Below are 72,089 nucleotides of genomic sequence, written 5' to 3'. Positions count from 1 at the left end.
CCGAGGAGATCTGAGAACAAACTCAGGTGTTTTCTCCTGTGGGGGAATCTAGAACCAGTGGTCACTTCTTGAAAATTAGAGGTCACCCATTTAAGACAAAGGTGAAGTGAATTTGTTTCTCTTCAAGGATTATGAGCCTTTGGAACTGTCTTCCTCAAAGGGCGCTAGAAGGAAAGTCTTTGAATATTTTTAAGTCAGAGGTAGATTGATTCTTGATAAATCGGGGGTGAAATGTCACTGGGGGTAGATGGGAAAGTAGCAACAAGGTTATAGTTGGATCAGCAGTGATCTTACTAAATGGGGTAGCAGACTCGAGGGACCGAGTGTCCTCCTGGTCATAAATGTTGACTGAAACCTGTGGATTCCTGAAATGCCAGAATTCTTATCCAGGGACTTGAGTGATGGGGATCATCCCTAGACTGAGCTGTAAGGACTTGTTGGACAGCTAAGTGTCAGTTCACCCTGGTTACCAGGGGCAGCAGGGAGTGGGAACGGGAGCCAGCCTCTGGGATGGCAGCATCATCCCAGGGTATTCCCTGGAATGGGAAGTAGAGAGCACGAGCCCACTGTGTGTGATGCTCTGACCACAAGGCCACCTCATGCCAGAAGAAGAATGGAAAATGCAGCCTCTCTCTGCGATTCCAACCTCCATATCCCCATATCTCCGACCCACCACCCCTCAATCCCCAGAGTAACCCCACCCACTCCCCTCATTCCCCACAGTAATCCAGCAACCCCCTCAATCCCCACAGAACCCCAGCCACCCCCTCTCAATCCCCACAGTAACCCCACCGACCCCCACACAATCCCCAAACACAGTAACCCCACCACACCCTCTCAATCCCCACAGTAACCCCAGCCACCCCAATCCCCAAACACAGTAACCCCAGCCACCCCCTCTCAATCCCCACAGTAACCCCAGCCACCCCAATCCCCAAACACAGTAACCCCAGCCACCCCCTCTCAATCCCCACAGTAACCCCAGCCACCCCAATCCCCAAACACAGTAACCCCACCACCCCCTCTCAATCCCCACAGTAACCCCAGCCACCCCAATCCCCAAACACAGTAACCCCTGCCACCCCCTCTCAATCCCCACAGTAACCCCAGCCACCCCAATCCCCAAACACAGTAACCCCACCACCCCCTCTCAATCCCCACAGTAACCCCAGCCACCCCAATCCCCAAACACAGTAACCCCACCACCCCCTCTCAATCCCCACAGTAACCCCAGCCACCCCAATCCCCAAACACAGTAACCCCACCACCCCCTCTCAATCCCCACAGTAACCCCAGCCACCCCAATCCTCAAACACCGTAACCCCAGCCACCCCCTCTCAATCCCCACAGTAACCCCAGCCACCCCAATCCCCAAACACAGTAACCCCACTACCCCCTCTCAATCCCCACAGTAACCCCAGCCACCCCAATCCCCAAACACAGTAACCCCAGCCACCCCCTCTCAATCCCCACAATAACCCGAGATTGTGTGTGTTGCATAAGATCATGGTCGATCCAATCTTGACCTCGGCACCACGTTCCTGCTCTTCCCCATACCCCTTGACTCCCTTTAGTTTAACTCTCTGTCAAGCTCCTCCTTGTATATATCCAATGACTCCCCCCTTCACCCAGCTCTGGGGCAGAATCCAGGGAATTTTGACAGATTACAACCAGTGCCACCTCTTATCCTCCCCCCGAGCCACAGACAACACAAACCAAAGCATTTGTTGAACTTTAGCCTCTTTCCCCATTGATAAAATATTTTTAATTTCCTCCCTCCCTATTTTCATTGGGATGTTTGGAATGTCCTTGACTGTGATGAACCAGCTACTTAGAATCTGCACCATTTCTCAATTTCCCGTTATTAATTCCACAGTCTTGGTCTCTAACATTTACTCTGGCTCCTCTTCCCTCTTTATGAGCTGGAGCAGATCTAACCATTTGCTGCTGTACTGACGGGGTCATTGGAGACTGCTTCTCTCTCTTGTAGACAACAGGTTTGGGGTTTGGGGTTTGGGGTATTGTCTTACAGAGACATGGCTCACAGCTGCTTCACCTGACACTGCCATACAACCCAAGGGCTTCTCAATTCACTGGATGGATCGTAAGGTGTCCTTAGGCAAGACAAGAGGCAGAGAGGGCCTGCTTCCTAACCAATGCCTCGTGGTGCATCCATCATCAAAGATCCCCACCATCCGGGCCGTGCCATCTTCTCGCAGCTCTCATCGGGCAGGAGGTACAGAAGCTTGAAGTCCCCACACCACCAGGTTCAGGAACAGCTATTTCCCTTCAACCACTCAGTTCTTGGACCAACCAGCACAACCCTAATCACTACAGTTTAGTGACACTATAACCACTTTGACCACTTTGCACTGAAATGGACTTTTTTTTTGTTCTAATTGTGTTCTTTCTTGTAAAAATTATGTATAATTTATGTTTATGTTTTTCTTGTGAATGCTACTTATCTGATGCTCTGTGCCTGTGATGCTGCTGCAAGCAAGTTTTTCATTGCACCTGTGCACACGTGTACTTGTGCTTATGACAATAAACTCAAAATTGACTTTGATGTTCCTGATGAATTCCTGCTCACCAGACCTGGAATATCTAATGTTGAAGTGCCGCCCATACTACCTGCCACAGGAGTTCACTTCAGCTATTCTGACAGCAGTCTACATCCCACCCCTGACAGACGTGAAGCCTGCACTCAATGAGCTATAACTGTGGTCAACAGCCTTGAAACAGGATACCCTGAGGCCCTCTTCATCATTGCAGGTGACTTCAACCAGGCCAACTTCAAGAGTGTGTTAGCAAAGTACTACCAGAACATCTCCTGTCCCACTAGTTGCCCAAACACCCTTGACCAATGCTACACAGCTATTAAAGGTGCCTTCCGAGTCACACCCTGTCCTCACTTTGGTAAGTCAGACCACCAGGCTGTGCTCCTTCTCCATGCATACAAACAGAAGCCAAACCAGGAGGATCCGGTACAGAGAGTCATGCAGTGCTGGTCTGAGGAAATAGATGAGCTTCTACGCGACTGCTTTGAGTCAGTGGACTGGTCCATATTCAAGGACCCAGCCGCCAATCTAAGTACGTTTGTCACCACTGTCGCAGACTTCATCAGCAAGCATTGAGGACTGTTTACCAAAGAGGAAAATCAGGGTGCTCCCAAACCGGAAACCATGGACGAACCGGGAGATTCACTCTCCATTGAAGTCCAGGTCTGTGGTGTTCACATTGGGTGACCCTGACCTGTACAGGAAATCTAGGTACAACTTCCGTAAAGCCATGAGGAATGCCAAGAGACAATAACTGACCAAGCTAGAGTCCCAGACCCATCGCTGACTGTGACACAACTTGTGTGCTATAACAAGCTGCTAAGTGTCTCTCCCTGATGAGCAGTGCATTCTATGTACGCTTCCACTGGTTATCATTTGAGCTGCCAGAAGTCTGGGCCACAGATCCAGGGACCAGGGGTCAGTGGACGTGCAATGGTTAAATTCCTGCCTTGGTAATCCAGAAGCCTGACTAATATTGTCAGAGATTTGAGTTCAAATCCCATCTCAGCAGCTGTAAAATTTACTGACCTGGCATGTTTCTTAAAAACCTCATTATTAATAAATGAACTGGATTGTCATTAACAGCCCATCCGGTTTGCTGATATCCTTCATCTATCTTAAACACTGAATTAGTAGGAGTAGACCACTCAATCCTGCCCTGCTGTTTAATACCAGAGTTGATATAACTGCAACATCATCTCTACATTCTTGTCTCTCGGTGACATTTCACTCACTGGCTCATTGAGAATCTGTCTCCCTCTGCCTTAAAAATATTCAAAGGCTCTGCTTCCCCTGCCCCTTTGAAGAAGAGGGAACCAGTGTTGAGAATAACTGTGCCAGAGGTATTGCTGCCTATCCTCGCTGATTGCGGTCTGTTGGTCAGAAAGTCAAGGATCCAGTTGCAGAGGGAGGTGTTGATTCCCAGGTCTCGGAGTTTGGTGATGAGTTTGCTTGGAATTATTGTATTGAAGGCAGAGCTGGAGTTAATAAACAACAGTCTAACGTAGGCGTCTTTACCGTCCAGATGCTCCAGAGATGAGTGTAGGGCCAGGGAGATAACAATAACAACATTTAAAAGACATGAACATGGAAAGGTTTAGAGGGATGTGGGGCAAATGTGGACAAATGACACGCTTGGATGGGTGGCTCGGACGAGTTGGGCTGAGGGCCTGTTTCCGTGCTGTATTATTTTGCGATTCAATCGCTCCATGACTCTATGGGCTTTCTTTTGCCAAAATAGGCAAGTTCACGTTTCCCACATTACATTACATTTGCCAGATCTTTGCCCACTCACTGAACCTACCTCTATCCCTCTCCAGCCTCCTTACAGCCTCCTCTTTGACTGTACGTACTATACTTTGTCATCAGCAAGTTTGGCAAGACCTTTGCCTTCTTCCTAGTCATTTGTAACTGCCAAGGGCTGAGGCCCAGCACCGATTCCTGTAACATACCACTCATTACATTTTACCACCAGAAAATGACCTATTTATGCCCCCTCTGCTTCCTTCTCATGTAACCGCCTACACCTGAAACTTTTGTTTTCCTCTGATGTGTCACTTTCTCGAATGCCTTTGAAAACCTAAGTATAGTACACCCACCAGTTCTCCTTAATCCAAAGTACATCATCTCTTCAAAGAATTCCAACTTAATTAAGTTGGTCAGTACGAATTTCCCTCTCACTAAACCATGTTGACTTTGCTGATTAGCCTGATTTTTTTCTAAATACACTACTGTAACATCTTTAAAAACAGCTTTGAACATTCTCATGTGACAGATGTTAACTGTTAAGTCTGCAGTCCTCTGCTTTCTCTCTCCGTCCCTTTATTTTTAACAGAGGAGTTATATTTGCTGCTCTCCAATCTAATGGAACTTTACCTAAATCTAGGGACTTTTGGAAAATTGAAACCAGTGTACCAACAAGCTCACCAGACACTTCTTTTCAGGCCGTTGATAGAAGTTTGAGATTCAGGCATTTGTCAGCCCGCAGCCCCAAGGATTTGCTCAATACCACTCCCCTAGACATGGTCATCTTCCCTCCTTTCCAATTCCCATTTTAAGCTATTTCTGGGATCTTACTTTTATCCTATGCTATGAAGACTGATACAAAATACCTGCCATCTGTGCATGGCTGTGTACGTGACGCTGGGCATGCCAGTGTGATTGACTCTTAAGAATAAATGGAATTGGTCTTTGGTTTATTATTGTCACGGAGGACAGTTACTTCCCTTCAACCATCGGCACAACCCTAATCACTACAGTTGAGCAACACTATGACCACTTGCATCACTTTGCACTAAAATAGATTTTTTTTGTTCTAATTGTGTTCTTTCATGTAAAAATTGTGTTTATGTATTTTTTGTGAGTGCTGCTTATCTGATGCTCTGTGCTAGTGATGCTGCTGCAAGTAAGTTTTTCATTGCACCTGTGTGTACATGTACTTGTGCGTCTGACAATAAACTTGACTTTGACTTTGATGTGTACCGAGATACAATGGAAAGCTTTTGTTTGTGTGCCATCCAGACAGATCAATGCATACATAAGTACATCGAGGTAGTTAAAAGAAAACAGAATGCAGTTAGATAAGATGAGATATCTTTATTAGTCAAATGTACATCGAAACACACAGTGAAATACACCTTTTGCGTAGAGTGTTCTGGAGGCAGCCCGCAAGTGTCGCCACACTTCCAGCGCCAACATAGCACGCCCACAACTTCCTAATCCATACGTCTTTGGAATTTGGGAGGAAACTGGAGCACCCGGAGGAAACTCATGTAGTCACAGGGAGAACATACAAACTCCTTACAGACAGTGGCAGGAATTAAACCCAGGTCGATGGCGCTGTAACAGCGTTACGCCAACCACTACACTACCATGCCTGCCCCCAAAAGCTGCCGGATCTCCAGTGTCTCTGGGTGGGCTCGAACCACCAACCTTTCAGTTAACAGCCAAACATGCTGAGCGATTGCGCCACGGAGACAAAGTGCAGTGCAGGAAAACAGAGAAAGGGCAGGGGCCACAGGGAGGTAGATTGGAAGATCAAGATCTCAATGATCAGTAAGGACTCATTTGGTTGTAGGGCTTGATTCATGCTCTATCTCTCTGTGACTCTGTGGCTTCGATGGCTCTGTTCGTGGGAAATAATTGCCCACGTCTGAAAACTATTATTAATGTTTAAAAAAACATCATAGCAACTTGGATTTTAAATTCAGATAATTAAATAAATGTGATCTTGAAATGCAGTGACAGTGAACCACAAAACCACTGGATTGTTGTAAAAACACATCTGGTTCACGGATGTCCTTCACGGGGAGAACTCTGTCTTGAGGGTGACCCCGGACTCACCCGACACATTAGGGGCGGGGGGAATTGTCCCTCTAGTGTTTGGTCCTTTTACAACCTGAGGTGATTAGCCTCACCGCCAGCTGCCTCTGATCTGCCCCACAACCTCATTCGCCTTATACTCAAATGTTCAGGTGAGGTAAAAGATGTTGAAGGATCAGTGATGCTGAGTGATTCAGAGGGCGGGGGTCCCTCTGGCTCAGAAGGCCTGGGTCAGTTCTGCGTTCACAAGATCACAAGACAAGGGAGCAGAAGTAGGCCATTCGGCCCATCGAGTCTGCTCCAAGGAAAAGGGAAAAAAGAAAAAGAAATGAGAAATTGTGGGGGGGGGGGGGTGCGGCGCAAAAAAAAACCCACTATTCTAACCCCAATTTCCGGCCTTATCCCTGTATCCCTTGATACCCCGACTATTTAGATATCTATCTATCTCTTCCTTAAACGTCTCCAATGATCTGGCCTCCACTGCTGTACCTGGCAAGGAATCCCACAAATTCACCACCCTCTGGCTAAAGAAATTTCTCCTCATCTCTGTTTTAAACCTGTACCCTCTAATTGTGCCCTCTGGTCCTGGACACCCACCCAAGGAAAACAGCCTAGCCACATCTACTCTGTCCAGTCCTTTTCAACATTTTAAATGTCTCTATGTCCCCTCTCATTCTTCTGTACACCAGTGAGTACAGTCCAAGAGCTGACAAATACGCTCATCATACGTAAGACCTTTCATTCCGGGAATCATCCTCGTAAATCTTCCTCTGAACCCTCTCCAACGTCAGCACATCTTTCCTAAGATATGGGGCCCAAAACTGTGCACGGTATTCCAAATGAGGCCTCACTAGTGCCCGTAGAGGCTCATCAACATTTCCTTACTTTATACACTATACTCTTGAAATGAATGCCAACATAGCATTCACTTTCTTTACCACCGATCCGACCTGGTGGTTAACCTTCAGGGTATCCTGCACAAGTACCTCCAAGTCCCTTTGTACTTCTGTACTTTGAATTTTCTCTCTTCTAGATAATAATCTGCCCGTTTATTTCTGTTTCCAAAGTGTACAACTGCACATTTCTAAACATTGAATCTCATCTGCCATTTCCTTGCCCATTCTCCTAAACTATCTAGGTCTCTGCAACCTTCCTGTCTCCTCAATGCTCCCTACTCCTCCACCTATCTTGTGTCATCTGCAAATTTAACCACGAAAACCATTTACTCCATCATTCCAAATCGTTAATGTACAGAGTAAAAAGAAGCGGCCCCAACACCGACCCCTGTGGAACACCACTAGTAACCGGTAACCAACCAGAACGAGATCCTTTTATTCCCACCCTTTGCTTCTGCCTACCAGCCAATGCTCCACCCATTCTGTTATCCTACCTGTAATTCAATGACCTCTCATTTTATTAACCAGTTTCTTGTGCGGCACCTTGTCGAAGGCCTTTTGAAAGTCTAAATACACAACATCTACCGCCTCTCCCTTATCCACCCTACCTGTGATTTCTTCAAAAAACTCCAATAGGTTGGTCAAGCAGGATCTTCCCTTCACAAAACCATGTTGGCTAGGACCTATCTTGCCTTGCGCCTCTAGGTATTCCATAACCCCATCCTTGAGGATTGATTCCAATACTTTCCCACCACTGACGTCAGACTAATAGGTCTGTAATTTCCTTTATGCTGCCTCCCACCTTTCTTATACAGCGGAACTACATTCGCGACCCTCCAGTCCTCCGGAACCATGCCGGAGTCTATTGATTAAGCTACCTCCTTCAGAACCCGGGGATGCACCTCATCCGGTCCGGGAAACTTATCAGTCTTTAGCCCATTTTATCAGTCTTTAGCCCATTTTATCAGGGGATATGTCTGGGGATTGGTTGTTGGGTGTAGGTGGAGGAGTTAAGTGACCTCGGGTTGAAGATTATGTGGGGGCTGGTGCAGTGGGTCTAGGAGGGGCTGATGGAGCCATCATGGTGGGGCTGGGGCCAGTGCTGGGGCTGGGGATTTGGTGATAGGCCCAGTAGGGGGATGGGCCTTGGTGATGGGTCCAGGAGGGGGATGGGCCTTGATGATGGGCTCAGGAGGGGAATGGGCCTTGGTGATGGGCCCAGTAGGGGGATGGGCCTTGGTGATGGGTCCAGGAGGAGCAGGGCCCATACATTAGGTTCAGTGGGTGACTCTGAATGATATCCTCAGTCCTGAGACAATTAGGAATTGGTGATAATTACTGGCATCGCCAGTGACATCCCCATCCTGCCTTAGTGCTATGGGATTAGATGGGGTGGAATTTATTAACCAGGACAGTTTTCTCAAGCAATGTGCAGACGACCCTACTAGAGAGGGGCAACACTTGATCTCCTGTTGGGAAATGAGGCTGGGCAAGTGAGTGAAGTGTTAGTGGGTCACTTTGGGACCATTGCCCATAGTTCTATTGGTTTCAAGATAATCATGGAGAAAAATTGGGCCAAGGCAATTTTGATGGCATCAGACAGGAGCTTGCAGAGGTGATTAGAAGAGGCTGTTTGCATGTAAATGGTCATCTGGCAAGTGGGAGGCTTTTAAAGTGAGATAGGGAGAGTTCAAGGCCAAGCATGTTCTGTTATAGTGAAGGACAAGGCTGGCAGGAGTAGAGAACCCTGGATGATGAGGGATATTGAGACTCTGGTTAGGAGAAAGGAGGCATGGGTTCAGGTACAGGAGCTGGGGTCAAGTGGTCCCCTGAGGAGTAGAAAAGATGCAGGGGTACGCGTAAGAGGGAAATCAGGAGGGCAAAAAGGGGACATCAGATAGACCTGGCAGATGAGATAAAGGAGAGTCCTAAGATATTCTATAAGTTAAGGATCATTGTGGTCGATGTATATGTGAAACCACAGTAGATGGGCAAGGAAGCCAGGGAATCCAGGGAGGAGAATATCTCTCATCTGGATTTACCATGGAATTTAGGGAATTCAGGGAAGAGAACACTGATGCCTTGAAACATACTGAAATTATGAAATAGGAGGTGTTAGTGATCTTGAGGCACATAAAGCTGGATAAGTCCCCCAGGGCCTGACCCAAGTGTATCCAAGGGTACCGTGGGAAGCAAGGGAAGAATTTCAGGAGCCGCTGCAGAGATATTTGTACCTTCCTTTTGTCACGAGTGAGGTTCTGGAAGACTGGAGGCTGGCTACAGATGTGCCATTATTAAGAAGGCAGCAGGACACACCAGAGAACTACAGGCCAGTGAGCTGAACATCAGTAGTGGGGATTCTGAGAGACAGGATCTACTTGCATTTGGAAAGGCAGGGACTTATTAGGGATGGTGTGTGTGTGTGTGTGTGTGTGTGTGTGTGTGTGTGTGTGTGTGTGTGTGCGCGTGCGTGCGTGCGTGTGTGGGTGTGTGTGTGTGTGTGTGTGTGCGTGCGCGCGCGCGGTGGGGAACCGTATCCTCACTATTTAGTAAATTTTTGAAGAAGTGACCAAGAGGATCCACACAGGAGGGTGGTGGGTGTGTGGAACGAGTTGCCAGAGGAAGTGGCAGAGGCGAGTACAATTACAACATTTAAAAGACATTTGGACAGTAACATGGATAGGAAACATTCAGAGGGATATGGGCCAAACACAGGCTAATGAAGTGAGCTCAGGTAGACATCTCGATCAGTATGGACGAGTTGGGCCCGAAAGCCTGTTTCTGTGCTGTATAAATCTGAGACTCCATGACTCTGTGACACATCTTGTGAATCCATGACTGCATGAAACTGCAGGGAGTTGTGGACACAGCTCAGCACATCACAGAAACCAGCATCCCCTCCATGGACTCCTCGCTGCCTCGGTAAAGCAGCCAACATAATCAAAGACCCCCTCCTACCCCAGACATTCTCTTCTCCCCCCTCCCATTGGGCAGAAGATACAAAAGCCTGAAAGCACGTACCACCAGGCTCAAAGACAGCTTCTATCCCGCTGTTATAAGAGTATTGAACATTTCCCTAGTACAATAAGATGGACTCTTGACCTCACAACCTACCTCATTATGACCTTGCACCTTATTGTCTGCCTGCACTGCACTTTCTCTGTAACTGTAACACTTTATTCTGCATTCTGTTATTGTTTTCCCTTGCACTACCTCAATGCACTGATGTGGATGAATTGATCTGTATGAACAGTAGGCAAGACAAGTTTTTCACTATATCTCAGTACATGTGACAATAATAAACCAATTTACCAATTTACCAATTTCATGCTGGACAGATCGATCAGTAGTGAAGGAAAGTCTTGCATTTCTGTGGCACCGCTCTCCACCTCTGGGCATCCCAAAGCAGTTCACCACCTTTGACGGCACTCAGGGCAACTCTGGGAGAGAAAGGGCGTAATCCTGAAGATGCTGCAACTCTGAAATAAAGCCTAAGATTCTGGGAATAATCGGCAGGTCCGTCGGTGTCTGGAGAGAGAGAGAGAGAGAGAGAGAGAGACAAAGCCAGTGCTTTACTCAGCCTAAAACATTGACTGTTTTGTTCTCCGCAGTAAGGGAACCACTGGGACAGACATGAACACTCAGTCTCTCCCACCACCAGGATGATACCGGTCAGGATAGTGTTGTTCAGAGTATTAGAACACAGAACAGTACAGCACAGGAACAGGCCCTTCGGTCCACCATGTTGTGCTGAAATAATTAAACTAGTAATTAAAGGCCTAACTAAACAAATCCGTTCTGCCTACACAATGTCCACATCCCCTCTGTTCTCTGCACATCCATGTGCCTGTCTAAAAGCCTCTTAAACGCCACTATCGTATCTGCCTCCACCCCCACCCCAGGCAGCACCTTCCAGGCACCCACCACTCTCTGTGTAAAAGACTTGCCCCCCACATCTCCTTTGAACATACCCCCTCTCACCTTAAATGCATGTCCTCTAGTATTAGACATTTCGACTCATTGGATTGGCATCTCATCCAAAAATGGTGTCTCTGACAGAGTGGCATTCCTTTGACTCTACAGTGGAGTGTCAGGGATGTTGTTGGCCTGTTAGTGTATATCTCACTCCCAGACGTCTCTGCAATGGTTCAATCCAAGGCTGGAACTGTCCCAATCCCTCTCCCCCTCTCTCAGAGGCTGGGAGGTCTATGTGTGACCACGGAAATCATTCACAGGTGAAATAGTGAGAGTTCCCATAAGGATGAAAGGATTTGACAGCAAATCCAAGGAATCCCAGATGAGAAGGGATGTCGAGACAGAGGAGTCTGTGAACGCTGGAATCTGGAGCAACACACAAAGCGCGGAGGAACTCAACGGGTTGGGCAGCATCTGTGGAGGGAAATGGACAGTCGACGTTTCAGGTCGAGACCCTTCACTTGGACTGAAAAGAAAGAGATAGTCCGTCTACAAAAGTGGGGGAAGGGGTGGGGCAGGAGCTGGCAGGTGATGGGTGGATCCAGGTGAGGGGGTGATAGGCAGATGAGGGAGGGGGGAGAGTGGGAATGATCTCAGGAGCTGGGAAGTGATAAGCAGAGATGACAAAGGGCTGAAGATGATGTGATCTGATAGGAGAGGACAGTGGACCATGGAATAAAGGGAGGGAGGGCGAGGAGGGGAACTGGAGGGAGGAACGTGCGGGTGATGGGCAGGTTGAGAGGTCAGGGGAGGCGAAAGGGAAGGGGTGATGGGGGCTGGTAAGGATATCATGGGGAAGAGATATTGAGGGTTGGACAAAGGACAAAAGGTAGTGTGTGGCAGGTACAGGGAACTGAAAACGGGGACGCCCTACAGTATAGAATGTGCGTCGGCTGTGTGCGCACATTGGGGGGCACTTGAAAAATAATAAACCAGGTGAAGAGGTAATAGAACTGGTAAGATTAAGGGAAATCCCAAAGTATAAAGTAAGCACAAGAGGGCAAGCAGGCAGAGTGGGGCCGAATGGGGACCAACGTGCAATCAGTGGATGGAGACAGAGGGCACAGGGTGAAGCCTTAACTGAACACTTCTCCGTATTCACCAAGGATGAGGATGATGTAGCTGGAGAACTTAGGGAGTCCAGGTGAAATTCCAGGACGTGTTATCAATAAAAAGGTGGAGACAATAGACGTCTTGGAGGGTTTGAAAGTGAATAAATCCCCAGAGCCTGATGGGACGTGTTCCGGGCTGCTGAATGAGGCAGGCTAGGGCTCCGACAGAGACTTTACTGACCACTAATAATGTGCCAAGTGACTGGAGGACAGCAGATGTGGTTCCTTTATTTAAGAAGGACAGCAGGGATAAGCCAGGTAAGATTATTAAACAGGAAAGAGTGTAGAAAAGATTTACAAGGATGTGGCCAGGACCTGAGGGACTGAGTTACAGGGAGAGGTTGGACAGGCTGGGACTTTATTCCTTAGAGTGTAGGAGACCGAGAGGTGATTTTATAGAGGTGTATAAAATCATGAGGGGCATAGACAGGGTGAATGCACTCAGTCTTTTTCCCAGGGTTGGGGAATCAAGAACTAGAGGGCAAAGGTTTAAGGTGAGAGGGGAGAGATTTAAGAGGAATTTGAGGGGCAACTTTTTTACACAAAGGGTGGTGTGTATGTGGAATGAACTGCCAGAGGAAGTGGTTGAGGCAGGGACAATAACAACTTCCAGAAGACAGTTGGACAGGTACATGGATAGGAAAGGTTTAGAAGGTTATGGGCCAAACACTGGCAAATGGGACTAGCTTGGATGGGACATCTTGGTCAGCATGGACCAGTTGGGCCGAAGGGCCTGTTTCCATGCTATATGACTCTATGACTCAAAGCCAGGTAATTACAGGCCAGTGAGTCTAATGGCAGGGAAGATATTGAAGAAAAATTCTCTGGGATGGGATTGATCTACATTTGGAAAGGCAAGGCTTAATCCAAGGTAGTCAGCATAGGTTTGTGAAGGAGAGGTCCTGTCTGACCAATTTGAATTTTTCAAAAGGGTAGTGTGTTTAGTATTATCTACACAGACCTTAGGGAGGCCTTTGACATGGGAGCCTAGTCCTAAAGGTTGGCGCTCATGGCATCCAGGACAATGTTGGAACTTGTATTCAAGATTGGCTTGGTAATAGGATGGTGGTGGAGGGTTGCTGCTGTGAGTGGAAGATGTGGCTTGTGGTTGGCGTATCACAGAGACTGCTGCTGGGACCCTGGATGTTTGTCACATACAGTAGTGATTTGTATGTAATGTAGGAAATATGGTCAGTATGTTCACAGATGACATAAAGATCAGCGATATTGTTGAAGAAGATAATCTTTGACCACCATAATGTTGACTGTCCACAACTCTCTGCAGTTTCTTGTGGTCCTGGGCAGAGCCGTTGCCATACCATCTGTGATACATCCAGATAGGATGCTTTCTATGGTGCATCGGTAAAAGTTGGTGAGGGTCGATGGGTACATGCAAAATTTCTTTAGCCTCCTGAGGAAGTAGAGGTGCCAGTGAGCTTTCTTGTCTGTGGCATCTATGTTGGACCAGGACAGGCTATTGGTGATGTTCACTTCCAGGAACTTGAAGCTCTCAAACCTCTCGATCTCAGCACCATTGATGTAGACAAGTGCATGTGCACCACCCACCTTCCTGAAGTCAATGACCAGCTTTTTTGTTTTGCTGACATTGAGGGAAAGGTTGTTGTCATGACACCATGTCACTGAGCTCCCTATCTCCTTCCTGTACTCTGACTCATTGTTATTTGAGATATGGACTACTACGGTGGTATCATCTGCAAACTTGTAGATGGCATTAGAGTAGTTGCAAAGGGAGCTGTTGAGTCCCAGGTCTCGGAGTTTGGTGATGAGTTTGCTTGGAATTATAGTATTGAAGGCGGAGCTGTAATCAATAAACAATAGTCTAAAGTAGGTGTCTTTACTGTCCAGATGCTCCAGAGATGAGTGTAGGGCCAGAGAGATGGCGTAGGTGATGCCATAGACCTGTTTCGGCAGTAGGCGAATTGCAGTGGTCAAGGTTTTCTGGGGGCTGGAGTTGATGCGTGCAATGACCAGCTTCTCGAAGCACCCCGTGATGGTGGATGTCAGAGCCACCGGTCGGTAGTCATTAAGGCACGTTACCTTGTTTTTCTTAGGTACCAGGATGATACTGGCCTTCTTAAAGCAGGTGGGAGCCTCAGATTGAAGCAGGGAGAGGTTACAAATGATGGTAAAATAGGTGATGGCACTGACAGCGAAGCTGGTTATTAGGATTCACAGGGGGATCTTGATCAGCTGGGTAAGTGGGCCAAGGAATGGCAGATGGAGTTTAGAATGCAGAACATACAACATTACAGCACAGTACAGGCCCTTCGGCCCACGATGTTCTGCCTACATTTTATCCTGCTCTAATAAAGACCAACACACCATACACCTTCTTAACAACCCTATTGACCTGCGTGGCAACCTTGAGGGATCTATGGATGTGGACCCCAAGATCCCTCTGTTCCTCCACACTGCTAAGAGTACTGCCATTAACCTTGTATTCTGCCTTCAAATTCGATCTCATGAAGGGTATCACTTCACACTTCTCCGGGTTGAACTCCATCTGCCACTCCTCAGCCCAGGTCTGCATCCTATCAATGTCCTATTGTAACCTACTGCAACCTTCTACACTACCCACAACACCACCAACCTCCGTGTCTTCTGCAAACCTACTAAACCACCCTCCCACGTCCTCATCCTCATCCAAGTCATTTATAAAAATCACAAAGAGCAGGGGTCCCAGAACAGATCCCTGCAGAACACCACTGGTCACCGACCTCCAGGCTCCATTAATTCAGTTTAATTCAGATGTGTGAGGTGTTGCATTTTAGGTAGACAAATGAGGGCAGGACTTTCACAGTGAACAGTAGGGCCCTGGTGAGTGCTGTAGAACAGAGGGACCATGGAGTACAAGTATATGGTTCCCTGAAAGTGGTGTCACAGGTAGACAGGGTGGTGAAGAAGGGTCGTGGCGCGCTGGCCTTCATCAGTCAGGGTATTGAGTTTGGAAGTTGGGATGTTATGTTGCAGTTGTACAAGGCGTTGGTGAGGCTTCTTTTGGGATATTGTGTTCAGTTTTGGTCACCCTGCTACAGGAAAGATGCCATAAAGCAGGAAAGAGCGCAGAGGAGATTTACGAGGATGTTGCTGGGGCTTGAGGGTTTGAGCTATGGAGAGAGGCTGGGACTTTATTCACTGGAGTGAAAGAGACCAAGGGGTGATCTTATAGGGGTGTACAAAATCCTGAGGAGCAGAGATTGGGTGAATGTTCAGTCTTTTTCCCAGGGTTGGGGAATCTTAGGTTTAGGGTGAGAGGGGAAAGATTTAATAGGAACCTGAGGGGCAACTTCTTCACCCAGAGGGTGCTACATATATGGAACGAGCTGCCAGAGGAAGTGGGTGAGGCAGGTACATTAACAACATTTAAAAGACACTTGGACAGATACATGGATAGGAAAGGTTGAGAGGTATAGGGGCCAAATGCAGACAAATGGGAGCAGCTTAGATGGGGCATCTTGGTCATCTTGGACCAGTTGGGCCGAAGGGCCTGTTTCCATGCTGTATGACATTATGACTCTACGATTCTATCCCTCACCTGCATAATGAGGGCAATTTCCAGCAGCCAACTAACCTAACATCCCTGCACGTCTGTGGGATCTGGGAGAAAACCAGAGAACCCGGTGGAAACTCACGTGATCACAGGGAGAACATGCAAACTCCACACTGACAGCGCTGGAGGTCAGGATTGAACCCAGATACTGGAGCTGTGTTCTGAATGAACTCAGTGACTGAGCCTCTGCAGCCTCCAGGAGAGAGAATTCCAACCATCCACCACATGCTGTGAAAGAATTTCTTCTCATCTCAGTTCGAAGCAACCTCATCATCATTCCGAGTCTGGGCCCCTCCTTCTACACTCTCCAGCCAAAGGAAACATTGCATCCCTACTGAGCCCTGTAAGAGTTTCTCTGGTTTTCATGTGCGTCCCTGAAAGTCTTCAATGCATTCCGTCACAATATACACAGAGCAAAATGAGCATTACGTATGTTACATTCCTACTTTCAGAATGAAAAATTGTCCATAATAACTGTCCACCCTCTGCTTTAATTTGGCACAGAGTTCTCCAGATGGTTCCTCTACCAACAGCCTTAACAAGCAGATTGCAGATGGAAGTTTAGTAATTTAATAATGTCATAATAATTTAATTTAATAATAATTTAATAATGGAAGTTTAATGATGAAGTCCACCATCCGGGCCGTGCCATCTTCTCACAGCTCCCATCAGGCAGGAGGTACAGAAGCCTGAAGTCCCACACCACCAGGTTCAGGAACAGCTACTTCCCTTCAACCATTCGGCTCTTGAACCAACCGGCACAACCCGAACCACTACAGTTTAGCAACACTATGACCACTTTGCATTAAAGTGGACTTTTTTTTGTTCTAAATGCATTTTCTTGTTGAAAAAATAGTGTATAATTATGTTTAATTTAGGTTTTTCTGTGAATGCCGCTTATCTGATGCTCTGTGCCTGCGATGCTGCTGCAAGTAAGTTTTTTATTGCACCTGTGCACACATGGACTTGTGCATCTGACAATAAACTCGACTTTGACTTTGACAAACAGTTGTTTCTGTGGCTGTGAGAGAAACTCCCAGATGGTGTATTGCCTCCCCGGTGCAAGGGTCAAGGATGTCTCTGAGAGGACATTGTGAAAGGGGAGGGTGAGCGGCCCAAAGTCATGGTCCATATTGGTTCCAATGATATGAACAGGAGGAGAGAGGAGGTTCCACAAAGTGAATAAAGGCAGTTAGGCAGAACCTCTCGACTGACAGAGCAGAACCTCAGACTGTAAACTCAGCATTACTCCCTGTGCTACTCACAAGTGAGGATAGGGACATAGAAAACAGAACAGTACGGCAAGGAACAGGCCCTTCGGCCCACAACATTGTGCCGAACCAATTAAACTGGTAATTAAACACCTACTAAACTAGTCCCTTCTGCCTACACAATGCCCATGTCCCTCCATTCCCTGCACATATCTAAGAGGAGAGGACAGATGAATGTGTGGCTGGTGCAGGAGGGAGGGATTCAGCTACTTGGACAATTGGGATCTCTTCTTGGGCAGAGGTGACCTGTACAAGAGGGATGGGTTGCATGTGGAGGAACAGAGGGATCTTGTGGTCCACGTCCATAGATACCTCAAGGTTGCCACGCAGGTTGATAGGGTTGTTAAGAAGGCGTATGGAGTGTTGGCCTTCATTAGTCGGGGTATTGAGTTCAAGAGCCGCGAGGTAATGTTGCAGCTCTATAGAACTCTGGTTAGACCACACTTGGAGTATTGTGTTCAGTTCTGGTCGCCTCATTATAGGAAGGATGTGGAAGCTTTAGAGAGGGTGCAGTGGAGATTTACCAGGATGTTGCCTGGATTGGAGACCAAGTCTTATGAGGATACGTTGAGTGAGCTAGGGCTTTTCTCTTTGGAGAGGAGGAGGATGAGAGATGACTTGACAGAGGTGTACAAGATGATAAGAGGCATAGATCAAGTGGACAGTCAGAGACTTTTTCCCAGGGTGACAATGGCTAACACGAGGGGACATAATTTTAAGGTGATTGGAGGAAGGTATAAGGGGTAAGCTTTTTACATAGAGTGGTGGGTGTGTGGAACACACTGCCGGCAGAGGTTGTGGGGGCAGATGTGTTAGGGACATTTAAGAGACTCTTAGATAGACACATGAATGATAGAGAAATGGGGGGCTATGTGGGAGGGAAGGGTTAGATAGATCTTAGAGCAGGATAAAATGTTGGCACTTACCCCTGACATCCTCCCATACCTTCCTCCAATCACCTTAAAATTATGCCCCCAGGAAAAAAGTCTGACTGTCCACTCGATCTATGCCTCTTATCATCTTGTACACCTCTATCAAGTCACCTCTCATCCTCCTCCTCTCCAAAGAGAAAAGCCTGAGTTCACTCAACCTATCCTCATAAGACATGCTCTCCAATCCAGGCAGCATCTTGGTAAATCTCCACTGCAGCCTCTCCAAAGCTTCCACCTCCTTCCTATAACGAGGCGACCAGAACTGAACACAATACTCCGAGTGTGGTCTAACCAGAGTATATTTGCATCTTATTTTCTCTCATGTATGTCTGTCAACGCCAATTTTTAAAAAATCTTTTTGCCATTTGCTACACTAAGAGATAATTTCCTGCAGAGAGTTAACCAACCATAACGTCTGTGGGATGTGGGAGGAAACTGGAACACACACAGTTGCAGAATGTACGAACTCCACGCAGACTGCACCTGAGATCAGGATCAAATAAGGTTCACTGGAGCCATGAGGCAGCAGCACTAACTGCTGCACCACTGTGCCTCTCTGACCCTGTCTCTGTCCCTGCCAGACTCATCTTGAGCATGCCATAAACATTCAATGCACTGTCTGCACAAGTGGTTTCCAGCCTACTTCTTCCCCATACACAGGGTGTTTCTTGAGCTGTTGCCTACAACATTGGTGAGGGCTGGTGACCAATAAGAAACAATAATATCTTAACCTTTGTTCTAGTTTATCGGTAAACTCAGCTCAATATAAAGATTTCATTATATCTTAATTCTTTAGATAACTTACTTTCCTGGAAACCCATTGCCTGGGGTATCTTTATTATTCCAGGGTGTGTTATCTCAAATGAACTACACATTCACTGCCACTTTAGCTAACACTCTGCATGTTATGTCAACTGGGAATGAACAATGGCAACACTCAACCTATCCTCATAAGATAGGTTGTGGGAGAGTCTTGAATGAGCGAATGTAGCTAAAAGATAAGAGGACAGTAAATATGGTAAATTGGTAAACAGGTTTATTATTGTCACTTGTACCGAGATACGGTGAAAAACTTGTGTACCATTCATACAGATCAATTCATTACACAGTGCATTGAAGTTGCACAGGGCAAAACACTGACAGAATGCAGAATAAGGTGTTACAGTTACAGAGAAAGTGCAGTGCAGGCAGACAATAAGGTGCAAGGTTATAATGAGGTAAACTATGAGGTCAAGAGTCCATCTTATTGCACAAGGGAACGGTTCAATAGTCTTATAACTGCAGGATAGAAGCTGTCCTTGAGCCTGGTGGTACGTGCTTTTAGGCTTTTGTATCTTCTGCCTAATGGGAGGGGGGAGAAGAGAGAATGTCCGGGGTGGGTGGGGTCTTTGATTCTGTTGGCTGCTTTTCTGAGACAGTGAGAATTGTAGACAAGAGTCCATGGAGGGGAGGCTGGTTTCCGTGATGCGCTGGGCTGTGTCCACAACTCTCTGCAGTTTCTTACGGTCACGGGCAGAGCAGTTGCCGTACCATCTGTGATGCATCCAGATAGGATGCTTTCAATGGTGCATCAGTAAGAATTGGTGAGAGTCAAAGGGGACATGCCAAAGTTCTTTTAGCCTCCTGAAGAAATAGAGGCGCTGGTGAGCTTTCTTGGCCGTGGTGTCAACATGGTTGGACCAGGACAGGCTGTTGGTGATGTTCACTCCCAGGAACTTGAAGCTCTCAACCCTCTCGACCTCAGCACCATTGATGTAGACAGGGCCATGTGCACTGCCCCCCTTCCTGAAGTCAATGACCAGCTCTTTTGTTTTGCTGACATTGAGGGAAAGGCTGTTGTCATGACACAGTGTCACTAAGCTCTCTATCTCCCTGTACTCCAACACATCGTTATTTGAGATACCCCCCACTACAGTGGTGTCATCTGCAAACTTGTAGATGGAGCGAGAGCAGAATCTGGCCACGCAGTCATGAGTATATAGGGAGTATAGTAGGGGGCTGAGGATCAGTGTTGAGAATGGCAACCTTGTACAGGCAGATAGGATTAGTTTAATTTAGCACCATGGTCAGCACAGACGGTGGGCCGAAGGGCCTGTTGTTGTGCTCTGCTGTTCTACATTTATATAAATGTGAGGTGTGCCCGAACTTCTCCTTGCAGAAGATGGTGAATCTCGTGAATTCTCTATATCAGAGGTTTGTGGGGGCCAGATCATTAAGAAGAAATAGATAATATTTGAAAGATCAGGGAATTGTCGGTTAGGGTAACTATTGCAGAAGAGGAGTTGAGGCTCCTGTAGATCAGCCATGATCATACTGAATGGTGGGGTAGGCTGAGGGGCCGAGTGGCCTACTCCTGCTTCTGCTTCTTTGTGCCCTTGAGAGCAATCCCACTCTGCGCTCCGTACTTGGAATCGGACACTGAGTATACATTGCATGGTTCTGTCAGCTGCACTTCTGACACCATAACTCTGTAACCTCCTTCACTCCCGAAGACACTGGAGAATAACCACTGGTTTTGATTAACAATGTGCTTTACTAAACAAAAGAACTTACATTGGGCAACGCAGCTCTTCCCCCCAGTGTCCCTACTCCCCTGCAGGCAAAGAGGGTGGAGCACACGCCCCTGTATATATCAATGGTGCTGAGGTGGAGATGGTTGAGACCTTCAAGGTCCTCGGTGTAAACATCACCAACAATTTGTCCTGGTCCAGCCACACTGATGCTATGGCCAAGAAAGCTCACCAGAACCTCTACCTCCTTAGAAGGCTAAGGAAATTCAGCATGTCCCCGATGCCTTCACTAATTTTTATAGAAGCACTACAGAAAGCATCCTAACCAGATGCATCATGGCTTGGCACAGCAACTGCTCTGCCCAAGGCCACTAGGAATGGCAGTGAGTTGTGGACACAGCCCAGTCCATCATGCAAACCAGCCTCCCCTCCACTGATGCAGTCTGCACTTCCCACTACCTCGGGAAAGCAGCCCTCAATCAAGGAACCCTCCAATGATGGTCATTCTCTCATCTCCCCTCTCCTGCTGGGCTTGAGAACTCATACCACCAGGCTCGAGGACAGCTTCTATTGACTCGTGAATGGACCTCTCATATGCTAAAAGATGTTCTTATGTATAGAATGATCTCTCTGGATTGCATGCAAAGCTTTTCACTGTATCTCGGTACATGTGACAACAAAAATCAATTCCAATATGATGAAGGGTCTCGACCCGCAACATCAACTGTCCATTTCCCTCCATAGACGCTGCCTGCCCTGCCGAGTCCCTCCAGCATTTTGTGTGCTGCTCCATACCAGTGACCCACTCTCTCCACAGACGCTGCCTGATCTGCTGAGTATCTCCGGAAATTTCTGTCCTTCAAGATTTCCAGCTTCTGCATCTTCCTGATTTGATTACAAGCCTCATTTATTTCGAGGGTAGAGCTGGGACAACCCAATCCTGTGTTGTCACTCACTCCCTGATCTGCCCTGTATTGATCTCAGCCTCACCAGAGTAAACCACCTCACAATCAGTCAACTCTGAGATGGACCTGAATAATTTGCTTTGGTATTTCTTGGAATAACTATGCATATTTAAGCCTTGACCACCAGCAGTGAGCAGAAGCATTGGCTAGGGGTCTGGGTCTGTTAATCGGTCCCTTAAGGTTGACTGCAAATACACCGAGGCTGAGGAATTGTGGTGTGTCAGGTGCAGGGACTGGGATCAGGCAGTGGATGCTGCTGGGGTCTGACGAAGGAGCCCGTGAACTACACAAGTACATGACCGACCCATGGCATCTCTTGGGGACAAGCCATGCAAAGATAAAAATGCACGGGAAAAGCCTCACGGTTGTCTTAAAAATACCTTCCAGAATTTAAAGCAGGCAGTTCCACAGCTGCAGTTCCTGGATTCGATCCCACAACTCTGGAAATTCCCAGGAATATGGTCTAAGGAAATTCGGCATGTCCACAATGACCCTCACCAATTTTTACAGATGCACCATAGAAAGCATCCCAACCGGATGCATCACGGCTTGGGACGGCAATTGCTCTGTCCAAGGCCACAAGAAACTGCAGAGAGTTGTGGACACAGCCCAGCACATCACGGACACCAGCTTCCCCTCTATGGAGACTCCTCACTGCTTCGGTAAAGCAGCCAACATAATCAAAGACCCCACCCACCCACATCCTCAGAACTGCCCCTTGACTGACAAGGTTTTGGCTAACCCCAGCATCACCATCTGCTCCAAATACCCACTCCTTACCCGGCATAAGTGATGCTCTCAGATTTAACATGGCATGGAGTCTGGACTGTGTTTGTGATGTTCTGACCTGTGAATAGAGTGCCAGGCCTGTGTTTATTGTGTTTGGCCTGTGTCTGGTATACCAAGCCTGTGTTTATTGTTGCTAGCCTGCGTCTGGTATACCAGGCCTGTGTTTATTGTTTCTAGTCTGTGCCTGGTATATCAGGCCTGTGTTTCTTGTGTGTGGCCTGTGCCTGGTATACCAGGCCTGTGTTTCTTGTGTCTGGCCTATATCTAGTATACCAGGCCCGTGTTTCTTGTGTCTGGCCTATATCTAGTATACCAGGCCTGTGTTTATTGGTCTAATGTGCAGCTGGTTGGTCCCACCATGGAGATGTGGGTGGTGTCTCCTCCTACCCCTGAGCCTTGATTCCCTCTCACCCACTGACCTCCCCACCCCTCCCCCAAAGATAGAGGAGACATTACAGGACATTGGCAGCAGTTACCAGAACCTCTGTCCAGGATTCTGGTTTATCGCTGAGCAATCACTCCACTGCCACTTTCCGCTCTTGCTTTCAGTATAAAATGCTTGTCTTTTAGCCTAATGAATGCTTCAAGTTCTGATGGAGCACAGATGCAATTATGATGCTGGGATGGTGCAGGGTGATGGTTCCTGGTTGGAAACAGGCCAGAGATGAAGTGCTGGTTTCCCTCCTGATGACCCCCGGGACCAGTTGATCGATTATGACCGTGATATAATGCAAGTTCGGCATTACACCGATGAGACTTAGAGTCTCTGTGGTCAGCCTGAACCAGCTCAAGAAAGCCAGCCAGGCAATCAAAAGGGATAATTGGTCATTACTTCAGAGTGTGCCTGGGGAACGAGCAAAGCTTCCGTTGACACAGGTTTGACCAGGGCGGTGTGCAGAGATTGGGAGGGGGGAGCGGTGGTTATAGCCCAGCAGAACAATACTGGGGCTGGAAGGGTTCGGTGGGGAGTGGGATCCAATCCACCAGACTGAAAGGTTTAAAGTATGTGGGTGGGAGTGGAGGGATCGTCAAGGTCGGAACTGGGCCGTACAGCGGGGAAATCAGGAAACAGCTCCACAAATGGGAATGGAAATCTGGGAGACAATGGAAAAGGGTTCGATCCAATGGGATTCTCCCACTGAGAGTGAGGGAAGGGTTTTGATCCATTGGGATTCAATGGAATAATAATGGTATCGATATTGGTAATTGGTTTATTATTGTCACATGTACTGAGAGCTTTTGTTTTTGTGCCATCCAGACCAATCATTCCGTACATCGAGGTAGTACAAAAGGAAAACAGAATGCAGAATAAAGTGTTACAGCCACAGAGAAAGTGCAGTGCAGGTAGACAATGAGGTGCAAGGACCACGAAGAGGTAGATTGTGAGGTCAAGAGTCCATCTTATCAAACAAGGAGACCATTAAGTAGCCTTAGCCTGGTGGTACGTGATCTCAGGATTTTGTGTCTTCTGCCCAATGGGAGGGGGGAGAAGAGAGAATGTCTGGGGTGGGAGGAGTCTTTGATTATGTTGGCTGCTTTACCGAGGCAGCGAGAAGTGTAGACAGAGTCCGTAGAGGGGAGGCTGGTTTCCGTGATGTGCTGAGCTGTGTCCACAACTCTCTGCAGTTTTTTGCGGTCCCAGGCAGAGCAGCTGCTGTACCAAGCCGTGATGCATCCGGATAGAAGAGAAGGAGAAGGCTCTGGTATAACCTCACACTTCAGCTGAGTGAAGTGAGAGCTGAAAGCTCCCTTTCCTCTCTTCTACCTTCTGGGACAAGACACAGGAGCTTCAAAGCCCCGACGTCCAGACTCAGGAACAGCTTCTTCTCCACTGCTGTCAGACTCCTGAACCAGTCACCTCTGTCACACCCCCTTCCCAGAGGGGCTGCCACATTCTCGGACACTTAACTCCACCTCTTCCATTATTGTCACTGTAGCATTTCTTTTTGCACTACTTCAGACTGCACCACAGTCTTTGCCCCGTTCTGCTGTTTTGTGCTCAACACTGTATTTATTGTTGTATTTATTACACTGTTCGTTCTGCGAACTTCACACGAGCAAGGAATTTCACTGCACCCTGATGTATGTGACATTAAACGAATCTAAATCTGAATCAAACAAAGACCATTTCTGTTCAGTCTGTAGGAGTGACCCTGAACTTCAGACACTTCTTGCTTTAACTCTCACACTCTGTCTTTAGCCTCTGACACTGTTCCAACATCAGCTCAAGAGACAGCACCTCACATTCACCTGCATTGCTGCCTTGGTACCCAACACTGAACTCAACAATGTCAGATGGGCAGCTTTCCACTTTGGATCAGTACTTGCTGGTTTTGGTGAAAGGTTATCCACCAGTGACATTAGCTCAGTGTTTGTCTCTCCACAGATGCTGCCTGACCTGTTGAGTATTCCCACCATTCTGTTTTATTTCAGGTTTCCAGTATCTGCAGTCCGGCACTGCACTTCTCTTGCTCCTCTTGTCCTCAGCTCACCTGTCTGGAGAAGGTGTAAACGGAAGGAGGTGACTGAGATTGACAACCCTCCAGCACCCTCTCTCAGCCAGCTCCAAAACGCACAAGTGTCATTCCTCCTCTTGGTCTCCAGCCGACCACACACATCCCCTTCCGTCTGTCCACCCCTCCGCCCTTTTTATATAACCTAAAATATGTTTAATTTCTAACACTTCCAGTTCTGATCAAAGGTCACAACACACAAAATGCTGGAGGAGCTCAGCGGGTCAGGCAGTGTCTGTGGGGGGAAGTGGACCGTCGATGCTTCACCTGGACTGCGATGGACTCCCATTGAAATGGCAACTGTCCATTTCCCTCCACAGATGCTGCCTGACCTGCTGAGTGTTTTACTGTGTCTTATGTTTGTATTTTATGAAAGTTGCCCTTCACACAGAGCTGTGGTCCCCAGGCACTGACCTCAGAGAGACACACATGGAGCCAATGAATACAAACTCAACCAGCATGTAATCAGGAGCATTTAATGCCATTTTGGCATATTTTCCTAAGTCACAGAGATAACCATGAATATACATTCCTTGGGGGTCCCAGCTATATGTTTTCACAGGCACATGTGTTCTAGATCTTTCCAAAAAATTGCAGCCGTACTGTTTTAATTGCATCGCAAACAGGAGCAGCAATGCTAACTCCCCGAATGCAATGGTTCCCCCCGCTGCCCCCCGTGCATTCTGCCAGGGGCTGCAGCCCGCAGTCCCCTCCCCACACCTCCCCCCTCTCTCTGTGCAACACTGCCTGTTTTCCCTACCTACCCCGCTGCGTCAGGGCGTGCATTTAAGGTGAGAGGGGGAAAGCGTAAAGAGGATGCGCAGGGCAAGTTTCTTACACAGAGTGGAGGCTCTCACACCCCTGGCAGCCTGTCCCAGGCACCCACCGCTCTCTGTGTAAAAGATTTGCCCCGCACATCCCCTTTCAATTTACCCCCTCTCACCTTAATCCTATGCCCTCTAGTATTTGACGTTTCCACCCTGGGAGATAGATTCTGACTGTCTACTCCATCTGTGCCTCTCATCATTTTATAAACTTCTATCAGGTCTCCCCTCAGCCACGGACTCTCCAGAGAGAGCAACCCCAGTTTGTCCAACCCCTTCCGAGAACTGATTCTCTCCAGTCCAGGAAGCATCCTGCTGAACTTCTGCACCATCTCCAGAGCCTCCACGTACTCCCTGTAACGGGGCGACCAGAACTGCATGCAATACTCCAAGTGTGGCCTGACCGAAGCTTCATACAGCTGCAACATGACGTCCTGCCTATTACACAACACCCCAACTACTAAAGGCAAGCCTACCATATGCCTTCTTTACCAGCCTATCTACTTGTTGTCACTTGCAGGGAGCTATGGACTCGCACCCCAAGATCCCGCAGTACATCTGTCCTGCCATTTGCTGTGGACTTTTTCATTTGACCTCCCAAAATACAAAAGGTACAGAATGAAAAACCATATTCTCTGAATAGGACTTTGGAAAGGGCTGGCAATTTAACATTGCCACTAAAAGGCAGAGTTAGAAAATAATAAATATAGAAAATATAGAAACACTTGGCAGGCCAGGCAGCATCTGTGGAGAGAGAAACAGAGCTCATGTTTCAGTTCTTCAAAGGTTGTAAGATGTTTTTTACAGAGTTGTACATGGAATCCTCTCCCACTGACACTGGGTCACACAGGTAACATTGCGCCTTGTGGAGATTAATTTTATTCATGGGGCACACATGGTTTTGGAAGGTCTGCTTGATTGACCCCCCAGACCCCCAAAACAGACACCCTGTCCAGAGCCCTGTCATGGTAAGAGGTTACCAGGGGGACAGAGGAAAAGGTTCAAGAGACACAAGAAACTGCAGATGCTGAAATCTGACCCTCCCCCTTCCCACCCCCCCTTCCCCGCCCCATCTAGTTCTGCTTTCACTTGCCCGACACCACTCCCCTGATGTTTCCCATTATCACCTGGACCAGAAAACAAGCTGCTGGAGGAACTCAGCAGGTCAGGCAGCATCCGTGGAGGGAAATGGACAGTCATTGTTTCGGGCTGAGACCCTCCATCGGTACATTTCCCTCCACGGATGCTGCCTGACCCGCTGAGTTCCTCCAGCAGTTTGCTTTTCGTTCCAGATTCCAGCGTCTTCAGTCTCTGCCGTCCCCCACTATCACCCTTCGTTACTTATCGGATTCCTGCACTGGTAACCTTTGTGTCCCACATATCTCCCTCCCACCTGAAGATGTCCTCGATGGTGGGGAGGTTTGTGCCCGTGATGGAGCTGGCTGAGCCTACAACCCTCTGCAGCCTCTTGTGATTCTCCACACCAGGCTGTGATGCAACCAGTGGGAATGCTCTCCACCATACATCTGTAGAAATTTGTAAGTGTCTTTGGTGACATACTGAATCTCCTCAAACTCCTAATGAGGTAGAACCTCTGCTCAGGATTGCCACTTGGACCGAGGCACAGTCACTGACCATCTTAGGCTGGATTTCCTACCAATCTACACTGACAATGTAAGATGTCCAGAGAAACTTTGCAAGACTATCTCCAGAAACAACAGGGACTGGGCCACACAGGATATCTTCGGACAAGGAAATGGCAAAGTTGGATGTGGTAGAGAGAGGCGCCTTGATTCAACGGTTCCAGACTGTGGGAAGGGGATAAGATCGAGGGAGGGGTGCTGGTGAATGTGTCAAGAGGAGAAGTGTGGTTCACACCAAGCCCAGGATTTGTACTCAGCCTCAGGAATTTCACCGCTTCATTCACGGTGGGGATGTGGCTGCTGCTAGGAACATCTGTGAGCCGGAGGTGGGTCACTACTAACCACTGGTCAGTGCTTGGTCACAAGTGAACAGTGTGCTTGTTAATTGTCACCCATATCTGTGTGGGTCTGGAGTCACATAGTCCAGGCTGGGTCAGGATGCCAGATCTTATCCCCTGAACAAGATGCATTAGGGTCGGGGTCAGTGCACTACACAGCAATCAGTAGTTGGGTTGGCCACGCAAACAGCTCCTTTCTTACAGCACCTCCCCATGCAACGGCAGGTGATGCAACACTTGTCCTCTCACCTCTTCCCTTCCACCATCCAGGGACCCAAACAGTCTCTCCAGGTGAACTAGTGATTCGCCTTGCTCTTCTTCTAGTCCAGTGCACTGCATTCAGTGTACACACTGTGGTCTCCTCTACACTGGAGAGACCAAACACAGATTGGGTGATCTCTTGGTGGAGCACCTGTGTTCCATGCACGGAAATGATCCTGAGCTTCCCATTGCTGCCACTTTAATTCCCCATTCTCCTCTGCCCCCATTCCAATCTCTCCACCTTTGGCTTCTGAGAGTTTTCCAGCGAAGCCTAAAAGGACATCATGCTGTCTACGGAGCTGGCACCAGACGCTGACCAGGTCTGATGTCCACAGTGGTGGATGACCTGGTCTGAACTTTGCCTCGATCTCTGAGGGTGCTCCTGGGAATGATCTGAATGGATCCACTGGATCACCTGGATTGTTTCCTTTCCCAGATTGACTCTGGCAGCAGTATCAGAGAGGCCTGGACCCCCACGTGGAATCTTGCCTCGGCTCAGCCTTCCTCTGCTTCTCCCTCTCAGTCAAGGGCCCCCCACTGCCCTCATACTCTTTTTGCTGCAAGATGTCCCACCACTGGGACTGCCCTTTCCCCTCCGCCCCATTGTTCTTACGGAGACACAGGAGCCCACCTGATAGACACCCCATCCACACCCACTCACCCACTCCACCACCGACACACAGCAGCAGCAGTGTGGACCATCTACACGATGAACTGCAGCAACTCACCAAGACTCCTCAGACAGCTCCTTCCAAACCCACCACCTCTCCCAGCTGGAAGTTGTAGACTCAGCCAGCTCCATCACAGACACAACCCTCCTTACTGCCGAGGACTTCAAGAGGCGGTGCCTCAAGAAGGCGGCATCCATCACTAAGGACCCTCACTACCCGGGACATGCCCTCTTCTCGTTACTACCATCGGGGAGGAGGTACAGGAGCCTGTAGAGCCACACTCGATGATTCAGGAACAGCTTCTTCCCCTCTGCCGTCAGATTCCTGAATGGTCCGTGAACCCATGAACACTACCTCGTTATTCCTCTTTTGCACTATTTATTTATCTTTGTAATTTATAGATTTTTATGTCCTGCACTGTACTGCTGCTGCAAAACAACACATTTCATGTCATGTGTCAGTGATAATAAACCTGATTCTGATTCCTGAGAAAAGGACAAAGGGCAGCAAAATCCTGGGGAACACCACCCCCCGGGAGTTGCCCTCCAGGCCACCCACTGTCCTGACTTGGAAATATCTCACCGTTCCTTCACCGTCGCTGGGTCAGAATCCTGGAACTCCTTCCCTGACACCACTGCGGGTACACCCACACCTCAGGGACTGCAGCGGTTCAAGAAGGCAGCTCACCACCACCTTCTCAAGGGCAACTAGGGATGGGCGATTAAATGTTGGCTCAGCCTGCGAAACCCACATCCCTTGAATGATTATATAAAAAACATTTTTTGGTCTTATCCTGATTCATGGGCCAATTAATAAAGCAGCCTTTGTAAGCTGGAGAAATATCCCAGGCCAGAATCCGTATTTCTTTTGGCTGTGTTTCTGGGAACCTTCTCTGCTGGATACCCTTTTACAGGAAGACGCCTTGAACTCTTCAAACATCGGTCCTGTAAAGGCAGGGATGACATTTACTGAGTTGCTCACCCCATGGTCAGTTGGGTAGGGGTTATGTTCCTGAGCGAACGACCCCAGTCTGTTTCCCACCAACAGGAAGGAGGAGCTCACGAAACCAGAGTCGTACAGTCATAGTAAGGAGCAGAGACAGAGAGACACAGGGAGAACATGGAAAGTCTGCACATACAGCGCCTGAGGTCAGGATTGAACCCGTGTCTCTGGTGCTGTGAATACCACCTAGCTCAGCACCATTTTCCTGCACCGTCCCCAGAATCCCTTCATTCCGGGAATCGGTCTATACATTTCTTCAATGACCTTAGTGACTGAATCTCCATCCGCCTTCGAGGCAGAGAGCTCCAACAGGTCATCACCCTTTGCGATGGAAACTTCTCCTCCTGAACAGGTGAGCCCTGAACACCTGGGGCTGTGACAGCTGGAAAGAAGATTTACAAGGATGTTGCTGGGACTCGAGGTCCTGAGTTATAGGGAGAGGTTGGGAAGGCTGGGACTTTATTCCCTGAAGCATAGGAGAATGAGGGGCGACGTTATAGGGGTGTATAAAATCACAAGGGGCGTAGACAGGGTGAATGCACACAGTCTTTCCCACAGAAAGGGAATCAAAAACTAGAGGGCATAGGTTTAAGGTGGGAGGGGAGAGATTTAAAAGAGACCTGAGGGGCAGCTTCTTCACATAGAGGGTGGTAGGTATATGGAACGAGTTGCCAGAGGAAGTGGTTGAGACAGATGCATCAGTAACATTTAAAAGACATTTTGATATGTGCATGGATAGGAAAGGTTTGGAGGGATATGAGCCAAATATGGGCGTGAGACTAGCTTAGGTGGGCACCTTGGTCGGCATGGACCAGTTGGGCCGAAGGGCCTGTTTCCTTGCTGTATTAATTCATGATTCCGAATCGCAGAATCCTCAGCTGGGGGAAACATCTATCCATCAATGCATTGACAATACCCTGAAAATAGTCACCTCCCCAGTTGGAGAAGATGTCCCCTGTATCTGGCCTCCTCAGGTGGAACACATTCTGCGGGTACTTTAGTCAGCTGAGAACATCATGGGGGCTCAAGTTTCACAGGGAACGGTCCATCTCCATCTCGCTGGGTCTTCTCTCTCACATGAGGAAAGTTTGGACAGGCTGAGCTTGACGGAAACATATCGGCACACTGCAGGATGTGGCATCAACAGAGAGTGTGCAGAAGAGATTCACCAGGATGTTGCCTGGAGCGTTGGGCTGTGGCTATAAGGAGAGGTTGGGCAGGCTGGTTTGTTCTCACTGGAAGGTCGGGACTGAGCGGTGACCTTATTGAGGTTTATCCCAGGGCAGAGGAGTCTAGAGCTAGAGGTCATGGGTCTAAGGTGGGAGGGAAGAAATGTAAAGGAGATCCGAGGGATAGGTTTTTCACACAGAGGCTGGTGGGTATGTGGAACGAGCTGCCAGACAGGTACCTGGATAGGAAAAATGTAAGGGGCACTGGAATGGGATTAGCATAGATAGGGATCCCAGTCAGCCTGGACAAGATGGGCTGAAGGGCCTGTTTCTGGGCTGTATGACTTGATGAGTCTTTGATCAGATCACTAGCGTCCTGACAGGCTGGGAGAGGAGACAATGTTTCCCCTGAAGAAGAATCTGAATCTGAGCGATTGCCCATAGAGATGGTGAAATATTTTTTCTCAGAGTGTCACGGCTCTTTGGAACTCTCTTCCCAAATAAGATAAGATAAGACTTTTATTAGTCACACAGTGAAATGCATCTTTTGTGTAGAGTGTTCTGGGGGCAGCCCGCAAGCTTCGCCACGCTTCCAGCATCAACATAGCATGCCCACAACTTCCTAACCCGTACGTCTTTGGAATGTGGGAGGAAACCGGAGCACCCGGAGGAAACCCACGCAGACACGGGGAGAACGTACAAACTCCTCACAGACAGCGGCCGGAATTGAACCCAGGTCGCTGGCACTGTAAAGCATTAAGCTGACCTCTACACTACTGTGCCTGCCCATAGCGGTGCAGGCAGGATCTTTGAATGTTTTTAAGGCAGAGGTAGATCTATTCTGGATCAGCTGGTGGGTGGAAAGTCACCGGGGGCAGAGAGCAGTGTGGAGACAATGTTAAAGTCAGGCCAGCCTTGGTCTCGCTGAGGGGTGGACAGGCTTGAAGGGGCCGAGTGGTCTCTTGCTGCTGTTCCTTGGTCTGTTTGTATGTTGGTGTCTCATGGTTGCAGTTGGCAGCTCCTCTCCCTTCAGGACACTGCCAGGCAGCTGGGAGAAATTGCAGACATACTTCAGTCTGAGATGGATTGAAAGGTCAGTGCCCGAGTCATTCTGGCCACACCATCCATTTCCCTGGGGAAGTCTTCGTCTCACTGCCATTCCCTTGGGAGAAATCCACGGAATCTGTTTACTTAAATTCCTCACCAGCTACATTTCCTTGGGCAGTGGACTGGGGAGAGGGAAGGGCTTTGGACCTGGCAGGATTACTACATGAGTGACTGGAACGGAGAGCTGAACATACTCAGCTAGGCATTAGTATTGGTTTAGTATTGTCACGTGTACCAAGGTACAGCGATAAACCTGCCGTCCAGACACACATGCCATGCATAGGTACTTCAAGGAAGTAAAAAAGAAAATAGAATACAGAATAAAGTGTTGCAGTTACAGAGAAAGTGCAGTGCAGGCAGACATAGTCATAGAGCAATACAGCACGGATACAGGCCCTTTGGCCCAACCAGTCCATGCCGACCACGGTGCCCACCCAGCTGTTCCAATTTCGGCCCATATCCCTCCAAGCCCTGCCCTTCCATGTACCTATCCAAGTGCTTCTTAAATGGTACTGTTGTACCTGCCTCACCCACTTCCTCTGGCAGCTCGTTCCATACACTCACCACCCTCCGCGTGGAAAAAGTTGCCCCTCAGGTCCCTTTTAAATCTTTCCCCTCTCACCCTAGATCTATGCCCCTAGTTTTGGACTCCCCTACCCTGGGGAACAGACTGTGATCATTCACCTTATCTCTACCCCTCATGATTTTATAAACCTCCATAAGGTCACCCCTCAGCCTTCTTCGTTCTGGGGAAAATAGTCCTGGCCTGTCCAGTCTTTCCTTATAACTCACGCCCTCCAGTCCTGGTAACATCCTCGTGAATCTTTCTCACATCTTTTCCAGCCCAACAACATCCTTCCTATAGCTGGCTGACCAGAACTGCGCACGGAACCCCATGTGCAGACTCACCAAGGTCGTGTACAGCTGGAGAGAGCTGGTGAGCTGAGCCACTCCCCATCCTCCTCACCCACACACCGGTTCCCCACACTGAGGTGCCCCAGCTGGGCAAACCCCAAACTCATGGAGCCAGGTGTGGGGTGTGGACTGACAGAGGCAGGGATGGAGAAAGGACCTGCGCTGCTCTGGCCCCTGCCCCCATCCCTCAGCCAATGGCATGCAGAGGCACTGTCTCTCCCTCGGATACTGCCTGACCCTCTGGGCACTCCTCTGTCTTTATTTCAGAATTCCAGCATCTGCAGTGCTTTATTCCAAAGTGCAGACGGGCAGAAGCACATCCTGGGCACAGCAAGAGCCCAGGGACCACAGACCAATGTTGAAGAAGCTGGGATAAACGCAGGCTGGGACACCAGCGATTGTGGGATCTTCCCATCCACTGGAGGGTCAACGGTGTTACCTGAAAGCTGGCACTTGGGACAGTGCTCGGCCCCGTTCCTGGGTCCGACACCACAGCACACGGCCTCGTGCCTCAGAGTGAGAGGGACCTCCCGTCTCAGTGCGACCCACCTAGTCCGTTCCCTGCCAGCACGTCTCCCGCTGGACTCGTGCGTCAGCCTGAGCAACAGATCACCTGACGTCTGGGTAAACACGGCCAACCCCGACAGGAAACTAGCACACTCACTGATGACACACTGGCTGTGTGTACGAGGAATTGAAGACAGAGAGAGGTTATATTTAGAAAGTCATTGCCCCGGGTTTGGCATCCTGGGTGGACCTCCTGAACTCAAAATAATCCCTGCTGTTCAGTGACAGTCCTGGAGGCAGCTGATCTCTGTCCCCACACATGAACACACACACACTCACACACACACACTCACACACACCCACATACACACACACGTACAGCAACACACACACACACACCCCAAAACATACACACACATACACACACGCACGCACGCACACACACACACACACACACACACACACATACACACACACCCACATACACACACACGTACAGCAACACACACACACACCCCAAAACATACACACACATACACACACACACACGCACTCACGCACGCACGCGCACACACACACACTGAAACACACACACAGAGTAAATAATGCCTTCATTTCAGAACTTTTGTCCTTCTTTACAAATCCCCCACTTCCTCCTACTCTACAACCTTGAAGATCCCTGCTCTCCTCCAAATCCACAATTCCAACCTCTGGATCCCTCCTTCCACAATCTGATTCCCATGGCCTCACCACTGGCAGCTCTGCCTCAGCTATCAGGTGTCCAAAACCCTGGCATTCTCTACCTAAACCCCTGCACGCCCCTTCATCCCCTGTTTTAGGACCTACTTTCTGCTTCTCTGTTGATGATGAAAGATCTTGATTGAGTGGATCGCGAGAGAATGTTTCTGCTTGCTGGGAACTGTGTAACTGGAGATGTGAGAATTACCAAGCTTCCAGTGGAGAATTCCTTCACCCAACAAGAGTGTTGGGGTCGCTGTGTTCTTCCCCACAAGATGAACTGTGCTCTCTGGGCCCACTTCCCCACAAGATGAACTGTGCTCTCTGGGCTCACTTCAGGAAATGTTCATTCACTCTATCAAAAGCCTTCTTCACTCTACTGCATCACCCCACCCTTTCGGAAGAGAAAGGAATGTTATCCACCCCAACCCATCAATATGCAATATCAGAATTAGAATCAGATTTATTATCACTGACTTGTATGTTGTGAAATTTGTTGTTTTGTGGCAGCAGTGCAGTGCAAAGACGTAAAATTACTATGAATTACAAAATAAATAAATAGTGCAAAAGATGAATAATGAGGTAGCGTTCACAGGTTCATGGACCATTCAGAAATCTGATGGCGGAGGAAGCTGTTCCTGAATCGTTGAGTGTGGGTCTTCAGGCTCCTGTACCTCCTCCCCGATGGTAGTAACGTGAAGAGGGCATGTCCCAGGTGGTGAGGGTCCTTATTGATGGATGCCGCCTTCTTGAGGATTTTATGTCTTTGCACTGTACTTCTGCCACAAAACAACACATCTCACGACATACAACTCAGTGATAATAAACCTGATTCTAATTCTGATATTGGATATTGATGGGTTGGCGTGGATAACATTCCACTTGACGATGTCCTCGATGGCGGGGAGGGTTGTGCCCGTGATGGAGCTGGCTGAGTCTACAACCCTCTGCAGCCTCTTGCGATCCTGTGCATTGGAGCCTCCGTGCCAGGCGGTGATGCAACCAGTCAGAATGCTCCCCACTGTACATCTGTAGAAATGTGCAAGAGTCTTTGGTAACATTTCTGCCGACCCAATCCCAGGAATCCTGATTGAGTCCTCCTTGGAGTACTCAAATAAAGCACACCCGTAGACTCCACATCCCACCCCACTGGTTAAACATCATTACCTCCAGCAAACTCGCCAAACATAATTTCCCTTTTTAGAATCTCATGTTGACTCATCCTATCTTGTTCTCAGTTTATTAATGGCCCTGTTGCCACGTCTATGATAACACACTCCAATGTTTAACCTGCCGCTGACATCAGGCCATCCTCTCCTTTCTCTTTTGGCACAGAGATAGTTTGAAAGCCCAGGTCAGACCCAGTGCTCATTCCTCCTCAGAGAGCCTCAAGTCCAGGCCTCTGTCAGTTGTTGGTATGGTAACTTCCACTAAGTTAATTCTTCACCATCTCCTCTGTAGTCTCCATTCTGTTGCAACCTTTTTAGTTCAGGAACACCTCCTGTCTTTTATCACTGCATATATTAAATGTAAACTCTATCTCCATGATAAATTCACTGGTCTTTGCCCGTAACATAGCAATACTTACTTTTATTAATTACTGCCACATAAACCTGCTATCTATATTAAATTGCCTATGCTAATTTCTCTGAAGCTTTCTAAACCTCACTTTGACTGTTTTTAGCATCAATAGAAGCCACTTCCTTTATTCGAAACTACCTTTAGTATCATTACTCACAGGCATAACACTTCAGCATGAGGTTTTTGGTACATAAGGAAATGAATACTAGTCACAAATTATAAATTAACGTTCTGAGGGTGGATGTTTGCTCTTGTGACAGAGTCTGAAATGTCTGGTCATGTGAGGTTGTCTACTTAAGGTGGGTGGGGGAGGTGATTGCAGCGAAAGAGAATTATTTGTCTCTTCGAGGACAGTGAGTTTTTCCACCTCTCTTCCACAAAGAGCGGTGAAGGCAGAGTTTTTAAATGTCCTTAAGGTAGAGCAAGGCAGAAACCTGAGGAGCCTGGAGACCTACGGGCGCTGAGGGGTGGGAGAGAATGTGGAGCTGAGGCTAAAGTCGCCAGCCATGATCTTATGAAATGGTAGAACAGGCCCGAGGGGCTGAATGGTCCACTGCAGTGCTCAGGTGTTTGGGCATAGGCTGCACATCCCGTTCCCGTTCCCAATCCTGCTTCACTTCCCATGTCCATTCCCACATCCCTTTCTATTTCCAGCTATTACTGCTCCTGTCTCTGTCTCCGCTCCTGTTCTCCCTGCCAACAGTCGGACCCTCCGGATTCCCCATGAGACTGTGTGCCCGCAGCTGATACTGTTGCTCGTGTTCCTGTCCCGGATGGACAGAGTGGCCTGTCCAAGGTCACTGAAAGGTTGACCTGCTGACAACTGACAGCCTTACCACCCCATTGGCTGATGAAGGCCGCACTCTGTTTACAGACCAGGCACCGCAGGCCAGGCCTGGGGTACGGGACTGAGAATTTGTCCAGCCCCCACCAACCACCCCACCCCCAAACAGCTCCCACCAACCACCCCACCCCAGAACAGTCCCCACCAACCACCCCACCCCTGAAGTCCCCTCCAACCACTATAACACTGAGCCAGGCATTGGCTTTTTCCCCAGAGAAAGCAATCCAAAACTTGTGAGAGGGGAAAGACTTGAAAGGGACCTGAGGGGTAACATCTTCACCCAGAGGGTGGTGGGTATGTGGAACGAGCTGCCAGAGGAAGTGGTTGAGGCAGGTACATTATCAACATTTAAAAGGCACTTGGACACGTCTATGGATAGGAAGGGTTTAGAGGGATATGGGCCAAACACAGGCTCAGGTAGGCATCTTGATCAGCATGGACGAGTTGGGCCGAAGGGCCTGTTTCTGTGCTGTATAAATCTATGACTCTATAACCTATTAATTGGACTCCTTGCACTCAAAGTCAGGAAGACTGACTGTGGACTTCAGGAAGGGGAAGTCGGCAGAACACACACCAGTCCTCATTGAGGGGTCAGCGGTGGAAAGAGTGAGCAGCTTCAAGTTCCTGGGTGTCGACAACTCAGAGGATCTATCCTGGGCCCAACACATTGATGCAATCACGAAGAAGGCATACCAGCAGCCCTACTTCATTTAGAGTTTAAGGAGATTTGGTACGTCACCAAAGACACTTGAAAATCTCTACAGATGTACGGTGGAGAGCACACTGACTGGTTGCATCACCACCTGGTATGGAGGCTCCAATGTGCAGGATCACAAGAGGCCGCAGAGGGTTGTAGACTCAGCCAGCCCCATCATGGGCACAACCCTCCCCACCATCGAGGACATCTTCAAGAGGTGCTGCCTCAAGAAGGCAGCATCCATCACTGAGGACCCTCACCACCCAGAACATGCCCTCTTCTCGTTACTACCATCAGGGAGGAGGTACAGGAGCCTGAAGACCCACACTCAACGATTCAGGAACAGCTTCTGCCTCTCAACCATCAGATTTCTGAATGCTCTATGAACCCATGAACACTACCTCATTATTCCTTTTTTTGTGCTATTTATTTATTTTGTAATTTGTGGTAGTTTTTATGTCTTGCATTGTACTGCTGCCGCAAAACAACAAATTTCAGGAATGAAAGGGTTAATGTATGAGGAACTTTTGACGGCTCTGTGCCTTACTCAAGGGGGATCCCATTGAAACCTACCGAGTACTGAAAGGCCTGGATAGAGTGGATGTGGAGAGGATGTTTCCATCGGTGGGAGAGTCCAGGATCCGAGGGCACAGCCTTAGAATAAAGGGATGTCCCTTTAGAACTGAGATGAGGAGGAATTTCTTCAACCAGAGGGCGATGAATCTGTGGAATTTGTTGCCACAGAGGGCTGTGGAGGCCCAGTGCATTTAAGGCAGAGATTGATAGGTTACGGGGAGAAGGCAGGAGAATGGGCTTGAAAAAATCAGCCATGATCGAATGGCGGAGGAGACTCGATGGGCCGAATGGCCTAATTCTGCTCCTATATCTCATGGTCTTATGGTCTAACCTAACACATGAGATCCTTTCTTTGGCTATCAAGATGTAACGAGTGATGCAGGTCTCAGTTTTTTACAGATAATACATAATAACTAGGATGAAGACACAATGTGTATAGTCGTTAAATTTGCTGATGATACAAAGACAGGTAGATACGTAAACTGGGAAGAAGATCAAGCAGCTACAAAGGGATACGGATAGGCTCAGTGAGAGGGCAAAGGTCTGGAAAATGGAGCTTGGGAAAAATGATAAAAAAAGCACATTATGTAAATGGTGCGAGATTGCAGAGATCTGAGAGATCCAGGTGTGCATGATTCATAACAGATCTGAGTAACTAGGAAATGATTTTGTTTCTTCAAGGGGCATTGAACATGCAGGTCAGGAGGGATATACTTCAGTTACACAGGATATTGGTGCGATCATATCTGGAGCACTGTGAGCAGAATTGGTCTCCTTACCCAAGGAGTAATGTGAACATGTTGGAAGCGGTTCAGAGAAGGTTGACTAGACTGATACTTGGAATGAGTGGGTTGTCTCATGAGGAAAGTTTGGACATGCTGGGCTTGTCAGAAGAGTGTGTCATGACTGAAACATACAAACCCCTGAGGGGTCTTCACAGTGGGGCTATGGAGAGGACTCTTCCTCTTGTGGGATGTTCCAGAACTAGGAATCTCTGAGTAAAAATAATCCCTTTAAGACAGAGGTGGGGCAAATGTCTTCCCTTGGAAGGCGGTGAAACTGGGATTCTCTTCCTCAAAGGCCGGTGGAAGTTTGGACAGTCTAGGCTTGTACCTTCGGGTGTAGATATTGGGCGAGGAAGGTCATGAGAAATGTCACCCACAGGTCTCCAATCCAGGGCTGCTCAGACACTTGGTGACCCAGCTGAAGTGATCTGTTTGCTGCGATGGATGACATTGAGGGTTCTGAGTGTTATAGAGCCTCCACTCTGTCCCGTAACCAAATAAACCAATGTTGAGTCCTGACAAAGGATCTCAACCCGAAATGTTGACTGTCCATTTCCCTCCTGCTGCTCGACCCCCTGAGTTCCTCCAGCAGGTTGTGTTTTGCCCCAGGTTCCAGTGTCTGCAGTCTCTGGTGTCTTCACCAGGATGTTGCCTGGGGTGGACGACTTCAGTTATGGGGAGAGATTGGATAGTCTGGGTTTGTTTTTCCCTGGAGCGAAGGAGGCTGAGGGCTGACATGAAGGTATAACATTATCAGAGGCATAGATGGGGTAGGTGGTCAGAATCTTTTTCCCACTATGAGGAAATCAAAAACAAGAGGGTGTAGGTTTAAGGTGAGAGGTAGGAGATTTAAAGGGGATCTGAGGGGAAAGTTCTTACATAGAGAGGGGTTGATATCTAGAACGTGCTGCCAGAGGAGGTGGTGAATCAGAGACAATCACTACGTTTAAGAGGCATTTAGACAGACAAATAAGCAAGGCATAATAGATAGAGTGGAGACACTGGAGACTGCAGATGCTGGGATCTGGAGCAACACACAATCTGCTGGAGGAACTCAGTGGGTCGAGCAGCATCTGTGCAGGGAAAGGAATTGTCAACGTTTCGGGTCAAAACCCTGCATCAGAAACCCTGCATTGGGTCGAAACCCTGCATCAATGGATGGAGGAGACGGCCGGGATCTTTCTCCCAGGGTTGAAGTGTCTAATACCAGAGGGCATGCATTTAAGGTGAGGGGGTAAGTTCAAAGGAGATGTGCGGGGTAAGTTTCTTACACAGAGAGTGGTGGGTGCCTGGAATGTGCTGCCAGGGGTGGTGGTGGAGGCAGATACAATAGAGGTGCTTAAGAGGCTCTTAGATCGGCACATGGATGTGCAGAGAATGGAGGGATGTGGACATTGTGTAGGCAGAAGGGATTAGTTTAGTTAGATGTTTAATTAGTTCGGCGCAACATTGTGGGCCAAAGGGCCTGTTCCCCTGTTGTACTGTTCCATGTTCATAGAAGGATACGGTCCTAATGCAGGCAAATGGGATTAGTGTAGATGGATAGAAAGGTCAGCATGGATGTGGTGGGCCGAAGGGCCTGTTCCTGTGCTGTACACTCCTATGACTCCATAAACACTGTGTGCAAAGATCAGTGGTAGTGTTGGTCAATAAGCTTCTCATTGCTCATCTACACCCCAAATAAACGAGTCTGGGCCAGCGTGATGACTCACCTAGAGGCAAGGTCAGCATACAGTAGAACATAGAACATAAAACAGTACAGCACAGGAACAGGCCCTTCGGCCCACAATGTTGTGTTGAGCCAATTAAACTAGTAATTAAATGCCTAACTAAATGAATCCCTTCTGCCTACACAATGCCCATCTCCCTCCGTTCCCTGCACATCCACGTGCCTATCTAACAGCCTCTTAACCCCCTCGATCGTATCTGCTTCCACCACCACCCCTGGCAGCACATTCCAGGCACCCACCGCTCTCTGTGTAAAAAAACTTGCCCCGCACATCTCCTTTAAAGTTACCCCCTCTCACCTTAAATGCATGTCCTTTAGTATTAGACGTTTTGACCCTGGGAAATAGATACCGGCTGTCTACTCTATCTATGCCTCTCATAATCTTATAAACCTCTATCAGGTTTCCCCTCAGCCTCCTCTGCTCCAGAGAAAACAACCCAATTTGTCCAACCTCTCCTTATATCACATGCCCTCCAATCCAGGCAGCATCCTGGTGAACCTCTTCTGCACCTTCTCCAAAGCCTCCACACCCTTCCTGTAATGGGGCGACCAGAACTGAATGCAATACTCCAGATGTGGCCCAACCAGAGTTTTATAAAGCTGCAACATAACTTCCCAACTCTTGAACTCAGTGCTTCAACTAATAAAGGCAAACATGCCATATGCCCTCTTTGCAGCCCTATCAACCTGTGCAGCCACTTTCAGGGAGCTATGGACTTGGACCCCAAGATCCTTCTGTACATCAATACTGTTAAGGGTCTTGTCATTAACTGTGTACTGTTCCTTAATACTTGATCTCCCAAAGTGCAACACCTCCCATTTGGCTGGGTTAAACTCCATCTGCCATTTCTCCACCCAAATCTGCAATTGATCTCTATCCTGCTGTATCCTTTGGCAACCTTCTACACTATCCACGATGTCGTCTGTCTTTGTATCGTCTGCAAGCTGACTAACCCACCCATCTTCTTCCAGGTCACTCATAGGTATCACAAACAGCAGAGGTCCCAGTACGGGTCCCTGTGGAACACCACGAGTCAAGGAGAGGAGAGCGGGCAGTGTTTGGGGTTTCTGTGGAGGGTTACTGGAGGGATGGTCCTCTGTGTACCTTGTGCCCAGCTCAGAGAGAGCTTCCCAGTCCTGTCACTGCAGATGGAAGGACTGAGCTCATCTTAAAATCCCAGAGTAATCTACTGCAGTAATGTGTGTGTGTGTTGGCATTAATATCCAAAGATTAATCCCTAAAGGAGGAGTGTATTTATCATTGTGACATTAGTCCTGTAAAATGTTATAAATATCTCAGTGCAAAACCCATCCATATATTATTATATTATTATATTATACTCAGAATTTTTTATGACAGAGAATGAGGCTACTTAGCCCATCAATCCTATGGTGCCTCTCAGAACAATCCCATCAATCCCACTCCCCCCAATTATTTCCCTGTTATTTATTCTCTCCCATGTGCCATTAATGCCACCCTCCCCCCAGGATTCTCCTAACCCTCACCCACACACTGGGGACAATTTACAGCGACGAACTAACCCACCGACCCGCACATTATTGGGACATGGGAAGGAACCAGAGCCCCCGAGGGGGAACCCAGGCAAACTCAGACAGACAGCGCCGGAGGTAGGGACCGAAACCAGGAGGTGTGGGGCAGCATTTCCACCTGCCTCACCCACTGTCAATCCCAGGTGGGCGGGGAGTGTGATTGCTGAGATAGCAATGTTTGTTTAGGGAGAGTTCCCAAAATGGCCCCACCTCAGATTAATGGATGTGGTATAGGAGTGGAGATACTTGAAAAGGTGCAGGGGCTCCCTGCTGTATACGGAGTGACCAAGCCACAGAAGAGATGAGGTTATTGCTGAACCTTTACAAATCGCTGGTCCATCCCGCTGTTATAAGACTATTGAACGGTCCCCTAGTACGATAAAATGGACTCTTGACCTCACAATCTACCTCATTATGACCTTGCACCTTATTGTCTGCCTGCACTGCACTTTCTCTGTCACTGTAACACGTTATTCTGCATTCTGTTATTGTTTTCCCTTGTACTACCTCAATGCACTGATGTGATGAAATGATCTGTGTGGATGGCATGCAAAACAAAGTTTTCCACTGCACCTTAGTACATGTGACAATAATAAACCAATTTACCAATTTACCTGATGCACTACATGTCCAGCAACACACAATCTGCTGGAGGAACTCAACGGGTCAAGCAGCATCTGTGGGAGGAAAGGAATTGTCGATGTTTCGGGTTCAAACCCTGCACCAGCCCGAATGTTGACAATTCCTCTGCCCCCACAGATGCTGCTCGACCCACCGAGTTTGTCCAGCAGATCGTTTGTTGCTCCAGATTCTAGCGTCTGCCATCTCTGGTGTCTCTGGAGTATTCGTCCACTTCCGGATTCTGCCCTGGTTGGAGGGGGTGTAACCAAGACTGAGGGCAATTTATCACGGTCAGTTAACCCACCAACCCCGCACGTCTTTGGGATGTGGGAGGAAACCGGAGCACCGGGGGAAACCCAAGCAGTCACACGGAGAAAGTGCAAACTCCTCGTGGAGTGCAGGGGGCTCTTCTCCCTGGAGCTGAGAAGGTGCAAGAGGTGTTCAAAACCTGCAGCCACAAAGGAAAGGCGACGGGGGAAGGAGGAGGGGGTCAAGGAGGAAGGGGTCAAGGAGGGTATTCTTCACAAAGCAAGGTGTGACGTAGGATGGACTCGCTGAAGGGCCATTTGGAGACAGACTCAACAGGAAGAGAAACAGGCTCTGGGCAAAGGTCAGGGGAGTGCTGCTGTGTTTGTTCACCACGAATCTCACACACCCTATCCACCCTCTATTTCGGGATCAGTGCATGTGAGGGCTGGCTGTTTCACTGGTCTTCCTATGAGAGGCCAACTTCTGGTAACAACTGAGAACTTCTGACAACAGCTTACTGAACTCTTTCGGGTTCCAAGGGAGAGGGGTTCTCTGTGTTCCTCTGGCCTCACCTCTTCCCGAGACCACAAGAAACTGTAGAGAGTTACGAACACAGCCCAGTCCATCACATAAACCAACCTCCCCTCCATTGACTCTGTTTACATTTCCTGCTGCCTCGGGAAAGCAGGCAACATAATCAAGGACCCCTCCCACCCCGGGCATTCTCTCTCCTCCCCCTTCCCATTGGGCAGAACATACAAAAGCTTGAGACCACGTACCACCAGGCTCAAGGACAGCTTCTACATCACTATTACCAGACTCTTCAAAGTGGACCTGTCATACGCTAAAAGATGAACTCTTGATCTCCCAAACTACCTCGTCGTGGTCCTCGCACTTTATTTCTCTACCTGCACTGCAGTTTCTCTGTAACTGCAACACTCTAATCTGCATGAAGACACAGGAGACTGCCCATGCCAGAATCTGGAGCCACACACAACCTGATGGCTGATTTGAAGAGTCTGAAGCAGGAGCTGTGAGTTTGGGACACTATCATTCCAGAGGCTGTGGTCCTGATGCAGGGCTTCAAACCAAAACATCAACAATTCCTTTCCTCCCAGAGATGCCACTCGACCCTCTGAGATCCTCCAGCAGATTGTTTGTTGCTCCAGATTCTGCATTCTGTTTTCTTTTTACTACCTCAGTATTGTAATATATGGCATGATCTGTCGGGATGTCAGGCAAACATAACTCGATACATGTGACAATAACAAACCAATTCCTTCTGTTCATCAACACTCTCTGGTACCTAACTATTTACTGTATACGTCCTACCTTTATTTGACTTCTCAAAATGCATCACCTTGCATCTGTCAGGATGCAATTCAGTTTGAATTCCTTCAAGTATCTTAGGCCAATGTTCTGCCCCAATTCCCAGCTGACCAATATCCTGCTGTAACCTAAGACAATCCTTCTCACTGTCATTGTCTGTGCGTCTTCCACCTTTTACACCTACAGTTTAAATTGTCCACCCAATAGCGTCGAACACAGTGACCATCCTCAGCTGCGACTCATACGCTGGGGCGGTGCATTGATCTGACATTACGGCACTCGTGCCCAGCATCTCACCCTCCAGATGTAATCTGATGGAAAACATCTGGAGCTGGGGCTGTGGAGACGAGTTCCAGCTGGGCTCCATTCCCGAAAGTCTTCAACAAGAACGGACCATAACAGCAGGCAGGCGGGCTCAGGCAACCCAACTCCTGTGCAGACTGCCCTCTGGATATGGGACTCCATAACACACAGAAAGAGGCCACGCAGCCCACTGAGTGTCTGCTGGCTCACATGGCAATCCACCACATCCCCACAAATTTCCCAACTTTCCCATCAACTCCCCCCAGATTCTACCCCTCACCCACACACTGGGGGCAATTCACCATGGCTAATTAATGTCCCAGCCCACAAGACTTTGGGAGGTGGGAGGGAACCCACACAGTCACAGGGAGAACGTGCCAACAGCGCCCCAGGCCAGGATCGAACCTGGGTCGCTGGAGTTCGGAGTCAGCGGGTCTACCATCTACACCACTGGGTCACTCACAGGACTGGTCAGCACAGGACTGGTCAGTACAGGACATCAGTACAGGACTGGTCAGTACAGGACATCAGTACAGGACTGATCAGTACAGGACATCAGTACAGGATGTCAGTACAGGACTGGTCAGTACAGGACTGGTCAGTACAGGACATCAGTACAGGATATCAGTACAGGACTGGTCAGTACAGGACATCAGTACAGGATATCAGTACAGGACTGGTCAGTACAGGACTGGTCAGTACAGGACATCAGTACAGGATATCAGTACAGGACTGGTCAGTACAGGACATCAGTACAGGATATCAGTACAGGACTGGTCAGTACAGGACATCAGTACAGGACTGGTTAGTTCAGGACTGGTCAGTACAGGATATCAGTACAGGACTGGTCAATACAGGACATCAGTACAGGATTGGTTCATGCAGGATGTCAGTACAGGGCTGGTTAGTACAGGACTTGTCAGTGCAGGACATCAGTACAGGACTGGTCAGTACAGGACTGGTCAGTACAGGACTGGTCAGTACAGGATGTCAGTACTTAGGGGAAGTGAGAGGAGTCAGGACACACAGCAGAGTGAATAGTGGGGATGGGGTGTGGGGATTAAGGGAGGGGTGTGGGGTGAGAATGTGGGATGTGAGAAGGGGATGAGGAGTGGGGGTGAGGAATGGGGTGTGGGGTTTGGGTGCAGGTGCGGGTGTGGGGTGGGGGGTGTGGTGTGGGGTGTGGGTGTGGGTGAGGGTCTGGGGTGTGGGGCGTGGGGTGTGGGTGTGGGGTGTGGGTGAGGGTGGGGGTGTGGGTGTGGGTGTGGGTGTGGGGTGTGGGTGAGGGTGGGGGTGTGGGTGTGGGTGTGGGTGTGGGGTGTGGGTGTGGGTGTGGGTGTGGGGTGTGGGGTGTGGGGTGTGGGTGTGGGGTGTAGGGTGTGGGGTGTGGGGTGTGGGTGTGGGGGTGGGGTGTGGGATTTGGGTGTGGGTGCGGGGGAGGTTGTGGTGTTGGGTGTGGGTGTGGGGTGTGCGGTGGCGGTGTGGGTGTGGGATTTGGGTGTGGGGTGTGGGGTGTGGGATGTGGGTGTGGGTGAGGGTGTGGGTGTGGGGTGTGGGTGAGGGTGTGGGTGTGGGGTGTGGGTGAGGGTGTGGGGTGTGGGTGTGGGGTGTGGGGAGTGGGTGTGGGGTGTGGGTGAGGGTGGGGGTGTGGGGTGTGGGGTGTGGGTGTGGGGTGTGGGTGTGTGTGAGGGTGGGGGTGTGGGGTGTGGGTGAGGGTGGGGGTGTGGGTGTGGGGTGTGGGGTGTGGGGTGTGGGTGTGGGTGAGGGTGGGGGTGTGGGTGTGGGGTGTGGGTGTGGGGTGTGGGTGTGTGTGAGGGTGGGGGTGTGGGGTGTGGGTGAGGGTGGGGGTGTGGGTGTGGGGTGTGGGGTGTGGGGTGTGGGTGTGGGTGAGGGTGGGGGTGTGGGTGTGGGGTGTGGGTGAGGGTGGGGGTGTGGGTGTGGGGTGTGGGTGTGGGGTGTGGGTGAGGGTGAGGGTGTGGGTGTGGGTGAGGGTGTGGGGTGTGGGGTGTGGGGTGGGGTGTGGGGTGTGGGGTGTGGGTGAGGGTGGGGGTGTGGGTGTGGGGTGTGGGGTGTGGGTGAGGGTGGGGGTGTGGGTGTGGGGTGTGGGTGTGGGGTGTGGGTGAGGGTGAGGGTGTGGGTGTGGGTGAGGGTGTGGGGTGTGGGGTGTGGGGTGGGGTGTGGGGTGTGGGGTGTGGGTGAGGGTGGGGGTGTGGGTGTGGGGTGTGGGGTGTGGGGTGTGGGTGAGGGTGGGGGTGTGGGTGTGGGGTGTGGGGTGTGGGTGTGGGTGTGGGGTGTGGGTGAGGGTGGGGGTGTGGGTGGGGTGTGGGTGTGGGGTGTGGGTGAGGGTGAGGGTGTGGGTGTGGGTGAGGGTGTGGGGTGTGGGGTGTGGGGTGGGGTGTGGGGTGTGGGGTGTGGGGTGTGGGTGAGGGTGGGGGTGTGAGTGTGGGGTGTGGGGTGTGGGTGAGGGTGGGGGTGTGGGGTGTGGGGTGTGGGGTGTGGGTGAGGGTAGGGGTGTGGGGTGTGGGGTGTGGGGTGTGGGTGAGGGTGTGGGTGTGGGTGAGGGTGTGGGTGTGGGGTGTGGGTGTGGGTGAGGGTGAGGGTGTGGGGTGTGGGGTGTGGGGTGTGGGTGAGGGTGTGGGGTGTGGGGTGTGGGTGAGGGTGTGGGGTGTGGGGTGTGGGGTGTGGGGTGTGGGTGAGGGTGTGGGGTGTGGGTGTGGGGTGTGGGTGAGGGTGTGGGGTGTGGGTGTGGGGTGTGGGTGAGGGTGAGGGTGTGGGGTGTGGGGTGTGGGTGAGGGTGGGGGTGTGGTGTGTGGGTGAGGGTGGGGGTGTGGGTGTGGGGTGTGGGATGTGGGTGAGGGTGGGGGTGTGCGGTGTGGGGTGTGGGGTGTGGGTGAGGGTGGGGGTGTGGGTGAGGGTGTGGGGTGTGGGGTGTGGGTGTGGGGTGTGGGTGTGGGTGTGGGGTGTGGGGTGTGGGGTGTGGGGTGTGCGGTGTGGGGTGTGGGTGTGGGTGTGGGTGTGGGTGAGGGTGTGGGGTGTGGGGTGTGGGGTGTGGGTGTGGATGAGGGTGTGCGGTGTGGGGTGTGGGGTGTGGGGTGTGGGTGTGGGTGAGGGTGTGGGGTGTGGGGTGTGGGGTGTGGGTGAGGGTGTGCGGTGTGGGGTGTGGGGTGTGGGGTGTGGGATGTGGGTGAGGGTGGGGGTGTGGGGTGTAGGGTGTGGGGTGTGGGTGTGCATGAGGGTGTGGTGTGTGGGGTGTGGTTGTGGGTGTGGGATGTGGGGTGTGGGGTGTGGGGTGTGGGTGAGGATGTGGTGTGTGTGTGGGCAGAAAGGGCCATTGGTACAACCCGGTGATCTCACAACATCCTCTCTCAGTTCCAGTCTCTCACTGCTGCCCACTTTCAGAATGAGTGTGTGAGAGACAGAGAGAGTGGATGTGTCTGTCATTGTTGGTGTGTTTGTGAGTTGCGATTGTGTGTTTGTGTGCACGCATGTGTGATTGTTTGTCTCTGCACATGTGTGTTTATGTGTGCGTGCATCTGTGTGTCTGTGTGTGTCTGTCCGTGTCTCTGTGTGTGCATGTCTGTGTGTGTGTTTGTGTGTGTGTGTCTCTGTCTGTGTGTGTCTGTGTGTGTTTATATGTGTGTGTGTGTGTCTGTCTGTGTGTGTGTGTGTCTGTATGTGTTTATATGTGTGTCTGTGTCTGTGTGTGTCTGTACACAGACTAACATATTTGCATGCACACCCCCACACATTTACCCACCTCATCTTCCTCAACCCCACTCCCTCGCCTCCCCCAACCCTGATCCCTCCCCTGCACCTCAGCCCCTCGTCTGTCCCCTCTCCCTGAACTGCCTCTGCCTCTCCTCACCACACCCCGTCTCCCCCTCAGCTCCCTCCCACTTTACCCGCCCCTCCTATTCATCATTGTGAGCTAGGAAATAGCCAGCAGATCATCTGACTGGAGGCTGGAAGGACTACGTGTGGGGTTCACCCCATCAGACTAGCATGTGGATCCAGAGGACAGACTTCCCAAGCAGGGACCACTCCCTCTATGAGTGAACCCCACAGTTAGTGGTGAGGTGCAGTCTGCTCCAGCAGAATGGGGGAACAGTCTCTCTTCTCCCCTCTCCCATTGGGCAGAAGATACAAAAGCCTGAGAACACATACCACCAGGCTCAAGGACAGCTTCTATCCCACTGTTATCAGACTGTTGAATGGACCTTCCATACGCATCAAGATGAACACACAATCTCCCAATCTACCTTATCATGGCCCTTGCACCTTATTGCCTACCTGCCCTGCACATTCTCTGTAACAGCAACCATATCTTCTGCATTCTGTTTTCCTCTTGACTATCCCAATGTACCGAGGGTCAGGCACTCAGCTGAGGTAGAACCCTTGACGGACCCTTCCTGGACCTGCGAATGCCCACCTTGGCCAGGCCCAGGAACAGACCGACCAGGAGATCCCCCGACCGACCCACCCTCCTCTGCACCGGGTTCCCAAAGATCAGGAGCGTGGGGCTGAAGTGCAGCCAGAACTTGCGGAGCAGCCCCTTCAGATACAGGGGCTGGAACCCTTGGCTGGATCTGCCTGGATGCACACAAACAAAAGCTTGTCACTGTATCTCAGTACATGTGACAGTAATAAACCAACTCCAATACCAATACATTGGGTTGGATCCCTAAGGAGAATAGTAGATGCAATAACCCCAGTACATTACAGCGCGCATGGCCGGACTCAGCTTATTTAGAGAAGACCTCCCGTGGTTCTTGGTGTCTGCTCCAGCTTGCTTAACACAAGTAAAATCTTGGGATTACTGACCCACTGGCTATTTGCAGCATTAGTATTTCTATCTTGGGCCAGACCAGTGAGACACATTATTTTTCAAGTGTTAACAATTATGATGAGAAAAATGTTGCAAAGGTCAATGTAGTTTAGACTAAAACTAAAGTGGCCTGTGTATATTTTTATTCATTCCCAGAATCTGGGAATTGCTGGCAAGTCCAGCATGTATCGCCCATTCCTAAATGCCCCTGAAGAGGTGGGTGTGAGCCAATCCCTCAAATGGCCGTAGTCCTTCTTGTGAAGGTGCCCCACACAGTGCTGTTCCAGGGCTTCGACCTGTGATAATCAAGGACTGGTGATGTATTAATGTCTCCTTGTTTTTCATTATTAATTTCCCAGGTTCAGTCTATGTAGACGCTTCACACACTTTTTTAACTCTGTTCTTTTATAAATATTTTCAGAAACTCTCATTATCCGTTATTATATTTCTGGCTAATTTTATCCTATTCTCTTGTTTACCATTATTATTAACTCATTCATCTTATGCTGTTTCAACTGAACTGGTCCTACCATTTGCCCATTTTGTGCTTTAACCCCATTAACTGCTAATGGTGGGTCCCCAAACTGGAATTTTTCAATCTAGTTGGAATGCAACTATTCTGAGTATTCTTAAAAACCAACTGAAATGTCTGCCACTGAGTTTCCTGGAGGCCCTTCGGCCCGTTGAGTCCATACTGACTGTTACCTTTTGATGGGGTTGTGTAAAAGGGTCCCCAATAATCAGCGGGACTTAGAGGAACAAATATGTAGGATAATCACAATAACCTTAAATTGGTAAATTGGTTTATTATTATCACATGTACCGAGGTACAGTGAAAAACTTTGTTTTGTCAAGAGTTCATCTCCTTGTTCTAGGGGACCGTTCAATAGTCTTACGATAAAATGGACTCTTGACCTCACAATCTACCCCGTTGTGGCCCTTGCGCCTTATTGTCTGCCTGCACTGCACTTTCTCTGTAACTGTAACACTTTATTCTGCATTCTGTTATTGTTTTCCCCTGTACTACCCCAATGCACTGATGTGATGAAATGATCTGTATGGATGGCATGCAGAACAAAGTTTTTCACTGTACCTCAGTACATGTGACAACAATAAACCAATTGACCAATTTATAACAGCCAGATAGAAACTGTCCTTGAGCTGTCCTTAAGAACGCCAGGGTTGTAATGGTAAGGGATTTCAACTTCCTCACATTGACAGACTGCCTTTGTGTCAGGGCTTGGATGGGGCATCAAGAGGGAGGGTTGTCTTGTGAGACAAGGCTGGACAGGCTGAGCTTGTATCCGCTGGGGTGCAGAAGAATGACTGAAGGCTGCAAAGTCCCGAGAGGATGTGGAGAGGATGTTTCCTCTCGTGGGAGGGTCACTGCTTTGAAAATAAAGAGATCCAATTAAAAAGGAGATGAGGTGAAATATTTTCTCTCAGAGGGTCATGAGTCTTGGAAAGGATGGACTGTGAGAGGAAGGGAGTAGGGTAATGATCTGAGTGAACCAGCAGATAAGGTTAAACATTGCAAAAACAAGACGGCAGGTGTTTATATCTGATCACCTGCACAGCAGAGAGCAGGGTCTCAGCACGATCAGGAACCTTTCCAGACACAAGGCTGCTGAATGTCGAAGGGTTCAGGGGCATCGGAAGGGCAGGAAGCTGGAAGCAGTGGAGGAGCATCACTGAGGTTCAGCGCAACGGACAGGAGGAGGGTGATCCAAGTTTCAGGAAACCGGAATTTGTGGGTGGAGACAAAGACAAGATAACTTGTGGGAGTAGTGAACAGGATCCACCCAGAAAGGACAGCAGTTAACCAGAAAGGTGAGGTGTGATCGGTTCGACTAGAAATGTCAGGTGAGCAAATATAGCCCAGATAAAGAGATCATAATGCTTTCAGGATAGCTTCTTAGAACAGCACATTCTGTAATCTAAGCAAAACTGGATGTAGTATCGAGCACTGAGACTGATTAATTAGTAACATCATCATTAAAGGTGCCAATAGATAGCAACAATCATAATACAGTTGAAGGTTACTTGTTACTGCTGAAGTTCTGGCTGCAGATTTCAGCTTTTTTTTAAAACAAAATAAACTTTATTCATAATAAAGGAAACTATATACAATAATAAAAACTGTTCAAACCTTTACATTCGAGTACAGTTCAGTTCTTAGTGTTACCTTTTTTATATATAAAAAACACAGCACCAATGCCACACGTGTGGCTCCCTGAGGTGATACCCCAATCCCATCTTTACAGCATTTGAGCGGCTTCCTCGCCTGACCCTGCCCCTCCCTCTCCAGTGGCAGAAGAACCCTAAACTGTCGTCCTTCCCCACCGAGCCCTCGCGCTGGCTGCACCCAGCTTCAGTGTGTCCCTCAGCACGTACTCCTGCAGCCTGGAATGTGCCAGCCGGCAGCATTCCCCTACGGACATCTCGCAGTGCTGGGAGACCAACAATTTTCGGGCAGACCAAAGGGCGTCTTTCACCAAGTTGGTGACCTTCCAGCAGCAGCTGATGTCCGTCTCTGTGTGTGTCCCCAGTAACAGCCCGTAGATCAGAGAATCCTCTGTTACGCTGCTGCTGGGGATGAAACGTGACAAGGACCCTTGCATCTTTCGCCACATCTTCCTCGCAAACCCACAGCCCGCAAAGAGGTGGGTGACCGTCTCGTCCCCGGCGCAGTCTTCCCGGGGGCCGTGCGCGCTGGGGGTGATGCTCCAACCGTGCAGGATGGATCTTACTGGGAGGGCCCCTCTCACCGCCAGCCAAGTGAGGTCTTGGTGCTTGTTGGTGAGTTCTGGCGATGAGGCATTCTGCCAGATGGTCTGGACAATCTGCTCAGGGAACCACCCCACGGTGTCCATCGAGTCCTTCTCCTGCAGTGTCTGCAGGATGTTCCATGCTGACCACTTCCTGATGGACTTATGGTCCAAGGGGTTGGTCCGGAAGAACTTTTCCACGAAGGGCAGGTAGTGCGGCAACGTTCAGCTGACCGGGATGCCGTGTGGCCACGGGGCCAGGCCCATCCTTCGCAACAGCTAGAACAGGTAGAACCTCGGTACGTAGTGACACTTGGTGCCCACGTACTTGGATTCCACGCAGAGCCTGATGCAGCCACAGACAAAGGTGGTCATCAGCATGAGGGCAACATTGGGGACACCTTTACCCCCATTGTCCAGGGACTTGTGCATGGTGACCCGTCGGACCTGCTCCTTCAGCTTTAAAAGGACAGAACATGAATATACAAATGTTCTGCATGCTGCTTGCCAAATGCAGGCAGGGTAGTGTAGTGGTTAGCGCAACGCCATCACAGTGTCAGCGACCCATGTTCAATTCGTAAGGAGTTTGTACGTTCTCCCCGTGTCTGCGTGGGTTTCCTCCGGGTGCTCCGGTTTCCTCCCACATTCCAAAGACGTACAGGTTAGGAAGTTGTGGGCATGCTATGTTGGCGCCGGAAGCGTGGCGACACTTGCGGGCTGCCCCCAGAACACTCTGCAAAAGATGCATTTCACTGTGTGTTTCGATGTACTTGTGACTAATAAAGATCTTAACTTATCTAAAATGTCACCTCTCTCCAGCACCATTTTTTTCACACTGATGTGTTGCTTTGCACAGTCTTTTTTCTTCACTGTCTTGTATAATTTATGCTCTGTGTGTTGTCTGTACCTACGTGCCTGTGATGCTGTTGCAAGCTTTTCTTCGTATCTGTACCTCACTGTACTTTTGCACATGACAGTAAACTAAACTCAACTTGACTTTTACTTTCAGTTTGAGGATGATATGATTGGGTCCACAACAAGGTTTTTAAACTTAAATAATGGCATGAGGTAAACTGGTGGGTTAGGTTAAGGGATCAATTCATCAAGTCAGTGTAGGGTCAGTGCAAATTGGTAAACTGGTTTATTATTGTCACATGTACCAAGGTACAGTGAAGACTTTGTTCTGCATGCCATCCATACAGATCATTTCATCACATCAATGCATTGAGGTAGTACAAGGGAAAACAATAACAGAATGCAGAATAAAGTGTTACAGTTACAGAGAAAGTGCAGTGCAGGCAGACAATAAGGCGCAAGGCCATGACGAGGTAGATTGTGAGGTCTAGGGTCCATTTTATCATGACTATTGAACGGTCCCCTAGTACAAGGAGATGAACTCTTGACAAAACAAAGTTTTCTCTGTACCTCGGTACATGTGACAATAATAAACCAATTTACCAATTTAAAGTTATTATGATTATCCTACATATTTGTTCCTCTAATTCCCTCTGATTATCAGGGGCCCTTTTACACAATCCCATCAAAGGGATCGTCCCCTACTTATTTCTGAGTTCCACCCATGCAGCCTCACTGAATGATCCCCAGGAATACCCTCTCTAAATACCAATGTTCTACCTCATCAAAAGCACAACTGGCCCTCCTCTCTTACATACATCTCTATCATGACAGTAGCATCTATACCCTGGAACATTGAGGTGCCAGTCCTGCCCCTCCCAATCATGTTTCTGTTATGTCTCCAACATTCCTGTGCCATGAGTGTCCACACCTTATGTGTCAGGCTTCTTGAATTAAAATGACCCTGCCCTGCTCCTGCCTGTCCTGCCTACTGATATACGTGTTTAACACTTGCATTAGCCTCAACTTGCCCAGCTGCCACACTGCTTTGGGTACCACTGGTTTAAACCCTCCCTAGTAGCACCTCCCCACCAGGGTATTGGTCCTCTTCCAGTTCAGGTGCAACCCATCCCTTTTGTACACGTCACCTCTTCCCCAGAAGAGTTCCCGGTTGTCCCAAGAACCTGACCCCTTCCCTCCTGCACCAGCTCTTCAGCCACACACTCACCTGCCCTGTCCTTCTGTTCCTACCCTCACTGGCATGTGGCACTGGGAGTAATCCAGAGATGACAACACGGCATCCTGCTTTTTCACCCTTCTGCCTAACTCCCTATACTCACTGCGCAGGAACTCATCTCCCTTTCTACCTTTGTCGTTGGTGCCAACGTGCACCGTGACCTCTGGCTGCTCCCCCTCCCCCTTGAGGTGTTCTGCCACTGCTTGGAGACAACCTTGACCCTGGCACCAGGGAGGCAACACACCATCCTGGAGACTCTTTTGTGGCCACAGAATCTCCTGTCTGCCCTCCTGACTATCGAGACCCCCAGTACCACAGCTTCCTAGTCTCCACTCTAGTAGTCCCTGTTCTGACTGAACTGTGACTAAGCCTCATACCCTCCAGGGCAGAGACTCCAGTGGTTCGCCACCCTCTGTGAAGAAAATTCTCATCTCAGTCCTGAAGAGCCCTGGTTCTGAGACAGGGACCCCTGGTCCTGGACTCCTCAGTTAGGGGAAGCACCCTCCCTGCAACCAGCCTGTCAAACTCTGCACGAGTTTCGATGACATCTCTTGTCACTCTTCTAGACTCTGGAGCTCCAGTCGACCCAGTCTCTCCTCCCCCATCTGGCTCCATCTGCCCTGCGCCTCTCCCCTTATGGTTCCCATTCGCAACATCCAGCACTGGCAGCCCTTTGTGTTCCTGCTTATCTCCCTCTTAGTGTCTCCACCCTCACCCTCCCCTTGCTCCATCTGCCTTTTGGTTCTTCTTTTAGTCGACCTGCTACCCACCCGCCTCTGTCTCCCAATCACTCCGCCCCCTCCCCATCCCCCACCTGGCTCTACCTGCCCATCATTCTTCACCCCTCCTCAGTCCACCAATCACCTACCAGCCCCTGTCGCACCCTCCCCGTCACCTCTTTACACCGCCCACCTCCCCTCTCCACTCTCAGTCCTGATGCGGGGTTTTGACTGGGAACGTCGACAGCTCTCCCCCCCCCCCCCCCCAACAGATGCTGCTCGACCCCCTTGAGTTCCTCCAGCAGATTGTGTGTTGCTCCAGATTCTGGCGTCTGCTGACTCCTATGTCTCCATTTTACTGCCCAATCTCTCCCCATACAGAAAACTCACCTTCCCTAGACCCAGTCCGGCAAACCTTTGCTGCACACTCTCTGTGGCAGGTACGTCCTACCTTAGGTAAGGAACCCACAGCTGTGGACAGTACTCCAGCTCTCACCAACGTTCTACATCTGGACACTCAAGGTTGTACAGTGATCACCCCGAGGGCAGTGATCACCCCCAGGGTAGTGACCCCCCCAGGGTAGTGATGTCCCCCAGGTAGTGGCCTATCTCAGGGACAGTGATCACCCTCAGGGTAGTGACCTCCTCAGGGTAGTGACCTACCTCAGAGGCAGTGACCCGCCCAGGGTAGTGACCTCCCAGGGTAGTGACCTACCTTAGGAGCAGTGACCTGCCCAGGGTAGTGATGTCCCCAGGGTAGTGACCTGCCTCAGGGGCAGTGATCACCCCCAGGGTAGTGACCTGCCCAGGTTAGTGACCTTCCCAGAGTAGTGACCTGCCCCACCCTCAGAGCCCTTCCCAATGTCTCTCTGACTAGAGTGAACAATCTCTCTGCTGTCTGTGTGATCCACTCCTCAGCGTGACTTCCCAACCGTGTCCGTCACCGGCCACAGTTGGTTCACCAGCTTCTGCCAAGCGGGAGTGGAGGGGAGCTGACAGTTTGCCAGCACTCATGCAATGAGAAGATTCTCCTCTCTGCACCTTCTGCCAATTCTGCTCTCTAACCAGAGACAGATTTGTGATGTACAGCAATGCCAGCACTGTGGTCGACTGTTGGACTAACGATCCAGGGATGTGGCTTTCAATCTCACCAGGGCAGTCGGGAATTTCAATTCAAGTAATCAAATAAATCTGGAATTAAATCTCCTCAGTATCTGATGGATTGTTGTCAAATCCTCTGATGTCCATCTCATTGGGGGGGGGGGGGAATCTGCTATCCGCACCCGGACTGGATGGTGGGTGACTCCAGACTCACCAATGAAGCACACAGATGTGACCCTAGTGACAATGAAGCTGACGGCAGTGTGGGCTGTGCTAGCCCTCTGTAGAGAGGCCCCAGTCCCCCTCTCGCCCACCTCCTGCAGCCTTCCCTCCATCCTGGCCAGCTCCCCATGGACATTGCCAACTGTATCTGTTCCACCGAGCTTCCAACTCCTGACAATCACCACTCATTGCGTGAAAGAAGATCTGCCTCACCTCACCCCGCTCCTTCCCCATATCTGTGTCCCTGGTTACTGGCCCTTCCTCCAATGGGAACCCAATCTCTTCACCCCCTGACCCTTCTGTGACCTTGTCCATCCTTACTAAATCTCTCAGCCTTGCTTGCTCAAGCAGAACAACCCCAACTTCTCCAGTCTAACACTCGACTTTTGCCCAGGGTTGAGGAATCAAGAACTGGAGGGCACACGTTTAGGGTGAGAGGGGAGAGATTTAATAGGAACCTGAGGAGCAACCTTTTCACCCAGAGGGTTGTCAGTATATGGAACGAGCTGCCAGAGGAGGTGGGTGAGGCAGGTACATTAACAACATTGAAAAGGCACTTCGACAGGTTCATGGATAGGAAAGGTTTAGAGGGATATGGGCCAAATGCAGTTAGATGGGACTAGTTTTCTTGGGCATCTTGGTCGGCATGGGCCAGTTGGGCCGAAGGACCTGTTTCCGTGCTGTAGGGCTCTATAACTGACACCCACTCATCCCCAGACCACCCCAACAAATCTCCCCAAACCCTCCCTGGAACTCTCCCAAAAGAGTGGTGACCATGATTAGACACCATGATCCAGCTGTGGCTCAGTAGCACCTCCCTGCTTTGCCTTCACTCTCTATGAGTCCCAGGACCCTACCTGACTCACTAGCCATGCCCTCAACACTCCCCTCCCTCTCTCACTGTTTGAACCTGTGCACCCAGTTCCTCTGTTCCAACACCCATCCAGAGTCAGACAGCTGCAGATGGACATTTGGCCAGGTGATGGGACAGGGAGAGCCCACAGACTCAGCAACCAATGGCCGGCAGTCACTCCCACCTTTCGGGTAGCATTACCAACTTCACCATCTCTGTTCCTTGGTGATTGACTGGCCAGTCATACAGGAGAGGACTTGGCAATGTCTGAATCCCATGGTCCCTGACATCAGGTCAAATATGAACAAGAAGTCCTGGTGATCATCTGTGCAACCCTCACTAGGTCAACAGGGTCCTACTGAGGAGCTACGGAGCTCTTCCTCAGGTGGTGACCAACCACATCCTGGAGATTCATTCACCAGGAGCTCAAGCAAAAAACAAACTGCTGGAGGATCTCAACAGATTGAGCAGCCTCTGTGAAGGCAGCGGGATGGTCAATGTTTTCGGTTCAGACCCTGTACCTGGTGCTGAAACATTGGCCATCTCTTTCCCTCCACAGACGCTGCCCGACCCACCGAGTTCCTCTAGCAGAGTTCCTCCTTTGGTCCAGATTCCAGCGTCTGTCTCTTGTGTCACCAGAAACTCAACGCAACCAAGTCCTGGGGAGGCATTCACCTGAAACACATTGTGTTTGACAAACCTGAGTTGAATTTAGCAAGAGGGAAGGTTGATAAAGGGTTTGTTGTTGACGACATCTACATGGGAATTTCAGGAGGCATTTGATAAACTCCCATTAAAGACTGGTTAGCAAAACTGAAGTGTGGGCAGCTTAAGGATCCAATAAAGCAAGAGCAAGAGGTTGGCTTAAAGCAGAGTAGTAGGAATGTTATTTTTCAGAACATGGAACATAGAACATTACAGCACAGTACAGGCCCTTCAGCCCACAATGTTGTGCCAACATTTTATCCTGCTCTAAGATCTATCTAACCCTTCCCTCCCACATAACCCCCCATTTCTCTATCATTCATGTGTCTATCTAGGAATCTCTTAAACATCCCTAATGTATCTGCCCCCACCACCTCAGATTGGAGGTTGTGTGCAATGATGTTCCCCAGGCTATGAGAGTTTTTAGCTGTACGATTACCTGGGAAAAGCTGGGGCAAAGAAGCTGAAAAGCGATTTGGCAGAGGTGACGGTTTCGATCGGGCAGAGAGACAGAAGCTCTTCCCATTGGCAGATGGTTTAAGGACCAGGGAAACAGATTATTCCAACTGTCGTTCACCTCTCGCCTAATGGTTCCCACTCTCACCTTCCTTACTCATCCGAATCCAGCACTGGGAGCCCTGTGTTCCTGCTTATCTCCCTCCAGCTTCACCCTCCCATCCCCACCCTGTTGTTTTTTCTTTTCTCTCTCTCTCTCTCTCTCTGCCTCCACCTATCATTCGCCTGCCACTGTGTCCCAACTCCACCCTCCTCCCCTCCCCTACCTGGCACTACCTACCTGTCATCTCACACCCGTCCTCAGTCCACCAGTCGCCTCAGACTCCAGTCTCACCACTCCCCTCCTCCTCCTCGTACCACCTACCTCCTCTCTCCACTCTCAGTCCTGATGCAGGGTTTCGACCCGAAACATCGACAATTCTCCCCCCCCCCCACAGATGCTGCTCGACGCTGAGCTCCTCCAGAAGACTGTGTGTTGCTCCAGATTCCAGCATCTATCATGAGGAGCTTTGTCAAATGCCTTACTGAAGTCCACGTGGACAACACCCACTGCACGACTCTCGTCAATCACCTTCACCTCCTCAAAGAACTCGATCAGGTTTGTAAGACATGACCTCCCCCACACATACCCATGCTGACCGTCCCTAATCAGGCCACGCTTTTCCAAATGCATGTAGATTCTATCCTTAAAGAATCCTCTCCAATAGCTTCCCTATCATTTATGTGAGGCTCACCGGCCTATAATTTCCTGGATTATCCCTATTGCCTTTCCTAAACAAAGGAATAACATCAGCTGCTCTCCAGTCCTCTGGGATCATCACCTGTGGCTACAGAGAGTACAAAGATCTCTGTCAAGATCCCAGCAATCTCCTCTCTTGCCTCTCTCAATAACCTGGAGACTTATCCAACTTAATGTTCTTCAGTAGACCCAACACCATGTCCTTCTTCAGATCATCATGCCCAAGGTTACTGGCATACCCACACTGCTCTCACTGTCCCCGTGCCCTTCTCCTTGGTGAATACCAAAGCATTCATTTAGTACCTTGCCCACTTCCTCTGGTTCCAAGACTAAATTCCCTCCTTTCTCCTTGGCTGATCCTCCCCTCTCACTCGCTACCCTCTTGTTTTTAATGTAAATATAAAATGCCTTGGGATTTTCTTTAATCCAACTCTCCAAAGACATTTCATGGCCCCTTTTGGCCCTCCTAATCCCCTGCTTGAGCACTTTCCTTGAAGGCCCTGTCCCATTTCCGTTTCCTAAGCCTCCATATACCTCCTTTATCTCTTTGACTAAATTTACAACATTTTTTATCATCCAAGGTTCCTGAACCTTTGTTATCTTTGTCTTTCCTCCTTACTGGAAATGCTGACCCTGAATTTTGAACAACTGGTCTTTAAATGACTCCCACAGGTCAGATGTGGACTTAACCCAATTACAGCTGCTCCCAAACTACTCTCCCCAGCTCCGCCTAATACTGTTGTCATTTGCCTTCCCCCAGTTTAGCACTTCCCCCTGAGGTTCAGTCTTATCTTTATTCATAACTATCTGAAAACTTAAGGAGTCATGATCACTGAAACTCCCACTGAAGTTCCCAAAATGCTCTCCAACTGAAACTTCAGTCATCTGGCCAGGCTCACTTCCCAATGCAGGCTCCAGTCTGGTCCCTCCTCTAGTTGGACTACCTATATCCTGTTTCAACAAACCCTCCCAGATGCACCTAACAAATCCTGCTCCATCTAAGCCTCTGGCACTAGTGGGGAATATTGGGGAAATTAAAGTCACCTACTATAACTATCTTGTTGCTTTTACATCTTTCCTTAGTCTGCCTACATATCGGTTCCTCCATCTCCCGGTACCTACTGGGAGGCCTGTGGTATAACCCCATCAGAGTGATCGCTCCTTTCTTATTCCTGAGTCCCACCCACACTGCCTCAGTGGGTGAGCCCTCCAGTACGTCCTCTCTCAGTCCAGTAGTGACATTCCCTGTGATCAGTAAATGCAACTCCCCACCTCTCTGTTGCATCTAAACTATGTTGAGCTGTCAGTGTACAGTAGTGTAGCAGTTAGCGTAACGCTGTTACAGCACCAATGACCCAAGTTCAATCCCCGCCGCTGTCTGTAAGGAGTTTGTACGCCCTCCCCGTGTCTGCGTGGGTTTCCTCCGGGTGCTCCCGTTTCCTCCCACATTCCAAAGACGTACGGGTTAGGAAGTTGTGGGCATGTTATGTTGGCACCGGAAGCGCGGCGACACTTGCGGACTGCCCCAGAACACTCTACGCAAAAGGTGCATTTCACTGTGTGTTTCAATGTACCTGTGACTAATAAAAATATCGTATCTTATCTTTGCATTGGCCCCGATACTGTTGTTCCATGCAGTGAGATCCAAGCTCTGTCCATCTGCCTTACCCATAGTATTGAACTGAACACACTTCAGCCCATCAGTCCCACCACGTTCGTTAACCTGGCCCAGCACGTCTTTCCAAACAGGCTTACTTGACCTAACCTCTACCTTCCCCTCAATCCCTGTACTTCCGGGAAGTTCCAAACTGCACACACTACTCTGGGAGACCACTCATGTCCCCCAGAGCCCTGTGCAATCTCACCAGCCTCCCCTCCATGGACTCCCATCTACACTTCCCACTGCCCCAGGAAAGCAACCAACATAATCAAGGACAACATAATCAGGCACAGCCCTCCTCACCATCGAGGACATCTTCAAGAGGCGGTGACTCAAGAAGGCGGCACCCATCACTGAGGACCCTCACCACCCAGGACATGCCCTCTTCACGTTACTACCATCGGGGAGGAGGTGCAGGAGCCTGAAGACCCACACTCAATGATTCAGCTTCTTCCCCTCCACCATCAGATTCCTGAATGGTCCATGAACCCATGAACATGACCTCATTATTCCTTTCTTGGAACTATTTGTTTTGTAATTTGTAGTAGTGTTTATGTCTTGTACTGCACTGCTGCCGCAAAACAACAAATTTCACATCACCTAAGTCCCTGATAATAATTCTGATTCTGAAGGATCCCCCCCCACCCCAGTCCTTCTCCCCTCCTCCCATCGGGGCTGCGTCGATAGCGTTTCCAGTGTCCCCACAGCTGATTTATGGTTTCAGATCACAGGGGCAGAGGTGGGGAGGTCAGATTGCTCCGAGTCCCAGGCAAAACGCCACAGTTCAGTAACCATCCTTGCATCAAGCTGGTGTCACGCTTCAAGGTCATTCCTGAGTATCTCCCTGAGTCGTAAACTCAGAGTGGGGTGCCGGGAACCGAGTTCATGATTAACCGGCTCGACACCCACGGCAGCAGTGTGTTGCTTTTGCTTCCATCTATGGCTCTCTCCCTGCCCTGACAGCATGTGTACAGTGTTGGAGCACAAGGATCCCAGGGGCTGCACCGGCTGACACACACCCCGATAGCAACAAGCTGTAGTCGCAACTTCCGTCCATGCACCCGCATTCAATGCAGCGACTTCCACCCACCAGTGCATTCAGCTCTCTGGTCAATGATTGGACCAAGGCTGTGATGGGATTTGGAGCCAAGAAATGATCGATCCAGGTTCTGAGTCAAAATCTTGTGAGTGCAGAGACAAAGAGGGCCTGGGAAGTGAACTGTTGTCCGCCATTGTCCACATTGTTCACTATTGTTGACTGTCGTTGGCTGAAGTTATCTGTTGTCAACTGTTGTTGACTTTTGTTGTTGTTGACTGCTGTTGGCTGTTGTAGACTGTTGTCGATTTTTTCGACTGTTGCTGACTGTTGTCAGCTTTGTTGAGTGTTGTCAACTGTTGTTGACCATCATCGACTGTTGTTGACTGTGGTTCACTATTGTTCACTGTTGTTGAGTGTAGTTCATTGTTGTTGACTGTTGTTGACTGTTGTTGAACTTTGTTGACCTTCATTGTCTGTAGTTCACTGTTGACTGTTTTTGGCTGTTGTTGACTGTTGTTGAATGTCCTTTGTTGACTGTAGTTCACTGTTGACTGTTATTCAGGGGCTTTGACATCAACACTAACTGATTTCCACCTTCTCCTCCCACTGTTAATGTTGCTATCCATGTGGAGTGCTGGTCTCTCCAATAACACAACCACAGCCCACACCCCACAGCCCATCTCCAGGTCCTATGGACAGCTCTGTGACCTTGGCCAATGCTGCAGGGACCCTCTGGCAGGTATCGCTTGCAATTACACTCAGAATCACCATCTGACCTGTTGGCTGTTTCCAGCGGTCGACTGTTTCAGGATCCCTGCTCCCACTGTGTCAACATACCCCCCTCTCCCCTCTCTCTCCATCTGCTCAAACCTTTCTCTCCAGGGTGATCGTTATTGGGACAACCCCGGTCCCCACCCTGTCCACCCCCAACCCTCTCTGCAAGTTAAAATCCTGCTTGCCTTCTCCGTCTCCCAGTTCCGATGAACTATCTTTGACCCGAGACATTCTTCTGTCCCTCTCCCCACAGATGCTGACTGACCTGCTGAGTGTTTCAAGCACTCCCTGGTTTTTATTTCAGATTTCCAGCATCTGCTGCATTTTTATTCCAATTAACTTTGTTATAAGCAAGTCTTGCCCTCTGTCAAACATCAGTCGGGCCATAGAGACACAAGAGACTGCAGATGCAGGAATCTGGAGCAACATAGACATCGCTGGAGGGAAATGGACAGTTTGGATGGAAGACCAGGTGAAGGGTCTCGACCCGAAACATCGACTGTCCATTTCCCTCCACAGATGCTGCCCGACCCGTTGAGTTCCTCCAGCAGATTGTATGCTGCTTCAGTCAGGCCACATTGATAGGCAGGGGTTAAGCTCCCAGCTGCGTTATCTCCAGATATGAAAGTCACCAGCATTTTGACAGACTGCATGTGAAGCGGGAAATTGTGTCCAGTCTCATCTCGAACGGCTGTCCTGAGTTATATCCGGAGAGCCTGCAACCTGTCAGCAGACCCCCTCTGACAGTCCAACATTCTGCCTCGTCCTCCCTCCACAGTTTCCCCAGAGATCTGTGTGCCGGGCGAGGGGGGGGGGGGGGGGTAGCAGTGAGATACACAGGGTCCACGTGGCTTCAGCACACTGGGATGCCACCAGCTTCAGTCAGGAGATGTCTCTGCACAAGGAGCCGTCTCCGTGGCGACAGATGGCGACAGGGCAGAGTGGCTTGCATTGCTGTAGCACCTGCCACGTCTGGCTCAGCCTTCCCGAGCTCCCGGAAGACAGTGAGGGATTCTGTTGCAGAGGGGGCTGGGGGTGGAGAGGGGACCTCCGGGACAGGGTGGGAACCAAGGTCATCCAGATGGGATGGCTGGGAACCAGCAGATTGTGCACAGGAAGAGCCTACGTTGACCTGCGGAGGACGCGCGTGCGCCCGCTGGTCTCTTCAGCTGTGACCTCCGCATGGAACTATATCGAGGAATGTTCCGGACCTTTGTAGGTCAGTGGCAGTTTTTCAGCGGGTTCACGGACTCCCAGGCTAATTACCACATCCGTGGCCTGAGGAGTCCGTCCCATCACACACTCCCGGGGTCAGACACAGGCTGAAGCTCCCTCTACACTGTCCCATCACACACTCCTGGGGTCAGACACAGGGTGAATCTCCCTCCACACCATCCCATCACACACTCCTGGGGTCAGGCACAGAGTGAAGCTCCCTCCACACCGTCCCACCACACGTTCCCAGTGTCAGACACAAAGTGAAGCTCCCTCCGCACTGTCCCATCACACCCTCCCGGGGTCAGACACAGAGTGAAGGTCCCTCTACATGCCCTCTCACACAGAGCTGCTCCCCCGCGACCTTCCTTTACCCCTGTGAGTTCACGTTTGGCAGTGATAACTTTGTGACCGGGACAGGCATGTGGGGGAAGTGTTGGATTGTACCAGGATTACACTGCCAATATCACTGAACACAGTAAACGTTCCTGGCCGGTTTTCCCACAACGACTAAAAGCATTCCTGGCCATGATCATAATTAGGATGATCCATCCGTAACATTTTTATTTTTATGAATCACAGCTGGCTGGTTCTTCAGATGCCTGGTCAACAGTGGTAGGACTGGAGGAATCGAGCAAGCCCAGCAGTGTTTGTGGGTGGCTGCCTCCTGGCCCAGCAAGAAGCCAAGGACAGTGTCGGTGAGTTCCTGCCCCACACTGCCCTCATGTCTCCCCACCTTCCCCCCACTGCAGGCTCCCCATCTGCCCCAGCTCTCTGCTCCATCACAACACCAACCTGAGTTGTGACCCTCAGTCTGATCCACAATCCACACCAACAAGCATCCAGCCAACAGACCAAGTGTTGATGACTGGGATTCGGAGAGATCAGGACACCACCCGGGACATGCCCTCTTCTTGTTACTGCCATCGGGGAGGAGGGTACAGGAGCCTGAAGACCCACACTCAATGATTCAGGAACAGCTTCTTCCCCTCTGCCATCAGATTTCTGAACGGTCCATGAACCCATGAACACTACCTTGTTATTCCTCTTTTGTGCTATTTATTTAGTCTTGTAACATGAAGTAATTTTTATGTCTTTATGTCTTGCACTGTACTGCTGCTGCAAAACACAAATTTCACGACAGATGTCTGTGATAATAAACCTGATTCTGATTCTGATTGTATCATGGTCTGGGACGGCAATTTGAATGTGCAGGGACGTGAGAAACTGCAGAGAGTAGTGGACTCTGCCCAATACATCATGGGCACATCCCTCCCCACCATCAGTGGTATCTACAGGAGGTGCTGCCTCAAGAAGACAACATCCTCTTCCATTGGGTAGAAGGTACAGGAGCCTGAGGGCACGTACCACCAGACTTAAGGACAGCTTCTATCCCACTGTGATAAGACTATTGAACGGTTCCCTTATACAATGAGATGGACTATGACCTCACGATCTATCTTGTTGTGACCTTGCACCTTATTGCACTGCACTTTCTCTGTAGCTGTGACACTTTACTCTGCACTGTTATTGTTTTTACCTGTACTACATCAATGCACTCTGTACTAACTCAGTGTAACTGCACTGTGTAATGAATTGACCTGTACGATCAGCTTGTAAAACAAGCTTTTCACTGTACCTCGGTACAAGTGACAATAATAAACCAATACCAATATGAATACCAATCCATCATCAAAGATCCCCACCATCCGGGCTATGTCATCTTCTCACAGCTCCCATCAGGCAGGAGGTACAGAAGCCTGAAGTCCCACACCACCAGGTTCAGGAACAGCTACTTCCCTTCAACCATTCGGTTCTTGAACCAACCAGCACAACCCTGATCACTACAGTTTAGCAACACTGTGACCACTTTGCAATAAAATGGACTTTTTTTTTGTTCTAATTGTGTTCTTTCATGTAAAAATTGTGCATAATGTATGTTTAATTTATGTTTTTCTTGTGAATGCTGCTTATCTGATGCTCTGTACCCGTGATGCTGCTGCAGGTAAGTTTTTCATTGTACCTGTGCACACATGGACTTGTGCATCTGACAATAAACTTGACTTGACTTGTACAGCTCAGAACCAGGCCCTTCGGCCCACCACATCCATGCTGACCTTTTTGTCCATCTACACCAATCCCATTTGCTTGTATTAGGACCATATCCTTCTATACCTTGTCTATTGAAGTGTCTGTCTAAATGTCTCTTAAACACAGCGACTGTATCTGATACCATCACCTCCTCTGGCAGTGCGTTCCAGATATCAACTCCTCCCTGTGTAAAAAACTTTCCCCACAAATCCCCTTTAAACTCTTTCCTCTTCCCTGGAACGAATATAAGTTTATAAGAACATGAGGGGCATAGGCAGGGTGAGAGCTAAAAACTAGAGGGTAAGATTTAAGATCAGAGGTGGGAGATTTAGAGTCATAGAGCACTACAGCACAGAAACAGGTCCTTCGGCCCATCTAATCTATGCCGGCCTGGTTTTCTGCCTAATCCCATCTACCTGCACCCAGACCATATCCCTCCAAACCCCTCCCATCCATGTACCTATCCAAACCTCACTTAAATGTTACAATTGAACCCGCATCTACCACTTCCGCTGACAGCTCGTTCCACACTCGCACCACCCTCTGAGTGAAGAAGTTCCCCCTCAGATTCCTCTTAAATATTTCACCCTAAACCTATGAGCTCTCGTTCTAGTGCCACCCAACCTGAGGGGAAAAAGCCTGCATGCACTCACCCTATCTATACCCCTCATAATTTTGTATACCTCTATGAGATCTCTCCTCATTCTCCTGCGCTCCAGGGAATAAAGTCCTAACCCATTCAATCTTTCCCTGTAATTCAGGTCCTCAAGTCCCGGCAACATCCTTGTAAATTTTCTCTGCACTCTTTCAAGCTTATTGATATCTTTCCTGTAGGTAGGTGGCCAGAACTGCACACAATACTCCAAGTTTGGCCTCACCAATGTCTTGTACAACTTCAACCTAACCTCCCAACTCCTGCAGTCAATGCCCTGATTTATGAAGGCCAAAGTTCCAAAAGCTCTCTTTACGACCCTATCTACCTGTGATGCCACTTTCAAGGAATTATGGATCTGTATTCCCTGGTCCCTTTGTTCTACAACACACCTCGGAACCCGACCATTCACTGTGTAAGTCTTACCCTGGTTTGTCCTCACCTCACATTTGTCTGCATTAAATTCCATCTGTCATTTTTCAGCCCATTTTCCCAGCTGGTCCAGATCACTTTGCAAGCTTTGATAGCCTTCCTCGCTGTCCACTACACCCCCATTTATAAGGGACATCAGGGGCAACTCCTTCACACAAAGGCTCTTGTGTATTTGGAATGAGCTGCCAGAAATAGTGGCTGAGGCGGGCACATTAGCAACGTTTAAAAACCATCCAGGTAAGTACATGGATAGGGGAGTTTCGAGGGCTATAAGCCAAACACGGGGCAGATGGGACTGAGCAACACAGTCGGCATGGACGAATTGGGCCGAAGGACCTGTTTCTGTGATGTATGACTCTGTGACTCTCACCTTCAACCTATGCCCTCTAGATTTTGATACCCTTACCATGGGAAAAAGATTCTGACTATCTACCCCATCTATGCCTCTCATAATTTTACCCACCTCTATCAGGATCCCCCCTCGGCCTCCCTCGCTCCAGGGAAAACAGCCCCAGCCTGTCCAATCTCTCCCCATAACTAAAGTCCTCCAATCCGGGCAACATCCTGGTGAACCTCCTCTGCACTCTCTCCAGTGGAACCACATCCCTCCTGTAGAGAGGTGACCAGAACTCCACACAGTGATCCAAGTGCGGCCTCACCGGTGTTTTGTAAAGTTGCGACATAATGTCTCAACTTTTACCTGGTTCTTGATGGCCAGCATCGACATGATGGGCCTAAGGGCCTGTATCTGTACTGTAAGACTCTATGACAATAATTATTCCCAAACCAGCAGGACTCAAACAAAATCCTAGTCAGTGGGATCCTGCTGGGCACAACATAAGGCAATAGGAACAAGAGTAGGCCTCTCGACCCCTCTAAACCTGCCCCATCATTCAATGTGACCATGGCTGACCTACCTCAAACCTCCTCTCCTGTGCCAGTTCTCCATCACCAATTCCCCGAACGTTCAAACATTTATCTCCTTCCTTTAAAACCCCCAGTGATTTAGCCTCCTGGGGCAGAGAATTCAATTGACCTAATCCACTGGATGGGAGAGGTGCTACATAGATGGAACAGTTCCTTGCCTCCCCTGACCAAGGAGTGTGCCAGAGAATTCAGCTTCAGCTATTTTGCAGCAACGATTCCATCAGTCATTAGACTGTAGAGAGATTTTCTTCATTAAGTGACCTGAATGTTTACTTGGCAAGTCTCCAGTCCCTAAATTAGAGCTCATTGAAGCTGCCTTGTGTGCTCAACATGGGGAGAAAGTGTCCCTCGGTGAGCAAAGTTCGACTTCCAGCGCACTGTTTGGGATGTTGTAAATATAGTTGGATGTCCTGATTGCATTGTCCCTGACCCCTGCTCAAGTTAAGCAGTTTCTCAGGCTTTTGTCCTGTGGGTTCTTGGATTCATCAGTCATCATTAGGAACATGTTCCCAACCAGCTCAATCCAAGATCGTCCGTTGAGATGCACACAACCACCACAGTTGAGTTTGTGCATTTGGTGTGTGGTCATTTCAGTGTCTTGACCAGATGTAAAGTCCTAGAACACGGAAACAGGCCCTTCGGCCCACCCGGTCCATGCCAACCAAGATTCCCATCTGAGCTAGTCCCATCTGCCTACATATGGCCTATATCCCTCTAAACCTTTCCCATCCACGTACCTGTTCAAGTTCTTTTTAAGTGTTGTTAATGTACCTGCCTCACCCACTTCCTCTGGCAGCTCATTCCATATATCCGGGCTAGGGGATTCATGCCCCCATATCTCATATCTCCTCACATCAAGGAAGGAGGCCATTCAGCCCATTGGGTCTAGGCCAGTTCTCAGAGCAAACCCATCAGTCCCCTTCTCCCAGGGTTAGATATATCCATTTCCCCATAACCTAATTTCCTCACATACCTATCAACAGGGGAGACCTGATAGAGGTTTATAAAGTTATGAGAGGCGTAGATAGGGTAGAGAGTCGGAATACTTTTCCCAGAGTAGAAATATCATATACTAGGGGGCATGCATTTAAGGTGAGAGGGGGGAAGTTTAAAGGACATGTGTGGGGCAAGTTTTTTTACACGGAGAGTGGTGGGTGCCTGGAACGGGCTGCCAGGGGAGGTGGTGGAGGCAGATACAGGGAACGGAGGGATGTGGATTGTGTACAGGCAGAAGGGATTAGTTTAATTCAGCACCATGTTCAGCACAGAGACCATGGACTGAAGGCCTGTTCCTGTGCTGTATGTTCTATGTTCTATGTTCTATGTAATGCCCCCAGATTCCACCACTCACCTACAGACCAGGGGAACTTACAGTGACTGGGAGCAGGTAGATCTCCATCTGATGTGGGAATCATTTAAAGATGAAATAGTGAGAGCTCAGGTCCAATGGGTTCCTGCAAGGGTGAGGGGTAAGGACGATGTCCAAGAAACCCTGGATGTTAAGGATATTGAGGATTGGATAAAGTTTAAAAAGGAAGCGTATTGTAAATGTCGAGAACTGTAAACTGGTAAGGCCTTTCAGAGGTACAGAGAGTGTTGGGGAGCAAATAAAGGCATAGAAGGGCAAACAAAGGGGAGAGAAAGGCAATTTTTATATGGCCCTTCTGACCCTCACAACTTTTATCGATGCACCACAGAAAACATCTTATCTGGATGCATCGTGGCTTGGTACGGCAACTGCTCTGCCTGACACTGCAAGAAACTGCAGAGAGTTGTGGACACAGCTCAGCACATCATGGAAACCAGCCTCCCCTCCATGGACTCTGTCTACACTTCCTGCTGCCTTGGTAAAGCAGCCAACATAATCAAAGACACCACCCACCCCAGACATTCTCTCTTCTTCCCCCTCCCATCAGGCAGAAGATACAAAAGCCTGAAAGCAGGTACCACCAGGCTCAAGGACGGCTTCTATCCCGCTGTTGTAAGATTATTGAACAGTCCCCTAGTATGATAAAATGGACTCTTGACCTCACAATCTACCTTGTTATGACCTTCACCTTATTGTCTGCCTGCACTGCACTTTCCCTGGAACTGTAACACTTTATTCTGCATTCTGTTATTGTTTTCCCTTGTACGACCTCAATGCACTGATGTGATGAAATGATCTGTATGGATGGCATTCAAAACAGTTTTCACTGTACCTCGGTACAGGTGACAATAATAAACCAATTCACCAATTTACATGTTTATTTCTGCATGTAAAAAACAATCTGCTGGAGGAACTCAGTGGGTCAGGCAACATCTGTGGAGGGAAATGGATCAAGACCCTTCATTTGGACTGAAAGACAGAGGGGAGCTAGTCAGTGTAAAGGGGTGAGGGGAAGGGGTGGGGCAGGAGCTGGCAGGTGATGGGTGGATCCAGGTGAGGAGGGCTGAGAGATGGAGGAGGGGAGGGTGGGAACAATGTCAGAAGCTGGGGGGTGATAGGTAGAGGTTCTGTCACTGTTCCCACTCTCACCTCCTCCGTCTGCCTACCGCCCTCCTCCCCTGGATCCACCTGTCACCAGATGACTTGAGTCCTGATAAAGGGTCTCAACCTGAAACATCAACTGTTCATTTCCCCCCATAGATGCTGCCTGATCTGCTGAGTTCCCCCAGCACTTTGTGTGTGGTCTTCCAGATTCCAACATCTGTAGATTATCTTGTGCCACCTCTCACCTGCCAGCTCCTGCCCCACCCCTTCCCCTCACCCTTTTATACTGACTATCTCCCTTCTATCTTCCAGTCCAGAGGAAGGGTCTCAACCCGAAATGTTGACAGTTTATTTCCCTCCACAGATGCTGCCTGATCCGCTGAGTTCCTCCAGCAGATTGTGTGTTGTTCCAGATTCCAGCGTCTGCCGTCTCCTCTTCATTTCTGAATGTGTTTTCCTTTTGTTCCTATCCCCGTTCCTCTTGATGTGATTTAAGTGAATGCTCTGCATCCTTGTGACCTCAACAATCATTAAGTACTGAAATTCCTTGAGTTCCTAATCCATTACATAGATCAATGTTTCTGCATCGTTGGAGTGGATTTGCATATTCCCTCTTGATTCATTAATATTTTAAGTTTGTGTGGCCAGCCTTGGGAGAATGTTTGAAGATTAACGATTAAAGCTTTAACTGTGCACATTGATTTTTTTTTCAGATGTTCACTAAGCAGTTAATAAGGTAAACACGATTATTGGCTTTATCGATAGGGCCATTGAGTATAAAAACAAGTCATGTTGAACCTTCATCAAACCTTGGCTGGGAATCTGAACACATTGCAGGGAACATGCGAGGCAAGTAGAGACAGTCCAGAGAAGATCAACAGGAGTTGTTTCTGAGGGATTACAAGGGTAGATTAGAGAGGCTGAGACTGTTTTCTTTGGAGAAGGGTGAAGGGACATTTGATAGAAGTGGAGAAAATGATGAGGCGTCTGATAGAGGGAGGTTGTTCCAGTGCTGAGAACTAAAAGCCATAGGTGTAGGGGGAGACAATCAAGCTGTCGAGTTTACAGTGTGCACAAGTGTGGTGAGGCACACGTACAGTGAAAAACTTGCTTGCAGCAGCATCACAGGCATGCAGGTTCAGACAATCCACAGAACAGAAATTGTACATAAAGTAATAACGGTGACACGAGAGAAAAGTTAGCAGCTTCTGTTTAGATTACAGAGCATACTCCCTGCGGATGTGGTGGAGGCTGTGGCAGGCAAGTAGGAATTGGGTAAATATACGAGAAAGATTTGCAAGGTCGCAGAGAAAAGGGCCAAGGGGTGGAACCAGACAGCGAGTATGAACATAACGGGCTGAATGGCCTCCTTCTGTGCTGTGAGCATTCCAGGATTCTGTGAGAGGGACTTTTGACATGAGCTATGAGATCTGTAGGTAAGATAAGACCTAAAAACCTAACTCCTGAGTTAAAATGTCTGGTTTTAAAATAACTGCAACACAGCCAGTTAACTGCAAAATAACTGCAACTCTCCTTTCCCACGGTTTAAAATTAAACAAATGAGAATTAACTTTCTCCAATATTAGTCCATTTTTATAGTTTCCCTGAAATACCCAAAAGCACTTTAAAAGGAAACAGAAGTAGGAGAAGGCCATTTGGCCCCTCATGCTCGCTCCACCCTGCTATGGGGCAGGCACGGCAGTGTAGCTGTTAGCGTAACGCTTTACAGCGCCAGCGACCCGGGTTCAATTCCCGTTGCTGTCTGTAAGGAGTTCATACATTCTCCTTGTGTCTGTGTGGGTTTCCTCCGGGTGCTCCGGTTTCCTCCCACGTTCCAAAGATGTACAGGTTAGGAAGTTGTGGACATGCTACGTTGGCGCCGGAAGCGTGGCGACACTTTGTGGGCTGCCCGCAGAACACTCTATGCAAAAG

This window comes from Pristis pectinata, chromosome 7 (assembly GCF_009764475.1).
Source record: "Pristis pectinata isolate sPriPec2 chromosome 7, sPriPec2.1.pri, whole genome shotgun sequence".
Lineage (NCBI taxonomy): Eukaryota > Metazoa > Chordata > Chondrichthyes > Rhinopristiformes > Pristidae > Pristis > Pristis pectinata.
This window is presented reverse-complemented; position numbering follows the sequence as displayed.